Below are 61,069 nucleotides of genomic sequence, written 5' to 3'. Positions count from 1 at the left end.
TCGAAAAAAGCACAGGCTATTCTGTAAATAGCAATCAGAGCTTTCTTGCGAGAGAGTGTCCATGCAGTCTGGATGCTCTCTTGCGCAAAAGCGCATTGCTCTTCCGATGCGCTTTTGCAAGGTGGACGCGTTCTTGCACAAGACGTTTTTGTGGAAGATCCCTTCTGCAAAAATCTTCTTGTGCAAGAAGCCTGCAGTGTAGACATTGTGTGACAGGGCGCCTGCCCTGCACTGGCCCTTTAAGACCAGGACTCAGGCCCTGAGCCAGGGCTAGAAAGAAAGAGGCCAGCTGGAGCGGTTTAGGGCCAGTGAGAGCCCAGCTGGCAACTATCTAGGCCAGCACAATTGGTTTGTGGAAGCCAGCTGAATCCATTAGGGGAGTGAGAGCCCAGCTGGCAGGTATATATAGAGAAGCACAGGTTGCTTAGGGGAAGCTAGTGGAGGGCTGACTGCAGAGAAAGCAGGAGCTCCTTGGAGGGAGGCAACCGAAGGAGAAGGACTGGAGCAGGGAGCTCTTCCCCAGTGGTTGCCAGGGACTCCAGGAGGGGCCGGGAGGAAGGCAGAGGTGAGTGGGTGCCACCTGGAGACTACCTGCCGAGGGGACACTGGCCTGGAGATTGCAGCCAGCTGGACAAGCCCAGGGGAAGGAAGCCTGGGGATCCAGGTAGGAAGTGGCCCAGGGCAGGAGCGGGAGCTGCCCCTCCTGGCCTGAGAACCTCGGTTTGTTTCGGCTGGATGGCCTTGCTGAGGGAGTTACCCGTTACCTGGTTGCTCACAGGGCCCTGGGCTGGGACCTGGTGGAGTAGGGTGGGCCCGGGTCCCCCTACCTGGGGTGTGCCCTGCTACAGCAGTTATAAACTGCTTTGTGGCCTTGCTTAAAGGGCCAGTTATATACTGCTTTGTGCCTATGATGAGCAACCCATACAGACTGTGGAAACATCTTCATGGGGTTTTCATTAAAGTTACCAACAACGGCGAGCATGACTCAGACCTAAATCACAGACACTGATCAGTGAGGAGCCCCAGGGGCACTGTATGGGGGCCTGTGCATAGCTGGAGAAACACTGGTCTATGGGTTTGTGATGCTAAAGGGGTGAAGCTAAAGCACACATAGGACGGCACCTTCAGGCTCAGATTTCACTGCTCAGTTTCAATATGGGGTTGGTTTCAAACAATAAATAGGGTGAAAGGCTGAGAGCTGCCAGGCTTCTACTATATCAGGTAGTTCAAGGCAAGAAACTGCTGGATTCCCAAGGGTCTGGGCGAAATAGAGTCCATGTGTCTGATCCACCCGACCAAGCCATTTGATCCAGCCCACAGATGCCACTCTCCATCTGCAAACCACTCAGAAAAAAACTGTGAGCCTAGAGGGGAGGAGGAAAGGGTTCAGACATTGCTTCCACCCCCAGAACAATCTTCACTGGTTTATGGCCAGAAACAAAGCACTGTGCCCCTTCCCCTCTGGGTCATAAATATTTACACACTCACATGGCCCTGCAGTCTGAGAGGGTCGAGCAGGCTCCCTGCCTGCCTGAGGTGCTTGGCCTCTGCTCAGGAGTCACTCAGATAAGGCTCCTGTTCAGAGCTTACCTCTGACACCCCAACCTCTCCCTTCCCCTCCTAATCTCTGCTCCCCACTCCTGCCCCGCACTCTGCATACCCAAACTCTGTCCTCCTGCTGCAGCTATCAATGCAAGAACTCTCTGTGGTCAGAAACCCACAGCCCCTTATTTGTCCACTCAACCACTTAGATATTTAAAGTAACTTTAATTTACATAATGAATAGTTGGCTAATCAAGTGTCCTAGATCACAGCCTGCCTCCTTCACCCAAACTCCCTCTTAGACCCCTCTGTCTTGCATCCCAAACCCTTGCCCCAAACTTCCTCTTTGTCCCAGCATCCATCCCAGACCCTGCATTTCCTGCATTAATGTCATGGAAGAGTGCAGCTCTCAGCCACTTTGCATTTGGCCCCCCATCAAAATGTATTGCCCATGCTCTCGAGTGGATAAGGCTCAGTGAGAGCCAATAAGGGACAGCTGAAGCCAGACTATTTCAGGCTAGAAAAGAGGCATGAATGTTTGATAGGGAAGAAGATTTGCTGCTGAAAGAAATGAGCAAAGAACTGGTGGATTCTCCATCCCTTGATGTCTTCAAATCATGGGGACTTTCTAGAAAATACACTTTGGGGAAATGGAGCTTTGTGCCTGGGTAACTGGACTGAATGTAATGGCTTGTGCCACTCAGGGGGTCCGATTTCATGATTAAAGATATCTTCTGATCCCATGAATCTTAAGATCTCATCCTGCAAACACTTATTAAACGCGTGCGCTGAGTATCTGAATGGTGGTGGTAATTTCACTGGCTCTGTTGTGAAAAGGCTTTATCTTCTTTGTCAGATGAGAGAGCAAAGTTTGTGCTGCAAATCCATGAATGAAGACTAAGGGTTTTTAATACAGCAGCCTGCATTGAACCTATGTCCATGTTCAGGCAGATGAATATGTGGCTTGTTATCAGAAACGCTGGGTGCTGAGAACTAAATCCCATTGTTGCAGATGCAGTAATATTGTAATTCAAGTCAGGTATAGAGAGAAATGAATGTGGATTTGGGATCTAACTCCTGTTCATGGAATATCTAGACGAAAGCTTTTGCCCACAATGGCAGAATCTAGCACATGTCACCAGGGACAGAGTCTGGGTGGAATGGGGGTGTGGAAAGGATTAAAGCCCCTTCTGAAATGTCTCCAATTCCCCTTCTCCCCCTGCCAGGCTGCGGAACACCCATGTCTGACTCCAGCTCAGCCTCTGGCCTGCAGAGCCAGAGACAGGAAATGGCCGTGGCGGAGCCGGTGAGCTTCGAGGAGGTGGCTGTGTATTTCTCTGAGGAGGAATGGGCTCTGCTGGACCCGGGCCAGAGAGCCCTCTACAGGGATGTGATTCAGGAGAATTATGAGGCTGTGAGCTGGCTGGGTAAAGATTCCTGTCCCCTTGTGTAACAGAAGCTGGGTGGGCTCTGGAGCAGCTGGGTTTGGTTCAGGGTCCCTCATTGCCCGAACCCTCAATATCAGCAGTATCTGCCCCAGTAATCCTGGCTCCTGTGTGAGAGGAGGTCCAGCGACATAATAGTGGTGCTGCTCTTCCCACAGCCAAGGTTTCATTGTGGTTCTCACCATTATGCCCATGTTGTGCCTTGGCCGGAGGTGTCAGTGGAAGGGCCCAGGCAGGAACAGCAGGTACCAGAGTTGTAGGGCTGGGTGCAGCTGCTCTTAGGGTGCGTCTAAACTATATGGTAGGGGGTGAGTTATTATGCAAGGGGCTCCGAATCTGTGTGACCAGTTACCTCCCAGGGAGTGGAACAAAGGAAGGAGGGCGAAGTCAGCCCTGGCGGCACGGCACGGCAGGGCTGGAGGAGAGTCAAGTAGTTTCTGTTGGGGATGATGGAGGCAGCCTAAGGAAGGGGCTGGAATTTAGGGGCCCAATCTCCCCCATCTCTAGGGGGGCTGAGGCATCCTAGGCCTGCCCTGTAACCCGATTACATCTATGCTTTACTGTGTCCTGGAGACGCAATAAACTCCCTCTATTCTACTGGCTGGTGGAGTCTGTTTGTGCCACTAAGGGGGGGCAGCTTTCAGGGAAACCCGAATGCGTCGTAACAGCCACGATTGTTTAAATCGCGGCTTCAATTCCCTTGGCCGATCAGCCTCATCTACGTGGCTCCATTGACGGAGCCATGTAGTTTACACACACCCTTAGGCTACGTCTAGACTGGGATGATTTTTCGGAAATGCTTTTAACGGAAAAGCATTTTCAGAAAAGTGTCTAGATTGGCACGGATGCTTTTCGGCAAAACCACTTTTTGCCGAAAAGCATCCATGACCAATCTAGACACGCTTTTGCGCAAAAAAACCGTCTGCCATTTTCGCAATTGGGGCTTTTTTGCGCAAAATAAAACTCAGCTGTCTACATTGACCCTCTTGCGCAAAAGTTTTGTGCAAAAGGGACTTTTGCCCAAACGGGAGCAGCATAGTATTTCCGCAAAAAGCACTGATTTCTTACAGTAGGAAGTCAGTGCTTTTGCAGAAATTCAAGCGGCCAGTGTAGACAGCTGGCTAGCTTTTCTGGAAAAGTGGCCATTTTTTCCGGAAAATCAGCCAATCTAGACACAGCCTCTGTGTCTGCAGGGCCCCTTGTGCTATTGTGCTGAGCCCCTGGAAGGAAGGCGCCAACTCAGAGTCCTTCCCTGCCTCTGGTAGATTCTGTGCAAGCCAGAGGGGCACCAAATGGCAGGCCCGACTGGCCACAAAAGGAGGGTTGCTGCTGCTGGCAGAGTTGAATCAAGGCTGCAGAAGGAGCTGAACATCAGGAGCATCTATGAGCAGCAGAGAAGCAACACAGCCTGTCTCTACCTTGGCTGGCCACAGGAACAGGCCGGCACTGCCCTGGCTGTCTGCAGGGCTGACAGCTGTTGTGGGCACCCAGGCACAGTCAGTCAGGATCAGGAATATGGAGCATAGGCAAGGCCTGAAGTGGCCAACCAAAGATTCATTCTCCTGATCAGACAATTCCCCAGCCTCCTTCTGGCTCAAGTAGAGCATCTGAGCCCAAGAGCAGGACAAGTCCAGCCCCAAGCTAAGAGCTCTGTGGGCAGAACCCACAGGGCTCTAGAGCTCTGCTGGATCCTTTCCCTCCCAGCTCTAGTGACCTCATGTGGCAGCTCAAATCTGAGTCCTGGCTAGGGGTGTCTGTCATTCCTGAAAGCCCTAGAGCTCTCCCCTTATGAGCAGTGTGTTCCTCTCCTGCCCAAGTATGGAACAGGCTAAAGGAGACTGAGTTGTATCCTGGAAAGTGTAGCAGAGCGCCCAGTTCCCCATGGGAGTCTGCTGGGTTATTCCCAATATGGTGGTAGGGCAGGGGGAGGATGGAATTAGTCTTTCCTGGGATCTTGTACCAGCCAGAGACCAGTCTCTGGAAGGTGGGGAAGGAGCCTGTCTGGGTAGGAGACTCAGATCCTGGCTTTGGAAGCAGGAATGGCACAGACCTTAATGAACAAGATCAGCACTTGGTTAATTGCTCCCGAAATAGGATTTCCAATCTCCAAAGCTCATGCGCTCCCCTGGGTGGAGCAAAGGGAAGAGCTGCAGATCCCGGATCTCCAAGGCTCTGAGGAAGGGGAGATCATCAGTGACTCCCACACAGGTGAGATCAGCTAAACTGACTCAACCTATTTTTGTGTTCTCATAGCAGATGTTGATTGTGTGTGTTTTCATCAAGTCTGACTGGCCCTTCAGCCTGTCTCAACTCCAGTCTGAGAGCTGGGTGGGGAAAGAGTTATGGGGGAGCAGGGTGAACTCAGCTCATGATTATTGAATCTTTCCAGCTATTCTTTGGGTTTGTCCACCATTTTCTGTTCACCATTCAGAATTTTTCTTTCAGCTCAGCTCAGGGAATGACTCCTGTGTGGTTTCTCTCTCCATCCCAGAAGGTGATGGGATGCTGAATGAGAACAGTGAGAGGAGTCTTCAGGGGGAAGGACCTGAGCAAATGGCTCCATGTGGGGTATTAGTGGAAAGATCTGAAGGGCATGTTTCTCAGAGTCCTGAGCAAGGAGAGACTTGTGAGTCAGCGTAGTCTACAAAGGCAGCAGGGAAACCATCCAGGAGCAGGACAGGATAAATCCAGTCAGAGGATCAGAAGGTTGAAAACAAACACAGAAACTGTTCAAAAGAGAATCCCCCATCAACATTCACCTTGTGCTTGCAGTGACTGTGTAACTCCTATTAAACATGAAAGAGCCCAAACAGGAGAGAAACCCTTCAGCTGCTCTGATTGTGGGAAAAACTTCAGTCGGCGGTCATACATTGTTAGACATAGAAAAACCCATACAGAAGAAGCTGTTCACCTGCTTTCACTGTAGGAAATGCTTCAGTCAGGGGTCACACCTTGTTATCCGTGAGAACTCTCACAGGAGAGAAATCCTTTAACTGCTCTGACTTTGGGAAATGCTATAGCGAGAGTTCAAGCCTTGTTGCATATAGTTGAACCAACACAGGTAAGAAACCCTGTAGTGGGGTTGAGCAAAATTTTCTCTGGCAGAATTTTCTCCAGCCTTCCTAAGACTTTGATCCTGTCCACAAGGCAGTGCCAGGCCCCACCTCCAAATGAAGATGTACTGAGGGGGAAGGAGCTTAGCCCCACCCCCTCTTCATGCTTTGTAGCCACTAGAGGAGGCAGCGCTAGGCTGAGTCTTTGCCACCCAACCTGAGGCCGGCACTAGAGGCACTGCTGCCACTGCACTGCTGGCCTCAGGGGCCACATGGCCATGTCAAGGGTGCCTCTGGGCTGCGTGGCTGCAGCAGCAACACCTCTAGCCTTGGACTGAATGGGAGCAGTAGTGGTGCCTCTGGTGTCCGGTGTCTGGTCCTAGACTGTATGGTTGCTGCTGCAGCAGTAGAGCCTCCCTCTGGGGTGACGAGGACAGTGTGGCTGGAGATGTTGCTGCAAGGGATCCCAAAGCCAGTTAATATTTGCTGTCCTTCCCAGACACTCCCTCCCAATCTCCTCAATTCCCTTTTCCCCAGCAGCCAGCACCCCCAGCTTGCACTGACACCCTCCTTTTTTCTTGCACCCTCTCTCCTGACCAGACACTGCACCTTCCCCCAGGCCAGACACCTTCCTGATTCTGCATCCTAGTTCCTTCTTCAAGACCCCAACCCTTTCTTGAGGCCCCTGTTACTTTATTGGATTTTAAGGTGAGCATACTCACCTTAAGATCATTGCTGTACTCACGGGAAACTGTTTGCCCCAAATTTTGTACAGATTGGGTGATGCGAGGTGTCAAATGATAGCTGATATTGTGCTGATTCTGTGTGGTTTTCATGTACTTGTTTGGAGTTTGTATGGGAAGTTAAGACTATGGGCTCTGCTGATTCTGCGTATGGACTGCCTGTCATGAGGAAGGAATGTGCAATGAGTTACTATGCTAATGCGTATGGCTCCAAGGACAATGGGTCTCAGGGTGGCCAATACACAGCTGAGGAATGCGTGTGGAAAGCTGCAAAGCAGCCAGGGCACAATGGCTGTTGGCATATGAAACAGGTCACTTGACCATGTAACTAGCTCCAGCTTGGGAGACACCAGAAATGAATATCAAATGCCATGAGGGAGCTCCATCTGCCTTGCCAAGTACAGAGACACGGGAAGGATTTCTGACTCATCCTGATATACAATGTATGCCAAAGACTTTTATGCTAGCAGTTTGTAACATCTCTGCTAAGATCCTGCATCAAGAACTTGCTGATTGATGTATACAATGTATTCTCCTTAACAGCCTTACTCTCAGCCTTTTCTTTCTTTTATTAATAAACCTTTTGATTCTAAAGGATTGGTCCACTGTGATCTTGTGGGTAAGATCTAAAGTATAAATTGACCAGGGATTCATGGCTGGTTCTTTGGAACCGGGTGGATCTGTTCTGGGTTGGAGAGATTGGGCTGTATAACCCCTCACCCCAGCTCTTCCTGTGCCACACTCAGCCCTGGGCTTACACACAGGTATCTGAGGGGTTTTGCTCATGAGGCTTCCTGCAGGCTGGATTGGCAGCTGAAGTACTCAGTGTGACTGGTTTGTGGCCTGTTTTGGAAAGGTCTCCAGTCAAGGGCTGTCAGCAATTTCCCCTGAGTGGATTCCCTCAGCGGTGCTCAGGCCTGGCCTGGCCAATCACAGCCCTGCCCTCTCCAAGCCTTCTGTAGATTACTGTTGCTAATGGAAACTTACTGTTAATTATGTAATTAGTCAAGCCATTTTGCTAGGACTGCATCTGGGCAGTTGCATTTAAATTATTAAAGAGATTAAACCTTTTAACTTTCTCATGTTAGTTGATCAAACTTTATTTTAAATTAAGTAAAATATTTATGTCCAATACATACTGTGGAGGTAGGCCTCGCTAGCCTGGCCAAAGACTGAACCGTACACAGGGTGTCCTGTGTCAGAAGCGAGCTTCCTAAGCAAGTTGAGCAAGAAACCACAATGCTGTTAAACAAAATCGCACTGCTTGCAATTTGTTATCGGGTCAAGCAGAGATTACCATTTAAGGATAAAGTGCCTTACATTCTCTTTTCTCTGTAAATTTCCACTGTGACTTTGTAAGAAGGTATAAATATCTCAGGCATTTGAGTGTAAGGAAGGGGCTTGTATTGGTAAGGGGTGACTCCCTGCCATCTGTGACAACCCCCTCCCCCACAGCTGGGTTACTAATTTGGTTTTGTCTGTCTTGAACCCTAAAGCTAGCGTGTGTTTATTTCATGACAGCTGGGAGCAGTCGAAGGCAAGAGCCCTGTTCTACTGTGTCAACACTCTCTGAGGTGGCATAAAATCCCCTCTCCAGTTTCTAACCCTGAAATATCATCTTTAACGTCATTCCTGGCCTCTTGATACAGCCTTTGAACTCTGACTGCAGAGATCTGTCTACACGGGCGGGTTCTTGTTCAAGAATAGCTGTTCTTGTGCAAGAATCCGCAGAGCATCCACGCTGCCCACCTGCTCTTGTGCAAGAAGATTTAAAGTACGGCGTGGTAAGAGAGGGCTTCTTGTGCAAGATCTATGCTCTTTTTTAACAGGTGTAAGCCCTCTTGCACAGGGGCTCTTGCACAAGAGTGCAGTGTGGACGCTCGGCAGGGGTTTCTTGTGCAAGAAAGCCCTATGGCTAAAATGGCCATTGGAAAGTTCTTGCACAAGAGAGCATCCACACCGCCATGGATGCACTTGCACAAAAGCACAGCTCATACATGGCAGAGTGGATGTGTTCTTGTGCAAAACTTGCACAGGAACCCAAAAGTGTAGACATAGCCCAGATGTTTGCTTACCAGAGATGCCAAAATAGACTAAGCCATCTCGAGAGGCTTTTGCCAAAGCCAGGGACTGAGCCAGGACTCTTCAAATCTACATCTAACACTCTCTCAACTGAACTACTTTGGCAAGTGTCTGCAGCTGTCTAAGGCCGAAGTTTCTCTCAGGCATGTTTTTTTCTGTGGCAGTATACAAGAGAGATGCTGCTCTCTGTGGCCCTGCAAGGCAAGACGAGTTTTGCCTGCCCCCCTCAGCCTGACTTGCACTTGGCCCCATTCCTGCTGCTTTTCTCAGGGTGTTCCAGCGGCTACCAATGGGCAGAGAGTTTCATAGGGTATGTCTACACTACAGCGCTAGTTCGAACTAACTTAGTTCGAATTAGTTAATTCGAACTAAGCTAGTTCGAACTAACGCATCTAGAACTAAAAACTAGTTCGAACTAGCGTTTTGCTAGTTCGAACTAGCAAGTCCACATTGAGTGGACTCTGAACAGGGCTTAAGGATGGCCGGAAGCAGTGCCGGCAGGGCATAAAAGGAGGACTTAGAGCATGGAGATGCTGTCTCGGGCTAGCCGAGGGCTGCGCTTAAAGGGTCCCGACCCCCACCCCGGACACACAGTTCTAAGGGGTGCCCCGCTTGCAAAGAAGTTCTGGCTTGGAGTGCCCTGAGTGCTCACACTGGGCACATCACACCACTCGGCCATCAGCCCGGCTGCACTTGCCGCAGGCTGCCATCTGGGGAGAGGGAGTAATTGGGGGGCTGCAGGAGAGCTTCCACCCCCAGAAGCCCACAGAGCCAGCCCAGTCCTCCCCATCGGGGACTCGTACCCCATTCCTCCCTCACCTCCTTCCACTTACCCTTCCTTAGCCCCCCTTCTTATTGATGTACAAAATAAAGATAACGTTTCTTCCAACATTGACTCTGTTTTTATTGAAAAAAAACTGGGGGAGACTGGGAAAAGGAGGTGGGAGAGGGGAAGAGAAAGGCTGGGAGAGGGGAGGGCAACTAACATGATCAGGGGTTGGGAACAGGTCCCAGATGAAGAAAGGCTACAGAGACTGGGACTGTTCAGCTTAGAAAAGAGGAGACGGAGGGGGGACAGGATAGAGGTCTCTAAAAGCAGGGGTTGGGTGGAGAGGGTGCATTCAGAAAAGTTCTTCCTGAGTTCCCATAAAGAAGGACTAGAGGAACCAAAGGAAAGGAATGGGTAGCAGGCTTCAAACTAGTAAGAGAAAGTTGTTCTTCTTGACAAAGCAAATAGTTAACCTGTGGAACTCCTTGCTGCAGGAGGCTGTGAAGGCTACAACTAGAACAGAGTTTAAAGGGAAGTGAGATAAAGTGATGGTGGTTGGGTCCATGGAGTCCTATTAGCCAGAGGGTAGGAGTGGTGTCCCTGCCCAAAGTTTGTGGAAGGCTGGAGAGGGATGGCACGAGACAAATGGCTTGGTCATTGTCTTCGGTCCATCCCCTCCAGGATCCCTAGGGTTGGCCGCTGTTGGCAGACAGGCTACTGGGCTAGATGGACCTTTGGTCTGACCCAGGACGGCCATTGTAAGCTCAGGGCTCAGTGTCGGGGGTCTCAGTGGACCCCCTTGATTTTCATGCACACCTGGTCCTGGGTGGCTAGGCTGGCAGCTCTCCTGCCCTAGACGGCCACTTTCCTGTGCCTAGTGCGGAGATCGTGGACGAGGTCCACGATGTCCGCACTAGCCAAGGAAGGTGCCCGCCTCTTGCGGTCCAGGGCAAGCTCCCGGGAGCCGCCAGCCTGGTCCCGGCAAGAGGGGGTGGGCTGGGGGGCATCAGGTGGGTGGCTCTGTGCCGTGCCAGGTGCAGGGTCTGCTAGCTGGGTGCTGGCAGGCTTGCACCTGGCACGGGCACCGTAGCCAGCCCGTGCCCCTTTAAGGGGTCTGGGGCCGGGAGGGGGGCATAGAGTTTCCCTGGTGTTGGCCAGAGTGGCCACCAGGGAAACCTGGGGAGGGCTAGCCTCCCACTAGTTCGAACTAAAGGGCTACACAGCCCTTAGTTCGAACTAGCTAGTTCGAACTAGGCGTTAGTCCTCGTAAAATGAGGTTTACCTAGTTCGAACTAAGCGCTCCGCTAGTTCGATTCAAATTCGAACTAGCGGAGCGCTAGTGTAGCACCTATTAAAGTTAGTTCGAACTAACATCCGTTAGTTCGAACTAACTTTGTAGTGTAGACATACCCATAATGTGCACCGCTAGTGAGGTTTTTTGCGCTTGTGCAGATGTGTGCTACTGTGGTACGCGCCAGTTACTCACAAAGAGCTTAGCTAAATATAGTTTTATAATTTGATAGAAGAAAAAATTCTGAATCAAGGGATAGTTAACAAGGTACATGACTTCATATATTTAGTATGAAATCAAATAAAAAGAACATTAACACTGCAACACATTCCATAGCTATTTTGTATCTTACGGGAATTGGTCCTTTGAGTTCTAAAACAAAATTGTCCATCTTCTTGATTTAGCAAACTAGCTATGATGATTCATATTGCTACATGAAATGAAATCGTTGTTACACTTTATGATGGAAATTAAATATTCTGTTATTTAATGGACTCAGTTTGGAGGGCTGTTTGGGTACGTCTACATTTGCTTCCTAGTTCGCACTAGAGATGCAAATGTAGGTGACCAAAATTGCTAATGAAGCAGAGATTTAAATATCCCCTGCTTCATTAGCAAGATCACAGCTGATTTGAACCAGTAAGTGCGTGCCTGGACACGGTAGTTCAAACCAAAGCCCTTAGTTTGAACTAATGTTACTTCTCATTTTTTGAGTCCAAAGTGTTGTCCTGGACCATAAACCAGAATAGCCCTGTCCAGGGAAGGCACCATGGCTTAGCTGGTTAAAGCACCTGCCTTGTGAACAAGAGATCTAGGATGCAACTCTCAGTGGTACCTTGTTGTAGTCTTTGTTCACTTTTTCCTAAGTCCTTCTGAGACACAGAGAAGACCTCCCCTGGCCACCCATAGAACTGCTGGTTCAGGAAAAGGCTGATTGGGGAGGAATGTTGAGAAGAAGGAAACCACAAGCCTGGAGTGGTTGCAGAGGCCACTGTGACTGGCAAGGCAGTGGGAGAGTTTGAACTCCCTGGATTTCATGCTGGAGCTCTGCTTAAAGCTGCAGGATATGACTCCAGAGGCTGCTCTTAAATGCCACAGAGTTTGAGCTGCTTGTAGCTCTGCCTTTGTCACAGGGAGTTTGTACTAGAAAGAGGCAGGCTGGGTGACTAAGAAGAAGAGGCTGGGCATTCCCGTCATTGAAGGGTTGTCAGATCATCATGAGAACATTGCCCGGTATGCCACTTAAAAGATGGGGCGGCAGGGAAGAGTAGGAATGAGACTGGCAGGGGGCTGAAGCAGCAGGGTTGGAGTGATCAGGCCAGCTGCGCAGGGGGGCAGGAATGTTTCCGCCTTGTTCTCACAATTATTCTGGAGGACACTTGGGGGACGTTCGACTCGCCAAGCTCCAGCCAGGGGAGCAGACAGCGGAATCTCTCTTTAAAGGACCCGAAGGCTCCTCCACACCAATATGGGCCCTGCTGAGCCTGCCTGAGATACGATCCTTGCTTTAGGGCTATCCTGTGTAGGGCTTCATCAGCCCAGGGAGCAAAGGGCAGGCGGCATCCCCAACGATGCACGGGGCAGGTCCACGTCTCCAGCCCTGAGAATGAGGTCAGGGGAAAAGTGCTGGGAGGCACCTTCTAGTAGAACCTGGAGCTGCAAAATACGTAGGCATCTCATGCCTTCACTGAGAATGGACCCACATCCTGAAAGGGACAGAAAGTGGCCTTAGAAGAGCCAGTGTAGCTGAGCAAGCTGTGCAGGTGCTTGTCTTCCTGATGGTCTAGTAGCTAGGATTCAGCCCTTTCACTGCTGTGGCCTGGGTTCGGCTCCCAGTCAGGGAAACCAGCCTTGTCATGAAACCTGTCTGGTCTTTGCCCTTTTCTGTCACAGGGAGTGCCAGTGGGTTGAGGGAAGGGAGGTGGAGGTGCTGGGGTGCCAGAGGCAGGCTGTGGCTGGGGAGACCTGCCAAGCACAATTCTCAGGCAGCTCCTTCCCTGCATGGGCAGCACAGGTTGTATGGCTGGGTGAATAAGAGCTTGTTGGGATGTGCCAGGGCTTCAGCTGTGAAAAACAAAGGGCCATGCAGCCCCTTCTCTCAGCTGTGTGTGGGGGGCAGAGGAAGCAGGGAATCTGCCTGAGGGGTCTTGCTGCCATATTGGGTGGCTTCATGGGCTGGATCCAGCCCACTGGCCTATATTGCCCAGGCCTGGCTTAGAGGGAATGTAGGCTGTGGGGGAGGGATGCTGTAGAAAGGCCAGTCCGGCCTTCCTGGGCAGGGCATGATGATGTCTGTTTTGTGCAGCACGGCTGCCAAACATCCCAGATAGAGAATTAGAGGCCAGAGAAATCCACATCCAACAGCCAAAGTAGCTCAGTGGGGAAAACATTACACTGAAGATCTAAAGATCCCTGGTTCAAATGGGGCAGGGTCTGGAGAGGTGAAGCAGCTGAATGGAAAAAGCAAGGACAGTAGGGTACCAGCTACCAGCTGAGAACCTCAAGCACAGAGTGTTGTGTTGGTCCCCTAGTGTAAGGGGCAGGGTTCAGGAGTTTGAATCCTACAAGCTGAGTTCAAATCTCAATGGCTCCTACGGGGGAAGTGTTGGTTTGTGTAAATCCTTGAATATTGATCTTCTTGCCTCTCTTGCTCAGTTCTACTTTGTGCTAACTTTTTCAATGTAAGGATTTTGGAGAAAACTCTCAAACATCTGCTCCAGTGGCGCAGTGGATCAATGCACAGTACTTATAAGGCAGTGCACATAGGAGACATGCTGAGGTTGTGAATTCAGACATCACCCAGAGCAGTGGTTTTCAGTCCCTACTGGGCTGTCCCCTTCCAGTGAACCCTGTGGCAGCTGAGATTCCAGCTCAGAGGAGACTATCAGTGAAAATTCCCCCTTCACAGATAATGGCCTCATCAGAGTGAATGCTGGGTGGCTAGGATCTAAGGCCAAGTGGCACAGAAAGAGTTGGACCTTGGTCCGTCTTGCTTCCAGGGTCGTCTTGCCCATCTTCTCCCTCCACCCCCGACCAATCAGCAGCTGCTGTCCCTTTCAGCCACTGGGTCAGCTCAGGGAGGGAGGCAGGAAATGGGGCAAAGGAGCCAAACAAGCTGAGGGAGGTGGGAAATTCTGATCTCTGCATCTCCCCTGTGTGAGGGTTTGTCTACTCGTCATTCCTCTTTTGAGAGACAAATGCAAATTCAGCTGAGTGAAATTGCAAATGAAGTGGGGATTTGCATAATCACGTCTGGCCACTATTTCAAAATATGCTATTTTAAAAGAACAGGCGCTGTCTAGACGCAGTTATTTCGAAAGAAAACCCTTTCTTCAAAATCACCCTTAATCCTTATAAAATGCGGTTTATGGGTTATTTCTGAGGAAGGGTTGTCTCCTGATATAAGCATATCCCAACAGCATTTTGTAGTTCAAAATACTTTATTTTGAAATACAAAACGCTGTTGAGATACGCTTATTTCATATTTAATACTATATTTTCAAAATAAAGTATTTTCAAATAGCACTGGTGTGTGAATATGCAAATGAAGTGCAGGATATTTAAATCCCAGTTTCATTTACAATTTCATGTGTCTACATTTGCATCCCTGGCAGGATCTCTGGGCACTGGCACCCCCAGTGAATCACAAGTGTGTGTGGCGCTGGCTCTGCTGTCCCAGCAATTGCAGCAAGATCCCTGCCTTGCCAATGCCAGTCACAGCAGCCTCTGCACCTGCTCCAGGCTTGTGGTTTCCTTCTTTCCAACCCTCCCCAATCAGCAGTTCCATGGGTGACCAGGGGAGGCCTCTTCTGTATTCTAGAAGGATTCAGGAAAACATGACAAAGGCTGCAACAAGGCACCACTGGGATTTGAACCCAGGATTTCCTGTTTATAAGGCAGGCACTTTAGCCAGCTAAGCCATGGTGCTTTTTGTGGCTAGTTACCCCCACAAAAGACAAATTCCCTTCTTGGCTATATACCAATTATCGATCTTTTCCAGGATACCTTTTATATCTGGGAAAAACTCTGCCGTGTCCATGGAATGGGTCAACTTTTTAAGATCAGTTTCCAAAACAGTAGGTGTGTTCTTTCTGAAGGCCTGTATTCCTCATTGTATTAGGAGGAATAAGGGCTCTTCCCAAAGAGAAGGTTTTCCGCACATTTGGGCCCATGTAGATGGGCCAAATGTCAGAAAAGCCTCTTCTGAAAGAAGAAAAGTGTCTCTAAAACCGTTCTAATTTATGGTCCCAGACAACACCTTTGAATTCCAAAGTGCAACCATTCCCCATCAGTCTGGGAGGGGTCTCAAGGCCTATGCAGCCCAAGATATGCGATTGGTAGCTCATACCCACAATCTTTTTGTTAATTGCTGTGCAACCTAAGGATAACTTGCTAAGTACACACTACAGTCTGCCACTCTACCAGCTGAGCTATTGAAGGGTGCCTGAGTGCCACTGGTTTGTCCATGTTGGCCCATCTACAAGTGTCAGGGCAAGTGCTCCCCCAGGTGGATGGCATCGCAGGTGAGAGGCAGAAGAACCCAGGAGCACAAGGGTGCTTCACATGCAGAAGGACCCCTGAGCTAGATCCATTCATGTCACAGCAAAAGAAAATTAGCTGGGTTCTTCTCCTGGGTCTTTTTTTGTTTCAATGTCTCTAGGGGTGCAGGAGGGGCAGATCCACAAAAAAAAAAAAAAAAAAAAATGGATTGAGTGAATCTTGGGCCAGCCTCTCACTTGTGCTGCTCGCTCTCCCGGACAGATCCCAAGGCAATAGCTTCACACCCAATGGATGGGTTAGCAGAGGCCTGGGGGCAATAGGCAGAGTCTGGCAGCTGCTGGGACCAGACCTGAGGGCATCAGGGGAAGCAGCAAGAAACACAAACTCAGCCCCCTGCATCTCTAGCCAGGCTGGTAGGTTACAGGGCCCTAACACATCTGAGCCAGCAGGATGACAGACCAAACGCCAGTGGGCGCCAGACACCCAGAAGAAGGCACAAAAATCTCTTCTCACCAGCCTGAGGACAAGAAATCTAAAGCAGGAGGGTTTTGCAACAACCAGCCTAGGAAAATTCCACTGACAGTTAAACTCAGGTTGCAAAGTTAAGAGCCCTGAGTGCTGCCCCTTGCAGCATGGGACAAACAGCTGATGTTTTTGGTGGGCACCTGGGGCTCTCAGCTCTCAGGCTGCCTCTGCTCTCCTGGCTCCCTCCAGTTGCCTCATCCCAGCTGCTTGTTTATTTTTTCCTTTTATTTCAATACCAGCTCTAGTAGAAGCCGTGTGACACTCTCCCCTCCCCCATCACGGCATGGACAGGTCACAGCCCCCAACCAGACTCTGAAATGGCCCCCTGCATTTCCTCTGGCCCCATGGGGTTGACAGGAAAGAGGCCCAAGGCCAGGCTGGAGCCAGGGGAAACAGGAGGCAGGAAGAACCACAGCTCCTCTTTGCGCAAAAGCCTCTTGTGCAAAAACAGACCCCAATTAATTATGCAAATGAGCATGGCAATATGCTAATCAGTACTTCATTTGTATGAACTTTTGCAGAAGAGAGGTGCAGTATGGAGATAGCCTAGGTGGTAGATAGCTATGAAGTAACATAGATTCAGGAAAAATCCCTGGGCTGCAATCCTTAGTTACACAAAATAAGAATAATTCACCAGCTCAGACGTGATTTCTAAACCCCCAAACAAGGAAAATAATAAAACCTGATGGACTAGGGAGACTACTCCCTACTTACACATTTCAAGAAGTCCAATACTAACCTGTACAAGAGTGTGTGGCCTAAAGGATAAAGTGTCTGACTGCAAATTGAAAAATTAAGGGTTTGAGTCCCTTTGTAGTTGTATTTACCTCCATTTGTCTGTGCTTGTGGATCCTGCTATCTTTGGCCTGGAAAGGTCCTATGTAGCACTGTGGTTTTTCTGTAACCCTATTGGAAGGCCTGTAGGTATTCAGTAGGGCTACGTCTACACTGGCCCCTTTTTCGAAAAGGGCATGCTAATTTTAAACTTCGGAATAGGGAAATCCGCGGGAGATTTAAATATCCCCCACGGGATTTAAATAAAGATGTCCGCCGGTTTTTTCCGGCTTGGGGAAAAGCCGGAAAAAAGTGTCTAGACTGGCCCGATCCTCCGGAATAAAGCCCTCTTCCGGAGGATCTCTTATTCCTACTTTGAATAGGGCTTTATTCTGGAGGATCGGGCCAGTCTAGATGCTTTTTTCTGGCTTTTCCCCAAGCCGGAAAAAAGTGGCAGCCATGTTTATTTAAATCCCGCAGGGGATATTTAAATCCCCCGTGGATTTCCCTATTCCGAAGTTTAAAATTAGCATGCCCCTTTTGAAAAAGGGGCCAGTGTAGACGTAGCCTAGGTCTAAACTGAAGCCTTCTTCTGCAGCCAGATGGAAGAGCAGCAGCAATTAGTTGTAAAGCCTGGAGTCACATGCTCATATTCCAGCTATATGACATTTAAATAGTGTTACACAAGGCTGGGGGGGGGGGGGAGAAGAGAGTGTCTTATCCTAGTGGCACCCACTGTCACCAGGCAGGAAACAGATCTCAAGGTGAGTAGAGAAAACGTAATTACCAGCATTTTGTCTGGCAAAAGACTGCTTACCAATAGTTGTGGTTGTGCAATGGGCATTCTATGATTCTTGTCCTCACTTTCCTATTGTTTGTCTGTGTGATAGTCTGGTTTGGATCTGTTTCTGTCTGCTGTATAATTGATTTTGCTAGGTGTAAATCAACTAAGGCGGTGGGGTATGATTGGTTAGGTAATTCTGTTACAGTATGTTATGTTTGGTTAGTGAAATTATACTAAAATAATGGATTAAGGAAGAACTAAGCAGTATTGAGTTTCTCTATATAAACTGGGGTCCAAGAAGGAGCCCAGCAAGAAGAAGGAAAAGGGGAGAAGAGAAGAGGAAGGAAAAGGGAAAGGAAGACCAAGGAGGAGGAGAGAAGACCTTGAAGCAGAACTCACCTCCAAGGCATCCTAAGACGAGAACAGCCAGAACTCCTCTGCACAGCTGTTGAAATGGTTTGCTGTGTGAATTCTATGGCAGGTGACTAGGACTGTGCACTGGAATTATTTACCAGTTTCCCTAGTCCCCCATTATACACAGCTGTGATGGCCTAGTGGATAAGGTGTTAGACTTGTAATCCAATAGTCTTTCCCTGCACAGGTTCAAATCCTGATCACAGTGAGGCCTGTGTTTTGGCCACACCCCTTCCTAGGGCAACAAGGGCCTCTGTGAGTTACCAGCAGTGGGTCTGTTAGTGTGGATATCTAACTAATTGCACCATTAGGCCATGCCTTCACTCAGGTGGAGATTTTTGCTGCAATCCATCTCTGGGGTTACGTCTACGCTGCAGGCATTTTGCACAAAAACTTGCAGAGTGTCTATACTGCATGCATGTTCTTGTGCAAGTAAATTTACAGTATAGCATCAGAAAACAGGTCTTCTTCCGGAATAATTATTCCTCTCCCCATGAGGAATAAACCCTCTTGTGCAAGAGCTCTTCCACAAGAGGGCAGTATTGGCAGGCAACATTAATTTCTTGTGCAAGAAGCCCCTATCTGAAATGACCATCAGTGCTTTCTTGCGCAAGAGAGTGTCCACTGCCGTGGATGCTCTTGCGGAAGAGCACATCTCTTGCACAAAAGCACATGGCAGTGTGAACGCTTTCTTGTGCAAGACCTTTTGCACAAGAACTATTCTGCAAAAGAGTTGTTGCACAAGAAGCCGCCAGTGGCTGCTCTACCTCGACTTAGAGCCCCAGGAGGCACTGGGGAGTAATGACTTTGAATGGCCCTGGGCAGGAGATATTTTGAAATAGCAATAGTGGAGCATCCACACTATGGCTATTGCAAAATAGATATTTCAGAAGAGGCGTTATCCCTCATGCAGTGAGGTTTACAGATTAGGAACTAAGCCGTGGCTGACTTTTGAGATGAGTGAATAGGAAGAGAGAGGGGCCACTGGAGGCTCTTTGCCCTCTAGATGTCTCTGCTTGTGAAAAAAATAGGGACCACACACCATTGGAGAACATATGTATCAATCCTACTGCCTCTCACATGCTAAGCAAATGCTTTACCACTTGAGCTAATTCCTCTGCTATGCAAGCACCAAACCTCTTGGTGACTGCCCTTCTCCACAGGGACATCTGTCTTCCAGGTCAGTCAATCCTGGGAAAGGAGAAGGCTCCAACAAGGCTCCTCCTCACACTCGTGCTTGGGACCCTCATTCTCTCTCTGGCCTCAAGGACAGATTGCAAGGAGATTCCCTGTAGCAAAGTCGGGGGCATTTCTGAGTGGGCCCCTGCCCTGCTGCCTTTCCCACCTGGACACTGTCATGGACTCGCTATGAGGTCACCACCTCCCAACCTCGTTTAGTCCAATAAGCTGAGGGGCTGCAAAAGGCCCTTGTGATGGCCTGAAAATAATCGGCGTAACAGCATTGCGCAAGAGGGTTTTCGTTGTGCTAGAAAGGGCAGTGTAGACAGCTCCTTCTGGTGCAAGAGCTTCTTCCGCAAATATGGTGGCTATGCAAATGAGGCTCGGCAATATTCCACATTTAGCCTCATTTGCATATTACTCATGCAAGAAGCTCCCTTCAAAACACCTCACACCGGTGAGTGAGGGTGACTGTGGATAAACCCAGCTGTGCTGTAGAGCAGCTGTTAGATGGTAAAAAAGAGGGTCCCCTTTGTCCACCCTAAGCTACTCACACATATAAGAAAACTTCAGTTGAAGACACCAGCATGTGTGTCAGGATAGCTGAGTGGTCTGAAACACCAGACTCAAGCTACTGTCTTTCCCCTAGTGGGGTGTGCTGGTTTCTAAATGGAAGTGTGGGTTAAAATCCCACTCCTGGCACCTTCTGTTGAGAGAAGTGAACTGATTTTGATGTCTCCCCTGCCGTCGTAGATGTGCTTGCTTAAGGTTTCTCTTAGGCTGCATCTATAACGGCTGTTATACTGCAATAACAATGGGAGCGTCTACACAGCAATTCCATTATTCCAACTTCTGTAAAGCTCCATCTAGACCAGTGGTCTGAGGAGCCAGGAGGTTCCCAGGCTGCAGACAGCCAAGCCCACAGGCAAAGACAAAGTGAAGTCCCAGCCACTTCCTGCTCAGCCCAGCAGGGTCTCTGTGTGGCCCCCAGACCTTTGGCTGGGGGGCTGCCGGGGCCCAGCATGGGCACGACCTGTGAGTGCGACAACAGTTAATGTCTCTGTGTGGCCCCCAGATCTTTTGTTTGCTGTTGCCAAGTGGAAGGGCCCAGATTCTACAACACTCACAGGCCCCACAGGAGGGGGCTGGTTTGCTGCTTCACCCCATGGCCCAGCAACAAGACCCCAAACTCCCCCTGTGCCCTGAGAGTGCAGTTTGCTGAGAGCCTCCCCCCTCCACCACCTACCTGAGACTCTGTTTGCTTGAGACCCCAGAGCCCTCCCTTGGGCTGCCTGGCATGTGGGGAATTAGGGCTAGTGATGGATTTGCAGAGTCCCACAACAGCTGCTGCCAGCGTGCGGATGTGCACGTCTGTCTGGGGTTACTGGGCACCGGCCTGATTGGGTGAGTCCCAGATTCTGTTCCTGCCAGGATGGACAAAGCAGCAGGGAGAGAGGAGCTTCAATAGCTCAGCTGGCAGAACAAGGGCAGGTGTTCTTAGGGGGCTGGCTTGATGCTGCTCTAAGGAGAGCTCCTTTTCCCTTCCCTGGCAGAGGAGGGGCAGGACTTGCTGGCAGGGCAGAGAAGGCCCTTCCAGGAGGCACTGCTGGGCTCTTCACAGAAGAGCCAAAGAAGGGATAAGCCTCAAGAACAAAGGCTTTTACCAAAGCTTGGGATTGAACAAGGGACCTTTAAATCTTCAGTCTAATGCACTCCCCATTGAGCTACTTTGGCACCTGATGCACTGCCCCCTTTGGGCCTGCTTCTTCTCTCCCAGTACGTCTCCACTGCATGTTGTGCTTGCACAAAAACCTCCCCCTGTCCGTGTGGCTGGCAGTGGTTGCTAGATGGATCCATTCACATGTAGCTTCACTGAAACCCCCCTGGTTTCTGCCTTGAGCCTCCCCCAGCACAAGGAGTGGTGCCCAATAGAACAGTCCCTGTAAGAAATGTGTCACTTTCACCCCTGGGAACAGCTCAGCCATGCAAAGGGGCTGCCTGGGGCAGGACATTAGCCCTGGAGGGCAGGGGTGGGTGTGGCAGTGACATCACAAGGGCCTTTTGCAGCCCCTCAGCTTATTGGATAAAGGAGGTTGGGAGCCTGTGCAGGGGCAGGCCAGGCTGCCTGAGAAATGTGCTGAACTGCTGGCCGTGAGTGAGCCAGGTAACTCTCCCAGCCAGAGCCTGTCTCTCGCACCCCAGGCCCTCCTTTCCCTCAATCCTTATATGGTACCCCACATAAACCAAACCTTCTGCCCCCCTGAATCCACACCCCTCCCAGATCCTGCACCCCAACCCTCTGCCCCAGGTCACAACCCCACCCCCTGCAACTGTTCCTGCACCCCAGTCTTCTGCCCCAAGCTCCTGTCTGCACCAGCCTCCATCCCAGACCCCCACCTCCTCCATTAATAGCATGGAAAAGTGCAGCCCTGGGAGCAGTTCCCCATCAAAAGTGATTGCCCATGAAAGCCCTAAGCTGTGCAGCATCCCAGCCCTCCCCAGCTGCTTAATGAGCCCTGCCCAGCCAGGGTCTCAGGACTCTGCCCATGGAGCTGCCCTGTCTTCTCCAGAGCCCTTTGGCTGGCACTGGGGAGGCCTGAGTCCAGGCAGTGCCCAGTGGAGCCCAGCGAGGGCAGACGGAAGGGCTGGTACTTGGGGTGGGGCCGGGGGCTGTTCTGAAAGGCTGCAGGTGCCGTTAGACCTTTTTGTCCTTCCCTGTCTCACCCCAGCGCTGAGCAACACTCAGTGTCGGTCTGAGCATCCATCCTGCTCTGGGACCTGTCTTTGTGGCAGGAACCTGCCCAGGCGGCTCCAGCAGTGAGGCCCCTCCCTGGCAGCACCAAGCAGTGAGAGCTGAGTGAAGGGGGAGGCAGGCCCAGGGGGAGAAGGCTCCATGACTGTGTCAGAGGGAGGCTCTGCCCTGTCCAGTGGGGAATCGTTGCCTCTCCGAGGGGCCCAGGCCTGGTGGGTCATTTCCCCAGGTTACTGAGTGAGGGCTGGAGCCAGTTCTGGGTTGTCTCCTCCAACAACAAAAGCAAACCAATAGATCTTGTGCGGACCTGACACTGTGCTGGGCTAGTGCTGTGTGCGCCACAGAGCTTCCTGCAGGGCTGCCCACATGGGAGAGGGGAGGGACCGTTTGAGTCACCAGCTCTGGCCCTTCTGAAGGGCTTGTGAAAATGGCAGGTGCTGTCTTGGCGGGAAAGGGGCCCTGAGTGAACCCCTTGGGCCACAGCTGCTGTAACAATGAGATGAGATGAATGAGTAAACAACTATCATGTGAAAATTGATGCTGGTTTCCCTGACTGGGGATTAAACCCAGGCCTCAGCAGCGAAAGTGCTGAATCCTAACCACTAGACCATCAGGGACACATAAAGATGCCTTTTTCTTTACCTACATTAGCCTTTCACAGGCCATTTTCTTTCCCCTTCAGGACAGGGGTCCATTTTCCATTTCCCAGGGGACAAGAACAGAAACCAAACAGAACATCAAAGCAGCCAGACTGGGCCATGCCAGCTGTCCATCTAGCCCGGGATCCTGTCCCATGACAGCAGCCGATTTCATTGCCCAGTAGGAAACCTCAGAACAGACAATTGTTAAGTGATCCTTCCTGTTGTCCATTCCTAGCTTCTAGAATACACCAGCTTGGGACACCTGCCCTGTCCATCCTGGTTAAATGCCATTGATTGACCTTTCCTGCATTAAATTATCCAGTTATTTTTTAGACCTTCTTGTAGATTTCACCGTCATAACATCCTCCAGCAAGGAATTCCACTGGGTGCAAATATGCTTCCTTTTTAACTTGGTTACTTACCAATTTCATTCTGTCACCCGGGATCTTGAGTAGGAGAAAAAAATTCTTATTTGCTTTCTGTACCACTGTCATTATTACATAAAACTCTGTCCCATCGCCCCTGAGTCGTCCCTTTCCCAAGCTGAGAAGAAGAAGTCCCATGAATTCCTGGGAGCTGCTGTTCCAAAGAAGAGGCATTTCCCATGGAAAAGATGGCCAAGCCCAATCCCCTACACAGAGCCCCAGAAAATACCAATGGACACTGGGTACTTGTAAAGCTCCCTCTTGGGCAGCGCTACGGAATGCATCCGGCTGGCCATTGGGCTGATGAACCCATCAACAGATGAGTCCCCGTAAGACTTCTCAGCCCAAGTGCAGAGACTGTGGAGTCTCCCACTCCCAGCCCAGTGGCAGAGGGGCAGCGCCCTGAGGAGGTGGGTCCCGAGGCAGCGGAGACCTTTGAAGGGAGCGGAGACGTAAGGTAAGAAGGAAGGAGAACAAGTCACCTCTTCCCAGGTGAGATGTGGTTGGAAACTACCAGATCCAGTGCAAGCTGAGCTCCAAGGGCTGGTTCCTGCCTGGTAGCTCCTTGCAGGGCCTGGGTTGAGAAGTAACAAGGAGCCGTGTGTGGCCAGGAGAAAGGGTGCAGAAGGAACGTGGATAAAAGAGCAGGGTGGGGGAGCAGGAACAAGGGAGGGTGTCAAAGGAAGCTGGGGGTGCTGGGTGGGAAGAAAGCAAGGGGAATGGGGTGGCTGGGGCCTGGGCATGAGACAGAACATGATGTGTCTTTGTGTCTCCTTCCAGGAAAGGCCACAGCCACACTGCCCCAAAGGTGCACAGCTACAGCAGTGGCACTTTCAGGGTGGACCCTGGACTGTGTGGCTGCAACGACCTGGTCTCAGGAAAGGCATCACTGAGAAGTCTCAGCCCCAGCCCTGCCTCCTCCAATCTCAGCCTAACCTGTTTAGCTGTCTCCCAAATGCTCCTGAAAGCCAGAACACATGCTGCTCATCTCTGCACCAGCTGGCAGGCCCTGGAACTGCTTTGTGGGCATCAGGGGAAACTGCAATAAGAGAAGACACTGGCTACGTCTAGACTGGCATGATTTTCCACAAATGCTTTTAACAGAAAAGTTTTTCCATTGTAGAAAAGAGTGTCTAGATTGTCATAGACGCACCTTTTGCGGCAAAGCATCCATGCCAATCTAGACGCGGTTTTGTGCAAGCAAACCCCGATTGCCATTTTCGCCATCGTGACTCTTGTCCCCCCTGCTTTGGGATGGGCAATGGCAACAGGTGGAGGAACTGGGAGAAAAGTCCCAGAGAGCAGCCCCATGACTGAGCTGGCTAAGAAGCTGCTGGGTATGGGGGAGGTGAGGAAGGCAGCCCCCAGTGGTGCCTGGCCAATATGTCTGTTCTGCCCCAGCTGTAGGGCGTAGGCAGGAGAAGATGGGAGTGAATCCTGCTACCTATGCCATGGCTTGGCCCAGGAGAGCTGGGATCTAGGAGCTTTTCACCCAGCTTTGTGGGAGGCCAAGTAGGAAGGGGCCTCTGGAGGCTCATAGCCCCCTGGCCTGCTGTATCTGTGGAAAGGGGGAAGAGGACACTCACTTGTCACTGGGGAACAGGGCGCATGGATCCCACTTGTTCCTGCAGAAAATGAAACAGGCTGAGCATTTTGCAGAGAACAGGCCAGAGCCCTTCTCCTGTCCCTGGAGAGATGGAAATGGGGCTGTTCCTTTTGGGGAAAGAAGTGGGTGTGATGAGAGTGAGGTTTGAGCTCGAACCTCCCCACAGACCAGAACCCCACATTAGGGGCAAGAAAAAGCTTTGAGCCAGGCAGTGGAAAACACTTGGCTCCTGTTATGCTGTGATGGGATATTAGGAAACTTTTTGCATGCAGCCTGGCTAGCTCAGTTGGTAGCACATGTGACTCTTAAACTCGGGGTCATGGGTTCAAGCCCTATGCTGGGTGATTCTCTTCTTTAATTCACATTCTCAGCCTACAAGCAATTCACTCAGTTTTCACCAGGGTTTTAGAACGAAAAAGTCTAGTCGTAGGGTCCAGCTTTAGGAGAACCAGAGACAGAATCAACTGCAATTTCCATCTTCTGAGGAGAAGGGAAGAGGATTTTCTTCTCCTCAGTTCTAGCCACATCAGCCCAGGGAGGAGAAAAAATAACTCGCCGCCTGCTGATTGTCCCGTCAGCTTCTGTAGCTTCACCTCCTTCCACAGCAGCTCCAGCTTTGAGCTACAAATCTCAAGGGGCTGGTGAGGAAATGAGGAGCTGGCAGCTTGGGTTAGTGGCTTCCCTAAGAACAAGAGGTGGAGTGTTCACAAGGTGCATTCCCCTCTCCCGCAGAGCAGGGTGTTAGAAAGAGCTGGGAACAGAACAGTCAGACAAGTTCCATACTCAGCCGTGTGTTTCTGTGGTGTAGTGGTTTTTATGTTTGTCTAACATGCAACAGGTCCCTGGTTCAAAGCCAGGCAGAAACACTGGGTCTTCTCTTATTTCTGCTCCTCTCGGTGCCTGGGATAAGCCCAACTCCTATGCGACAGAGGGGGTGACATCAGCTGAGAATGCCCCTTGGTGCCAGCCTGGGGATGCCAGATGGGTCAGTCCAGGCACCTGATGGACACTTGTGTCTCAACCTCCCCTGCCCTCGGAAGCTGGCGTTTGGGGCTGGCTGCTCCTGCTGCTTCCATTGTGTGACTTGCCCAAGGAGGAAGTGAGGCAGGAATGGGGCAGAGGAGGGAGGCCAAGCTGAGGGGGGCAGGACAAAAGCTCAACAACTTTTGAATATCTAGGTAGGCATACACCACCTCCCTGCAGCTTAGAAGTCCAACATGCTTTCTATTGCACCACAGAGCCTGATGAACTTCTAAACTTGATATCTCCACTCTGCTTTGTAGCATGTAAATTGCTGGGGGAAAAGAAAGGGGAGGCAGGTTTGTCTCTTTTAGGAGAGCAGGTTGAAAGAGGGAGGGGGCTACCGAGCCCCCGCCAGAGAAAATAAGAGACAAGAACTGAACTGCACCTGGAGAACGTGGGCATTGATCCCACTGCATTTTGCATGCTAAGTAAGTGCTCTATCAGCTGAGCTAGCTCTCCTACCCATGAGAGATGTGACTGCCTCACCTACCTTGTTCCAGAGCTGCCCAAGGCTCCTTTCTGAAAGGGCTACTTGTGGGCCTGAGACCCGTGGGCCGGCTAGCTCGGAGGTTTAGGATGTGGAGCTCATATCACACGGACACGTCTTAAGAGCAAGCCCCTTATTTCAAGCCATAACGGGCTCGCTATTCCGACATCCCTGCAAACATCATGGCGCAAGGAGTGAGGGATGTTTCAGAACAGCAATTTATTTGGAACTAAGTGCTGTGCAGCCAGCGCCAAATTACAAAATAAGCTATTTCAAAATTGACTCGAAATAAGCTACACAATTGTATCGCTTATTCTGAGCTATGGGACACACCCCTAGTGAGTTAGAGTCCAGCTCTGCCCCCAGCTCCCTGCCCACCCACACATGTACTGACTCCCTTGCTGCCATGGGGCTGTTTGCATTGGCCTCTTCTCTCTTTAGCCAGGCTTCTGCCAGGACTGAGACTGAGGCAGGAGAATGTGGCCTGGCTCCCTGCACCTGAGCCCTGCATTTCGCATCCCTTCAGAGACAGATGACTGTACAATATGAAACGTTGTTGTTGTTGTTGTTGCCTTGGAAACTCCCCACAGACCTTCCCCTGGGGTCTCGGTTAGCCCGCTCACACTGCACAGCTTACTTTGAGGTGAGGGTGCTCTGTAGATACACCCAGCCTGTTGAAGGCCAGCCTGCTGCGGGGAGGCTCTGGCCACTTCCTTTCCTTGTCTCTCTCAGACTATGTCTATATTCCAGGGCTACGTCTATACAGGCAGTCCCCGGGTTACGTATAAGATAGGGACTGTAGGTTTGTTCTTAAGTTGAATTTGTATGTAAGTCGGAACTGGTACATATTGTAGGGGAAACTCTAGCCAAACATTTTTTTTAGTTTTGGATAGCATAGGGAAAGGTTAACTCCCCTCTAATGTTTGTTTTGCTGTCTGTTCCCCTGTTCAGAAGATTTCACATCTATTTCTGTCCCTGTGACAAACTCAGGACTAAAGGAGTAACTCATCAAATACCAAACAGCTCTGCACCATGCTTTGAGCTAATAGCTTTATTTCCACACACCACCCAGGGTTCTAGGAGGAGGGTCCTTTTTTTGCTAACACAATGAGGCCAGCACTTTGTTTGTTTTGGTGGAGTCTTTGTTTGCCCAGGGAGCCCAGCATGTATAGGGGGAGGAGGGGCGGAGAGGCTGCTTTTGTCTGCTGTTCGGCAGCCTGTTGCTCAGGGGAGGGGGCAGCCTGTTGCTGGCAGGGGGGGAGAGGGGAGGCGTGCAGGATGCGAGGCCGCGGGGGGGGGGGGGGCAGCGGGCGTGGGGAGGCACTTTTCCTCTGCCCGGCAGCTCTGCGGGATCCCTGTCCCTGTGGCCAGCTGCTGCAGGCAGAGGCCAGTTGGAGCCGGCCGAAGAGGAGGAGAAGGTGGATTCTAGGACCCAGGTGAGCGAGCCCCAGGGACGCTGCTGCGCTCCGGGAGCTGGCATGTATAGAGGGGAGGAGGGGCAGAGAGGCTGCTTTTGTCTGTTCGGCAGCCTGTTGCTCAGGGGAGGGGGCAGCGGGCGTGGGGAGGCACTTTTCCTCTGCCCGGCAGCTCTCCAGGACCCCAGTTGGAGCCGGCCCGAGGAGGAGGAGGATCCTAGGACCCAGGTGAGCGAGCCCCGGGAATGCTGCTGCGCATGTGCGGGAGTTGCCTCACCCCGTTCGTATCTAGGGATCCGACGTAAGTCGGATCCACGTAAGTTGGGGACTGCCTGTACTGCAGGCTTTTTGTGCAAGAGCAGCTGTTCTTGCCCAAAATCTTGCAGAGTGTCTACACTGCAGGCACGTTTTTGCGCAAGTAGATTTATAGTATAGCATCAGACAACAGGGCTTCTTGCGCAAGAGTTATTCCTCTCCCCACGAGGAATAAGCCTTCTTGCGCAATAACTCATCCACAAGGAGGCAGTAGGAAAGTAGGAATAAGAAATCCTCCGGAAAAGGGCTTATTTTCCGGAGAATCGCGTCTAGACTGGCACTTTTCTCCGGCTTATCCCCAAGCTGGAAAAAAGCGTCAGCCATGTAAATGCCGCGGGGGAGATTTAAATCCCCCATGGATTTGCAATTCCGACTTGTCTCATTAACATCGCTTTTCCGGAAAGGGATGCCAATGTAGACATAGCCAATGTGTTTGCAGCCCTCTCTCTAGCCTCTCCCAGAGGTTCAGTGCCAGCTCCTTCTGAAACCCTGCCTGCCCCAGCCCCTCCCACTGCAGCCTGGGGAAAGGGGAAATCTCCACAGAGACACTCCCAGATGGGACCCTCAATCCCTTCTGCCCTCAAGGGGAAACCTCACAAAGGAGACTCCAGGCAGCCAGGCCATGGGGGTCTCTGAGATGCCCCAGCCCTGTAGCCTGTCCCACCTGGCTGCTGCCATGGACCCTCTGTGAGGTCACTGCCTCCCAACCAATGAGCTGAGGTGCTGCACAAGGCCCTTATGATGTCACTGCTGCCTCCCAGGGCTCATGTCCTGCCCCTGGCCAACCCCTTGGCATGTGTGAGCTGCTCCCCCTCCCCCCACTGACTCAGGGCTGGTTCTGGGGCTCAAGCAGGGAACATCAGAGGCTGCTCAGGGGGACACATTGGAGCCTGTGAGTGTTGCTCCCCCTGCTGTACTGACACGGCCATAGAGTCTCAGGAGGCTGCAGTGGTGGGAGACAGTTCCCTGGTTTCAGGAGGGAGACGAGACCTCAAGATCTCTGATTTGGAGCCAGCTACAGATACCCATAGAAAGCTGATTTTCAGAGGGGTGTGATCAGCCCTTCCTGTGTATCTGGCTTCTTCAAAGAGGCTTCATCAGGAGCTAAAAGTTGAAAATGGGCCATTTAGAAGAGTGAATTTCTGTCTCTGGGAAGGTTTTTTTGTGTGCCCCAGTGGCCTAATGGACAAGGCACTGGCCTCCTAAGCCAGGGTTGTGGGTTCAAGTCCCACCTAGGGTTAGTCTTCTCTCACTGGCAAAGAACTTCCTCTCTCTGAGACAGTTGGCAAATTTGCTCCATGGTGGCTGTTTCCCTCTCTACAGAAGCTGTTCACACCCCTCATTAGCAAATTCTGGTGTTAGGTTCAGTTCTGAATGCTAAAAGTCCAGGAAACCAAAGTTAGAATACAGGCGCACATTTTGCTCTGGAAGGCCCAAGAGTGAGATACAGACAGAAGAAGGTGGCTGTGGCTGTAGCAGAGCAGGGTCTGTCTTCAGGCAAAGTGGAGCCTGAGGATGAGAAGGCCCATGGGAGGCAGAGACTCCAGAGCGGGGGCAGAGGAGGCTTAGTTATTTGGTCTGGCAAAGTGACAGAAAATCCCCAGGCCCTGAGCATGGTGCGGGCGAGGCCCATGGGGCAGTTTGCCTGCTGGGGTTTGGGGGGTGGAGAAGCTGGGAAGCTCTGTGAGTGGATAAGGTCCCTGGCTGAGCTGCGCCACCTGCCGTGTAACTGTCCCTCGTCCCCTTTTGTGTGTCTGTTGCGCTTCCAGTGTCTTTCCTGAGGCACGTTCATCCAGCAAAGACCACCCCAGGGATCTTGTATCTTCCTTTGTGCATCTCAGCCACAGACACTTTGGGAGGCAAAGGTGTTGTGTGCACCATGGCTCAGCTGGCTAAAGCACCTGCCTTGTAAATAGGAGATCCTGGGTTCAAGGACCAGGGGTGCCTTAGTGCAGCCTTTGCTCACATTTTCCCAGGTCCTTCTGGGACACAGGAGAGGCCTCCCCTGGCCACCCATGGAACTGCTGGTTCAGAAAAAGGTTGATTGGGGAGGAGTGTTGGGAAGAAGGAAACCACAAGTGAGAAGCACCTTCTCTCCATGGCTGCAGGAGATGCAGAGGTTGCACCCTCAGGGTCTCTGAGCACGGACACCCCCAGGGAATCACAATGGCATGTGGTGCTGGCTCTCCTGTCCCAGCAATTGCAGTCAGAGCCCTGCCTTGCCAGTGCCAGTCACAGCAGCATCTGAACTTGCTCCAGGCTTGTGGTTTCCTTCTTCCCAATACCCCTCCCCAATCAGCCTTTTTCCTGAACCAGCAGTTCCATGGGTGTCCACGGGAGGCCTCTTCTGTATCCCAGAAGCTGCCAGGCTCTGACTCGTGCCCCCCCTAAATGCTCTTTTAAATTGGTCTTTATGGTCCTGCTCAGGGTGTTTTTCTCCTCAGCAGCGCACAAGAGAGAATCTGTTGCCAGTGGCCCTGCAAGGCAAGACGAGCTTTGCCTGCCCCCCTCAGCCTGACTCGCTACTTGGCCCCATTCCTGCCTCTCTTCACAGTGGCCAAAAGGGGCTGCGGCTGCTGCCGACAGGGAAGAAGCTGGAGGCAAGGTGCTGGCAGCAAGAGATTCCAGCTGCCTCTTTGCCCTGGGTTTCAGTGTGCCATGCCAGCCACCAGCCACCTTGACCAAACCTCAAAGCATCTGGACTAGTGAGCCCACATCACAGTGAGTTGCTAGTGGTCCTGTCAGAGAAGAGGCGCCTTTCTGAAAGGGCCATTTGTGAGCACAGCTCCTGCTGTTACCCTGGGATGCAGTAATGATTAATTTAAAACCCTAATTGGACGCGCCCTGACTTGTAGTGAAGATGGTAAATATCCCAAGTCCCAGAAGAAGGGATCGCCTGAGGCCGATTACTCGTGGCCGTATCTATCATTGGCACGTGGTTTTCCAAATAAAACTTCGAGTCTCAGTTGAGGGCCAAACCATATATTATAAAGTTAAGATATACAACAGCATGTAACAATAACTCTATAATCCTCCCTATCCCCGAAGACAAAGTAGATAGTAAAGACCCCTAAACAATAGGACTGTACATTACATTCACATGGCCTAGAACAGCTGAGGCACTCACGACCTTTATGCATTGGCTAGTTGCAAGCCGTGGCAGAGGAACAGTGAGGGGATCCCTCGATGTCACTTCAGGATGAGACCCTCTGGTTTGATGATGGATGGGATATGGACTATAAGTCGAAGGCCTTCCGCTCTCCGGTAATAATCCAATGGGATCCAAATGGTTTTCACCCAGGAATTTTCCACAGGCATAAAAAACCCAAAAATAGAACCCACCACACTCACACAAACACTACACTGACTATGCTCACACTCTCACACTCATTCTACCATTCACGCTACCACAGAGAGACATTCTACAGAACCAAACGCAATCAGGAACCCAACAAGAAAAAGGGAACCCAAACTGCTACTGAACTGGGGTATTTAAGCACTCTCCGGTGGGAAGATTCCAAAGGTGCTGAGTGCACTCTTTTGCGGGTGGGGTGCATAACATTCTGAACTGTGTGCAGCTATTTTGAGCCGAGTGCACAGCAATTCGGGCCGTGTGCACAACATTTGGTACCGAGTGCAAAGAATTAGAATGGGGTGCAGAGCACTAGTACCATGTACAATTTGGAAAGGCGGGAAACTTCCAACTGGCAAACTTCCTTGGTTCGAACTAAGATAGATGGTTCGAATCAACTGCCTTAGTCTGGTTTAATCAGGATTCATAACACACTACTTCACCATTTCCCCTCCACACAACCAATAAACACACAAACTGAGGTAACAGCTCTGTGAGGGGGAGAAGCCGGGGCATTTCCCTGCATGTGTAAAAACCATCACTGCCAGCCCAGGCTGGGCCAGTGCGTTGGCATCCTTCATGTCTGGAGTGTCCCGCCAGGGAAAAACTAAAACTCTATCAGGAGATAAGGGGTCAGGGTACTTCCTGGCAGGATCTATAGGGCTTGGGGTCCCTCCACCCCTGCCCAACAGGAAATATAGGATCGGGGTCCCTCCACTTCTCCCTACCAGGAGCTATGGGGCCAGAGGACCCTTCACCCCCCAGGGGGCTGCCTCTCTCACCACCACCGTACCTGGCAGGTGCCTTGACCAGCTTAGACATGGGGCTACTTTCTGGGAGTTTTCTCCAGCTGCTCCATGTGTTTCCATTGCCCATCCCAAGGGAGGAGAGAGTCACTCTCCATGGCTGCAGGAGCTGTAGAGGTTGTACTCACAGGTTCTCTGGGCACTGACACCCCCAAGAAATCACAAGGGCGTGTGGTGCTGTCTCTCCTGTCCTAACAAAAGACAGGACTATGCAGCAGTTTAAAGACTAACAAGATGGTTTATTAGGTGATGCGCTTTCGTGGGCCAGACCCACTTCCTCAGATCAAATTCTGGAAGAGAATTGGCATGACCATATATCCCAAAGGAATACAATGGGAAAAAAAGCAAACACTGACGAATCAGATTTAGAACAGAAGCGGGGCAAGGGGGGAGGGGGATAGTATCTATGAGATAATGATACTCTGGGTGATAATTGTGGAAGCTATCTTTGTAATGGGTAAGGGAATTAGCATCTTTTTAAGGCCCATTCGTAAAGTGTCAAATTTAAGCATGAATGACAGTTCAGAGATTTCTCTTTGTAGTCTGGTGTTAAAGTCTCTTTGAAGTAAGATACATGTAGTAAGATCGTTAAGACTATGCGTAGGTTGGTTAAAATGAAAGGAAACAGTTTTTTCCTAGTGAAAATGTCTGATGTCTGATTTGTGGCCATTAATTCTTTGGCAAAGTGTCTGAGAAGTTTGTCCAATATACATAGCAGAAGGACACTTTAGGCACTTTACTTTCCCTTGCAACAAAAGTATTGTTAAAAGTATTACCGCAAAAGAGCATCTAGATTGGCATGGATGCTTTTGTGCAAAAGCATCCATGGCCAGTATAGATGCGATTTTGCGCAAGAAAGCTCCAGCGGCCATTTTCGCCATTGGGCTTTCTTACGCAAAAAATTCCTTCCCTGTCTACACTGGCCCTCTTGCACAAGAACACTTGTGCAAGAGGGCTTTTTCCCAAGCGGGAGTGTCAAAGTATTTGTGCAAGAAGCACTGATTTTGTACATTACAAAGTCAGTGCTCTTGCGCAAATTCAAGTGGCCAGTGTAGACAGCTGGCAAGTTTTTGTGCAAAAGCGACCACTTTTGCACAAAATCTTGCCAGTCTAGACACACCCTACTTGAGTCCACACAGCAATTCTGTCACTTTGAAAGAAAATTGAAATAATGGAGGCCTTTTTCTGATGTTGGCAACACTCATTCCATGAGGAATAACTCCCTTCAGAAAAAGCTATTTCAGAAGGGAGGGGATGTGTGGACAGTCCATTGCTGCTATGTCAAAATAACTTCTCCCCAGGGTCATTTTCACTTATTCCTCCCCACTGCCTCCTGGGACTCTAATTCGAGATAGCATGTCCACGTTAGGGAAGCCCGGGGCTAATTTTGAGGTTTCCCTGTAGTGTGGATGCTCTATTTTGAAATAAGTGCATTCTGGAAGATATCTTCTGGAATAGTTTATTCCAAAATAAGCTTGCCGCATGGACGTACTCTTAGCTTTCACCAGGGTCTTACGCAGGAAAAGTCTCTTTCTCTCACTGAGCTATAGCTGAACTAAAGAGCAGGCAGATTGATTCTAGGGGTGTGTCTACACTGCACTACAGATCTTATTTCAAAATAGCTTATTGCAAAATCTGGCACTATTCCAAAACATCCCTTACTCCTCACAGAACGAGGTTTACAGGGATGTCAGAATAGCGACCGTGAAATAATGGACCTCCTGTGAAGATGCAGGATGGCTATTTCGGAATACTCCAGGTATCTTAAAAGACCGTTGCACTGGAGATGTAGCCTAGGAGAACAAAAGGGATTTTCTGTTCTTCAATTCTACCCCCACCTGCTATCCAAGCAGTCAGGCTGGGGTCAGTTCCCAGCCAAGCAGGCTCTGGCCCAGCTCTTCCCTTTCTTCTACCCCAGCAATCGCCTTGCTACAAAGCAGAGGGAGGAGATGCTGACCAATACAACATGTGGGACTCTGTGGCACAACAGAAAGTGTGCTAGATGCCTCAGCTGGGATGCTCAGTGTGGGTCAAACATTCAAAGGTTATGGAGTCAAATCCCACCAAAATCACTTTAGCTGCTCCCTGAATTCCAGGGCAGCCTTCTGCTGAATAGGCCGTGAATGTGGCCAAACGGGTCTAAAACAAGGGAAGAGGAACATGGCTGACCACCAGGAGCTCCAAGTCTTTGCACAACAGGGAGCTGTGCTTGGAACCCACCCACAGCGCCGCCAAACATACACAAGGCAGTGCAAAGTGGGAGGAGAAAAGAAAGTCCAGCTGCCTTCTGGGGCTGCCCCTTTCCAGAAGTGTTATGGTGGAAAATGCTGCTGCCACTTTGCCACCTCTGCCTCTCCCTGACATTCCTGGATGTTCTTTTCTGCTGCCTTGTCTCTGTTTTCTACCTTGCACCTTTCCCCTCCCCTTGTCCAGAGGAAGCCAATTCCAACTGTTTTCAGCACATGAACATTTTCAGACAGAGCATGAGAAACACGTCAAGGATGAAGCAGACAAGGCTGAGTCAATCAAATGGCCCATTGCAAGGTATGAAAAGCAAAGCAGCGTCTTCACTAACTTCTTTGTCAGTAAAAATCAAGCCACAGAGGGAAGTTACAAAATTGCACTTTGTGTTGCAAAACATGGAGAGCCATTTACAGACGGAAATTATATAAAAGAGACTTTTTTTTCCGGCTGTTCAGATGCTTGTTCATTGGCTTGCCCAATAGAGACACAATTGTCTCCAGAATAAAAGACTTGCCTTTGTCTGCCAGGTTGGGGCGAGTGGCATGGGTGAAATGGCAGGAAATATTAACAAACAGCAGACGGTGGCATTAAAAGATGCAGCAGTATCAGTATTGTGCTTGGTGAGTGCGTGGACATAAACAATGTACCACAGTTAGCAGTTCTTGTGAGACACTGGGCCTTAGAAAAGTTTGAGAAGAGCAGTGCTGTCTAAAGCCCATGCCTGGCACCGCAACAGGGGACAATTCAGCAAAGACGTTTGTCAAACGTGTTGAGGAAAGAGGAAATGACATCACAAAAATATTTTCTGACACCTGATGGTGCCCTACTATGGTGGGAGAACAGAAGGGATTTCTAAGGATCATTGAGGAGCCCATTGGCCACCCAACGGAACATTTTCATTGTATTATTCACCAAGAACATCATTGTGATGAGATTTCTGATGCTGAGCTTAAAAATGGGATGGCTACGGGGTGAAGATGGTGAATTTTCTTATTGCTCCATCTGCCTGGATGCATTGGCAGTTCCAAGTCCTGCTTGAGGAGATGGACAATGCACACAAGGACCTTCCGCTTCCCAGCAATGTTCGTTGGTGAAGCCATGGGAAGGTTTGGACGCGTTTTGTGGACTCTCCTGTTGCAAGCAAGATCCTTTTGCCAGGAAAAGGTCAAAACTACCCCAAACGGGATGATGACATTACTTTGTGAACAGATATTTTCACATATGTCCATCCCGGAGCCGGTTAATGACTGAACACTCAGAGGCTTGTGTGCTGTGTAAAGTATCAAACCACGAGCCCAAGATCAGAAAAGTCGGCAAGGCAAAGCAAGGCCACAGATCGACCGGTCATCTGAAGAAGTGGGCTGTGCCCACAAAAGCTCATGATATGATCTATATGTTTTCTTAGTCTTTAAAGTGCTACCAGACTATTGTTTTACTTTTTACTGAAAGATAAGATCTGCGTCTTAATTTCTTTATTAATGAAGCTGCTGTAAGTAGGACTTTTATTGACTTTACAATTATCAAAGGCACTTGGACCCATCCATAGAGGTGAATAAGTCAGATTTTGACATTCCACCTCGAAAAGGTTGCTGACCCTGGTCTAGCTTGTAGCAAGGTACAGAAGCAAGAAGAGCTTCCTTTGCATTGCAAATTGCTTTTTCTTTCATTTTTTTTAATCTGAAAATAATCCTTGGGGATCTCTGATCCGGCCACACAAACATCACTTTTCCCTTTTCAAATCACCATTTTCCCATCACACCTTGTCACATGGAACCTCTTGTTTTTCTTCCAACGCTGCACACACAAGCTCTCAACTCTTCGTTCCCGTACTGCTCTCTGCGGGGGTTTAGCACGGTGAGTTGATGTGGAGGAGAAACAGAAAACCCCTCCCAGGACAAGGAGCTGCTCCCTTCTCTGACTCTCCTGGGGCTCCCTGGGCTTCCATGGAAGCAAACTCCTGAGGGCTCAGGGGAGGGGGTGTCCCAGCCCCGCCCTTGGCTGCTAGCAGAGAAATCCTGCCAGCTCCATGTGTCCTGCAGGATGAGCCCCCAGAGACGCAGGAGAAGCAGCACAGGGGTTTGCTGTGGGGTAAATGAAAGCAGAGGACAATGGCTCCTCTCAGGGGGTTGTTTGGGTTGATCTTGTGACCCTGGTGGATGAATCTGGAGGTTAATTGGAGTTTGTGTCAGTGGGTTTGGTTGGGCTCAGGCCCGTCCACTGGTCACCTCTTCGACCCAGACCTCTCTGAGCAGACCCTGAGCAGAGGAGGGACCCCTGACTCCCTGTTCTGACCCCTGTGGCAGTGGAGAATGGACCCAGCTTCATCAGGTGCTTCTGAGCTTCTAGTGAAGAGTAAAAGCCGGGATGGTCCCAGGAGTTTCCAGAAACATGAACCAGACTTCTCAAAACCCTCCCTCCACCACGAGAGCCAGATTTTGTCCTTGCCTGGCAATGACAATGTTTCCCCTTGAGCCCAGGGACAGGCTGCAACCTCAGTTACCTCCAGGGGGTGCACAAAGAATTTGAATCCCGCCGCCTCCTCAGCAGAACCACTGTGCAGCAACCCCTCCTTTGGAAAGTAAGTTGGAGGTGGTGGGCTGGGTGGGAGAGTGGGGGTCAAACCCATGTGGTGGCTGCACTTGGGGCCAGGGCTGAGTCTGTGGTGTACGGACAGCACCTTATTGTGCCTAACCAGCTTTCAAGTGATGGCTGGACGAGGGTTCTCGTCTGTGTGTGTTTCACTGGCGTGGTTCTGTCCAAAGCACGTTATAGGTTTGGTTTTGACCAAAGGCTCCTCAACGTCATTGCTTATTATAGATCCTCTCACACAGCCATAGCCAGTGGAGTGTTCTCGTGAGAGACACTTGAGGAAAAGGGGCGGCCCCCACTCAGGTCCCACTGATGCCATATCCACCGTTCAGTCTGGCCTCAGTAGGAGATGTGTCTGAGCCAAGGAGAGTAAAAAAAAAACCTCGTGGATGGAGGACGTGGCTCAGCTGATTCTCAGCCACCTAGGAACAGGCTATTTTTCTAACTCAGCATTTTTCAACTCTGTTGAAACAAATAAACAAAGAACAGTTTCCCTCCAGCTCTACCTCAACGAGCATTTTGAAGAGGTGACCTAGGGCCTGTAAATACCTTGCAAAACAAGCCAAGCTCCAGCAAGACGACCAGGCCACACCAGGTGCAAGCTCCGTTGTTGCCCAGCACAGTGGGCCCATCAGAATTTCCTTGTGGTGGAGTGTGGTCTTGCCCTCCTGCTACAGGAGTCCAGGGGTGACATGCTACACGTTACCCTTTGGGAAGTGTCTCGCGTATAGTACAACATTAACAGCATCTTGCCCCTGTTCTTACGTTGTATCAGAGGAGTTTGTGGATCACCTTGGGGGGTGCTGTTACGTACGTGTCATAGATCTGTATTATGTAAAATTACAAGCACTATTTTAAAGACAAATTTCCTGACCACAGTACAGATCTCCTGTAAACATTTAGGCTGTGTCTATAGAGCATCCTTAGCTGGAAATAAGCTATGCAATATGCATTAAGTAAATTGCGTAGCATTTCGAGGCTATTTCGAAATAGCTTATTTCATAATTTGGTGCTATATTCACAGAACCAAATTTCAAAATAACTCACTATTCCAAAATGCCCTTAACACTCGTGGAAGGAGGGTTACCAGGACGTTGGAATAACCTGCCCCTTATTTTGAAATAAAAAAAATGGGCTGCTTGAATAGATGCAGAATAGCTATTTTGGGATACTTCTGGTATCCCAAAATAGCTCTGCAGTATAGACATAACCTTTAGATAGCAGCAAATATTAAAGTAAGCCCTCAACAGGGAAGAGGAAACTGAGACTTGCATTTTGTGGTACATGTAGGGCTTGGACAAAAGTGATTTGGTTTTTTTTGGAACATGTCACAGTTTTGGAAATCTATCAGCAGATTTCTTCAAAGGAACTTCAATGAAAACGCCCATTTTAAGGGAAATACCCACATGAACCGAATAGAAACAAATAACATTTATTAAAAAGTTATTTGTACAGAAGTAACAAGACTCATATTTAAACATGAATGTTCATGGCACACGTCCCAACAAGCGCCCATGACTTCAGTATTGGTGCATAAGACCAAACTAACTCCACTCAGGGATGGAAAAACTTAGGGGGACACTGGTGACAAGTGTTGCCGGCTGCCCCACAGTCACAGGGGAAGGCGACTTTGGCTACTGTGGCAGGAGCTCTGGCTGGAGACCCCAGTGAGATCTCAGGACACAGACTGGTACAAATCGTTCCCTGTTGCTGCGCAGCTTCCAGCTTCCCCCCACCCCCCAAACCCTGATTGGTTAATTCTGCATCCTACCATCCCCACCTCCACCTGTCCCCAGCCCAGCTGTTAATTCAGCCTCTGCCCAATCCCCACCTCTGCCCCTGTAGCAGCCCAAAGGAGCCTTCTCCTTACCTCTCCTATCTCTGGGGCTGCAGGGAGGGAGGGGGAGAAGCTTTCAGGCATCATAAAGATGAGGGGCCAGAGGTTGGGTAATGGGGTGTCCTGTGTGGTCACAGAGACTGGGTTGTGTGAAGCCAGAGAGGCTAATTTCAGGGACACAATCTGAGCTGGGATTTCCACCCTACCCAGAGCCAGGGTTGGATTCTCTCCCCAGGGAGGGAGCCCGGAGGGAAAGTGAAGATCGGGGCCTCGGCACCAGCATCGATAAATGTCACCTGCCCCCGGTCACAGTTCAGACAAACCCAGATCCTGTGGGGGGGGGGGGGGGGCTCAGAGGTAGGAGGTTCTCAGGGAAGGTGAGAGCCCGGAACTGACTCCCCCACCGCTGTACAGCCCAGATCCCCCCCTCAGGGCTAATGTTGATCCCTCCCTTCCTGCTCACAGACTCTCTGGCCACCCCCACAGCCCAGTCTCGCCCATCCCCCACCTCCACCTCCACCTCCCAGCAATGTCTCCCCGAGGTGAACCCCTCACGGCCCAGCACACAGGGCCAAGTGTCAAATCTCTCTGGGTTGTCGGGCAGTGGCTGCCGTGTGTCTTCCCATCTCACACGTTTCCCGTCCCCAGACAGGACGAGCTGGGGATTTGCCGTGTCTGGATCCAGAGTCAGTCACTGGGGAGAGAGAATCAGGGCGTGAGGGGCAGAGCTCAGCCCTGGGGGCGGCTGGGGCCATTTCTCACCCTCCCCAGCAGCCCTGTTGTGGCTGGGACAGGCCTGGGCCCCAGGGAGCTGCCTCTGCCCTGGGCCCTGAGACTGAGCTGAGCTGTCACTGTAGCGGCTCAGCCTGGGCAATGGGACCCGCTTCATCAGCTTCTCATTTGTGTGCAGAGGCTGCAGCCTCCTACCCCCCAACTCGGGCTGCTCCACCCTCAGGGTCAGGCCCAGAGCAGGAGGGTTCAGTGGGGGGGGGGGGGGGGGAGAGGGCAGAGGAGGCAGGTACCAGCTTTATCCCCCAGAGGGAAACTCCCTCCCCTGCTGCAGCCTCCACCCCCCACCCAGGGCACAGAGGGGAGGGGGCAGCACGGGGGAAGAGCTGCCTCACCCCAGAGAGCAGGGCCTAAGCATTTGTCACCCCCAGGACAGGTGGAGGGTCCAGGGCTCCTCAGGGCAGCCGGGCTCAATGTGGAGAGCCCAGGTCTGGCTTCTGGCCTGGCCGGGTGCAGGGCCTCTGGGGAAGGGGATCTGGGGTGGGGTCACTGGGAGGGGCCAGCACAGGGCAGAGGCTGGTGCCCAAGGAGGGGCTGCACCGATCAGCTGCCTCGACACAAAGTGCAGCCCCTGCCTGCAAAAACCCTGCCTACAAACTGTGCCCATAGTGAGAAGTGGGGGGGGGGGGGGGGGTCCGGCCATCCCATTGCTTAAGGGGGTCAGGACACGGCCCCTCGTCCTTCTGACCCAATGCCCCTGGGGCTCCTCACCGCTCAGTGGGCAGGTTTGGGGCTCTGCCTGTCGTGGTCGCTGGGGGTTTGGTTGGTGACTTGAGCTACAAGCTCAGGAAGGTGTTTTCAGTCTCCACTTGAAACCTCACCCTGTCTGAAAGCTCCCAGGGACTTTCCTCTTGATCCCTACAGTGCAGAGGGCAGCATGTCTGGTGGGGGAAGGGAGAAGAGAGGTGAGATTTCATGAGTCCATATTGCCCACAACACTCCCAATTCTAACACACAGACCTGGGTTTTCATTATAGCAGAGACACACTCCAGGTGTGTTTACACTGCAGGGAAGATCGAGGCTGCCGCTGTTGATTTCCCAGCTCACTGTCCCCTCCCCCATCCCTTTTAGGTACTTGTGAACTCCCTCAGAGTCTCCGACAGTGCAGTGGTTTTCCGGGAGAAACCCCTGACTTGTTCTTCCAGTTCAGTGTCAGTCTGGAGCCTCCCAGTCTCCTCATCCAGCCGGGCCAGCAGGAGTCGCTCTTGTTCCCCCAGGAACTGCCGCAGCTGCTGAAACTCGGCCACAATCTTCTGCCTCTCGGTTTCTGTCTGTTTCTGTATGAAAACCGGGACAGGGCTGGTCAGGGACATGGATGGAGCCCAGGGCCCTTTCATGAGGAGCTGAGTGCACAGCAGGGAGGACTTGGCAAACCCACAGATTTCTGACACGAGGCTCTATCCTATGGGTACTAGGCTGAGGCGTCACACTGGTGCAGATACCCAGGGGCTACGTCTAGACTGGCATGATTTTCCGGAAATGCTTTTAACATAAAAGTTTTCTGTTAAAAGCATTTTCAGAAAAAAGCGTCTAGATTGGTACGGATGCTTTTCCACAAAAGCACTTTTTGTGGAAAAGTGTCCGTGGCCAATCTAGACGCGCTTTTGCGCAAAAAGAAATCTCAGCTGGCCCTTTTGCGCAAAAGGGACTTTTGCCCGAATGGGAGCAGCATAGTATTTCTGCAAAAAGCACTGATTTCTTATAGTAGGAAGTCAGTGCTGTTGCAGAAATTCAAGCGGCCAGTGTAGACAGCTGGCAAGTTTTTCTGGAAAAGCGGCTGATTTTCTGGAAAACTGGCCAGTCTACACATAGCCAGGGAGTACACAGAAGCAAACCCGTTAGTGCAGGAAATGACAGACCCAGCAGACAGCCCTTGCCAGGGACATGCTGGTCACTGGGGGATGATTTCTGGGAAAGCCACCAGGGCTGAACATTAACTCATCCCCTGACATGGAAGCTCAGGGCCTCTCCACACCCAAGATCATGGAGAAACTCAGGATGTTAACTAGTGGTTAATTGTCTAGTCGAGTAGTCAATAGAATTTCCATCAACCACTTGATTAGTTGATAGACACTTCTGCATTCCTCCTTTTAAATGTAAAAGAGCTTCCGCTGGGGTTCTAGTACGTTTCAAAGGAGGAATGCAGAACTCCGCGTGCAGCCCAGGGCAAGTAGGAAGCCCCGCTGACTCCGGGCTGCAGGTGGGTACCAGCTTTGAAATGCACAAGAGTCCCCAGTGGGAGTCAGAGTCCCCTGCTGACCCTGGACTCCATGCTGCACTGCTGCTTTGAAATGCCACATGGAACTTGAGATCAGCTGTGGAGTCCCCAGCTGACCCCGGGCTCCACACGCGCAGCGACACTCAGCTGAGCCTGGAATCAGCTGTGCAGCGCTGCCACTTTGAAACACCGAGGCAGGGATCAGCTCAGCAGTGCTGCCCCTTTGAACGCTGTCTTGGCGTTTCAAAGCAGCAGCGTCACACAGCTGATCCCAGGCCTAGCTGTGCATCACTGCCGCTTTCAAGTACCCTCTTTTCCCCCTCCACTTTGCGGCCTCTATCTGCTGTCTACACAGCTCCTTTTTGCGCAAAAGCCTCTTGCACAAATGGGGATGCTAATTAATTATTCAAATGAAGCATGGCGATATTCCACGCTGCGCTTCATTTGCATAAGCTTTTCTGGAAGATGGCTACAGTGTAGCCATAGCTCAGGAGACTGAGGCTGAGGGTGGGGGCAGGAGAGGGCGGCACCTCTACACAGAATAAGGTAGGTGGGGATGATCTGACAGAGGCAGGGACAGGCCCACAGAGGCCGACCAATGCAGGTGGGGGAGGCCTGGCAGGCAGGCATGGGCATGTCCTGTGCTTTGCAGATGGGTCTGTGACTCCCTTAATTAAACAGGCTGATTTCTGTTCAGGGTGGCTGAGGTTTGCCCCAGCGCTGGCCTGCAGTGGTAACACCCTCTGGGCAGGTACCCACTGCCCCGGTGCCTGGTACAGCTCCTGGCAGCAGTGCATTCTTGGAGATTCCCAAAGGCTGCGTGGCACAGGTCAGAGTAGCACCGGGCAGCTCCAGCCAGGGGGTAGTTTTGCTCCAACCCAGTCTGCTCCCAGTGGTGTCTGGCGTGGCCCTGCACTGCCTGGAGCACTGCTGTGGGTGAACTCGAGATTCTTGGGTCCCACACAGTGTTCAGCTGAGCGATCTGCTCTAGTGCCAGTCATAGCCTCTGGCTACGTCTACACTGGCCCCTTTTCCGGAAGGGGCATGTAAATTTCAGCAGTCGTCGTAGGGAAATCTGCGGGGGATTTAAATATCCCCCGCGGCATTTAAATAAAAATGTCCGCCGCTTTTTTCCGGCTTTTAAAAAAGCCGGAAAAGAGCGTCTAGACTGGCCCCGATCCTCCGGAAAAAGCACCCTTTTCCGGAGGCTCTTATTCCTACTTCAAAATAGGAATAAGAGCCTCCGGAAAAGGGCACTTTTTCCGGAGGATCAGGGCCAGTCTAGACGCTCTTTTCCAGCTTTTTTAAAAGCCGGAAAAAAGCGGCGGACATTTTTATTTAAATGCCGCGGGGGATATTTAAATCCCCCGCGGATTTCCCTACGACGACTGCTGAAATTTACATGCCCCTTCCGGAAAAGGCGCCAGTGTAGACGTAGCCTCTGAGTTTAACCCCTCCTGGAGCAGCCCAGGAGTTCAGCATCTCAGTGGGAAACCGCCGCTCTCTGCTGGGCATCTTTCTCACCTAACCAACATGTATCAACCCTGGGGCTAAGGTGGCAGCATGGCTTGGTGGTTAGGATCATGAACTGTGTCTGGAGAAACTGAGGTTCTAAAAAGACCTCATCCACTAACTGCATGGCTGATTCTCTCTCTCTCCCCTTCCCCTTGGGCCTCAATTTCCTTCCCAACTTTTGTCTATCTAGAGTGTAAACTGCTGAGGGCAGGAATTGTCCCTGGTTGTGTTTTGTGCAGAGCCCGGATCTCACATGGCAACTGTGATGCAAATACAAGTAATAACATTAAATTCTAGTCATCAAATCTGTAACAACAACAGTAGCTTGTAACTCCACTTTTCCTGTCTGAAGGCAGCACATTCCCAGAGGCCAGCCTGCTGCTGATCCATACCCCTCCCATGCGGTAATGGGCCCTCATTTCTCCCGGGGCGAGGGGGGTAGGTTCAGAAGGATTCCGCTGAGCATCTCCGAGAAGTTTCTCACATCCAGTGTCTTTAAAGACTTGGAATTTGGCCTCTGTTGCCCCCTGGCCAGACCATCTTTTGTCACAGCCTCTGAGTCACACTGGGCCAGAGAACATCTTTTGTCACAGTTGCTGAGTCACACTGGGCCAGAGAACAGTCAGGGAAATTAGCCAGATGGGCAGCACCGTGTGCGCTTGGTGCACCCAGGACTCTCTGCAGACCACATAGATGGGTCTTGATCCTCCTCCCAGAACAGCTTCAGCACTGCCTGGTGCTCCCTGCACAGCCCACCCATGCCAGCTCCCTTCATTACCTGCACACTGAGCTGTTTGACGAGTTCCACCACGTTCGCCAGCTGCCTGTTGGGCCCGAGGGGTCGCTGCTGCACAGGGGCCCTGCACTGTGGACAGCGGTTAGCTGGGCTGGGTCCCTCTCTGCACCAGCTGAGGCAGGCACGGCAGAAATTGTGCCCACAGGCTGTGATCACCGGGTCCGTGAAATACTCCAGGCAGACAGGACAAGTTACTTCCTTTCGGAGACTTTCCACTGTGCTCGCTGCAGCCATGGCTCCCTCTGAGCTGGGGAAGAGGATCAGTTTCAATTTCCTGAGCTCAGGCTCTACCTGCCTCCAGCAACAACTGGCTGTTCCCCTCCCTGGAGCTGATTCAGGCTGTTTCCTGGAAAGGGAAGAGCCAGCAGGAGACACCCCAGCCCTGGAGGATGAGAAATGTCCCACACTCTGGCTCTGGCACCTGCCCCTGGGCTGGTGTGGAGGGTCTTTGGGGTGTCACATGTTCCCCAGAATCCACCAGGCTGGGCTGCTCAGCTCCCAGAACTGTGCCTATAAGGAGCGAGAGTGAATCTTGTGCAGAATTCATTGTGTTTGATGTTGACAGATAAAGTAACAGTTGAGTATTTATATGGATCTAGTTACATGCTCTCACTTGCAGTTTTACCATGTTCGATTTTCACAGAAGTGGGAAATGCTAGGGGGAGGGGCAGGCAATACTTGGCTCAGACAGTAACTATTCAGTGACAGACACTGAGATTCAAACAGTAAATTCTTTATTATTAAACCACAAATTGTTAATGTGACTCTCAAAACAGAGTAAGTCAAAGTCCTTCAAGGATAACAAGTTCTCAAGCCGCCTGGCTCTTCCTGGGCCTGTGTGGAACTTTCAGTTCTTATGAATGGAAAGATTTTTCCCTCAGCTTGTGAATGGACAGTGAAATCGAGGTTCGCTGGCATCTGCTCCCTCCAGGCCCACTGACAAGCAATTCTCAGGCCAAACACTTATTCCAGCTGGAATCCATGTTCAGGGGCCTGATTCTGACGTGCGCTCAGGCTGCTCTGGCTCGTTCTAAAGGAGCCTCAGTGTCCATAGCGCTGCCGATATTAATGACTTTACGGGTCTCCCACACAGTAGCAGCCAGGCCGGGTCAGACAAAGGCCCCCCAACCCAGTGTCCTGTCTGCCCAGTGCGGGTGCCCCAGAGGGAGGGAACAAAACAGGGATCCCCAGTGACCCGTTCCTAGCGTCCTGCAAACAGAGCCCAGGACCAGGCGCCCCCCGCAGGTGACACGTTCTGGGGCCCGAGCCCGGGCGAGTCCACGCGCTCCCGCCCCAGTGTCCGGAGAGGCAGGTCAGTGTCTCGCTCCGGAGGGGGGCAGGCGGCAGCGCGCAGGCGCGTCACTGGGCTCCGCGCTCTCATTGGTTCGTGGCCCCGCCTCCTTCCGACTCCCTGCCCCGCCCTCAGTGTCTCTGGGTGGCTTCATCACTCCCGGCCTGACAGCTGGGCCAGAGGAATCCCCGTCACCCTGGCGGGAGAGCAAGGGGCGGGGCAATTACGTCACTGATGATGCGGCCACGGATGCGTGACAGCCCTTGTCAATCGGAGCGAGAGCAAGGAGCGTTGGAAGCAACGTCACAGTGGGGGGTGGGGTCCGTTGGGCTCTGGCTGGGGCCAGGGGCGTGCTGGGGGCGATGGAGGAGGCGGGGGTTGCACTGCGGCGGTAGGAGCGCTGGCTCCTCATCTGCAGCGCCCTTGGCCCTAGCGCGGGGCTCTGGGCTCTCCACAGCGCAGCAGCTGGTTTGGGGCCGCTCCGGTGTCCCGTGGGAGGCTTCCCCCACAGAGCGGCTGCCCCGGGGCCTGTAGAATCTCGCCCCGGCCCGGCTCCCACAGGCGAAGCACTGGGGCGTGGCCGGGCAGCTCGCGGTCTGAGCTAAACCCCGGGCGCTGGACCGTGAGCGGAGTCACAAACCCGCTGTGCATGCGCGGTCTAACCACGCCCGCCCCATTCTGACCGTCCCCGCCCCTCACTCCCCGCCCACCCCGCGGGAGCCGTTCGGGGGGGACCGTTGGCGCCGTTACTTGCTGCGGGGGAGGCCGCAGCGCGAGGGAGCTGGGGAGGGGGGCTCTGACCCACCGTCCTTGTGCTGCTTCTGGGTCTCGGGGCGCGCCCGTTGGACTCCCTGATGCTCCCGGCGGGCCCGTAGCGCTGGGTGCGGGCTGGGGGCGCACAGAGGGGCTGTGAGGGGGCTGCAGAGTGTGCGGGGGGGATTTGAGGGGCGCAGAGACGGCGAGGGGGGGGCTCTGGTTGGGGCAGGTGCCCAGGGGAGGCCCTGGCAGGGATTTTGGGGCTTTTTTTGTTTTTAATTTTGATTTTTTTTTGTATCCTCAGTGCTGGTGCCTCATGCCACCACCCCCAGACCTGCCCCTCCATTGCTGAGCTCCGGGAAGTGACACGGCCCCGGTCCCCCAGCCCAGAGGCAGCCATGGCTGCAGAGAGCCCCATGGAAAGTATTCAGGAGGAAGCACCACGTCTGATCTGTCTGGAGGATTTCACAGCCCCTGTCACTCTGGAGTGTGGGCGCAATTTCTGCCAGGCCACCCTCAGTCCTCAAGGCAGAGACACTGAGCAGCAGGGACCCTTCTGGCCTGATCAGCAGCTGGCAAATGTGGTGGAACTAGCCAAGCCTCTGAGTTTCCAGGCAGCAAAGAGAGCAAGATGGGATGGGGTGTGTGCAGAGCACCAGGAGGCTCTGAAGCTGTTCTGTGAAGAGGATCAAACTCCCATCTGTGTGGTGTGTGACAGATCCCAGGCTCACAGGGAGCTGCCCATAAAGGAAACTGCCCAGGAATACAAGGTACAGAGTTGCTGTCCAATGTGTTTTTATTATCGGTGCTAGTTATTGGTTGAACTCCCCATTGCCCCACCAATGCCTGCTTCCCTCTGGTAGCTAGCATCAGTCTGCAACTGCTGGGAGTTCCCATCAGCCAGCAGTCCTTGTGGCCACCCCAGGCAGACCTCGAGAGAGATCCCTGGCCCAGGAGAGCCCATTTCTGCTATCAGCCCTGCCTGTCAGCCGGTTAAAAAACTCCTGTCACTGATAAAATTGTAATTGGTTACATGATTAGTATTGTTAACCATTTTTACCTCCCTAATATCCACCTGCATCATTCTTTATAACGGTGCCACCACTGATCCTTTCCCCATCCTTGCAGGTGTCCTGCTGCATCCGCAGTCTCCTCCTGTGTCTTTTTCTATGGACAAAACCATGTCCAGGGCTGAGTCCCTGCTGGATAGGGGCAGAGCTCCACAAAACAGGGACTCTCTTAAAGGCAGACAAATGGGCTCCCAACATCTGATGGGGTTTGCCCTTGTGCTTTTATATCTGTTTCTTCAGGAAAAATTGGAGGCCCATTTGAAGACTCTGAGGGAAGAGAGAGATCAGGTACTGGGAAGGAAAACAACAGCAGAAGGGAAACGCCAGGAGTATCTGGTAAGTGCTTGTGGCTATGGACCAGCAGGGACTGGCAGTGGGAGGGCTGTGTTAGGAGGCAGACTCCTGTGTGGCCTTGGTGAGGTTGGGCTTGTTTGTGTTTATCCTGGATTGTGGATTGCAGGATGAGATCCATGTGTAGAAAGGCCTTGAGCATCCATGTCAGTGCATGAGTCCAGGGCTGACTTATTCATTAGTCACAGTAGGCACAGTGCCTAGGGCCCATGATACTTTTAGGGGCCCACAAAATGTTTTAATTTCTTTTAAAATCAGAAGGAAAAAAAATGAACTTTAGGGTCAAAGAAAATGTTCTAACTTTTTCTCACATCAGAAAAAAATGAAACTTTTAGGGCCCATGAAAATCTATTAAATTTTGCCTAAAACAGAAAAAAATAAAATGTTGAAGTATTTAAAGTTATATCAAAAATAATTTTTAATATTGATATTATTGTGGTGGAAGGGGCCATGAAGGCATAAGTACCTTGTGCCCACAACATTTTTAGAGCTCACAAAAATGTTTATTAAAATACAAAAAAAACCAGTATTTAAAAAATTAATTGTTTTTATTATATTATTAATTGTAATAATTCAAATCGAAAGAGCTCAACTCAACAATCGGATATTACACCGTAACAGAATTTCCATCAGTAATACACATTTGCATTTTTACTGAATACTTTCTTGCACATGTATACATATAATAATTTTATGGAACTACTTATCAATTATGAAATAAGGTGAGTATATTTGAGATGTAATGGTTTTTTAAAAATGTTATAACTAAGCACCCAATATAAACACAATGAAATATACATGTGCACTTCATTCCATTCAAATTTATTCACCGGTATTTAGTGAATAACAATCCTGTATTTGCAAAATTAATAAATTATTTATATAAGGTCATCACTAACCTAAATAGATGATAACTTACTGATGAAATTACTTATAATACATTCCTTTTAAGTAATCAAAACAGAGAATGCTTTGATATATGCACTATTATTTTGTACTATAGTGAGAAGCTTAGTGACTGTAAACTGTATGGCCAATATGGCCTCGGCCATAGACGCCAACTGAATGATGGCGGATAGGAGGCCCACTTAGCCTCAGCACAGTTTACTTTTTGCAATAAGCGAGAGAGATACTTCGATTGTGTTGGTATAAAGACGAATATAATCCAGCCTGAATTATATTAATCTATATACCAATGTAGCCGTAAAATATAATTTTTAATATATATATTTTTTTTTATGGAGGAAGGGGCCCATGAAGGCAAAAGTGCCTAGGGCCCACAAAAGTCATAATGTGGCCCTGCATGGGTCCAGCCTTTGTGGCTTTCCCAGACATCCTCCCCAAAGGAGCTGAGTGTCCCCCTGAAAGGCTCTCTGCTCACTTGGTGCATTAACATGTTTCCTTCTTTTTCCTCCCTGGGTATCTCTGTCAGGGTGGTGCTGACTCCTGCCTCATGCTGTTCAGGGTCTGAATTTCCAGAGCCCGTGAATAACACAAGATGCTGCCCATGACAGACATGGGAACATCCCTTTCAAAGGGACACGGGGGCCAAAGGAGATGCTGGGAGAGCTACTTCTGCCTAGTAACCACAAAGTAGAGTCAAATGTCACACGTTTTACAGTTTTCCAAGAAATTCTCCCTGCTACGCACTCAGCTCCCCATGAAAGGGCCCTGGGCTCCTTTTATGCCCCTGACCAGCCCTTTCCCTGTTTTCATACAGAAATGGACCCAAGCAGAGAGGCAGATGATTGTGGCTGAGTTTCAGCAGGTGCAGCAGTTCCTGGAGGAACAAGAGCGACTCCTGCTGGCCCAGCTGGAGAAGCTGGACGAGGAGGTTGGGAGGCTCCAGACTGACACTGTCAGGAAACTCTCTGTGCAGATTTCCCGTATCAGCGAGTGGATCAGTGAGCTGGAGGGGAAGTGTCAGAAGCCAGCGAATGAATTCCTGAAGGTGAGACTGAGGGAGAAACGTCTCAGCTCCCCAAGCAGGGAATGCGGGCTCCTGAATCACAAGTGCTGAGGTCCAGCTGTCAGATCTGGGTGTAACTCCATGTGCATTGCTGCCATATGAGTAATTGCTGTGCTTTGTAAAGTTACAGGCACAAAGCTACTAGAGATTGTAAAGCCCCATTTTCTCAGGGGATCCATTTTCCTGGGGCCAGGGCAGGGGCTCTCTTCCCATGTTTGCAAAATCCCTTCTCTGAGGTACTCTGTGTGTGTCCAATGGGGCTGAGAATCTTTTCTGTGTTTTTTTTTCTAGGACGTCAGAAGCACCCTGAGTAGGTATGTGGCTCTCACTCCCCTCACTCTGCACAGCACAGGGAAAAAGCTTGGATCTGATGTTAGCACCACATCTCCACAGGTCTCTACAGCCAGATGTTAGATACGAATATTTTTGATTTATTTAATTCTGAGAGTCTCACCCTCACAAAGCAGACTCTGGAATTCTCCATTCAGGGCACAATCTGACCTCAAGTGTTTCCTGGAGCTGTCGCCTCCCCTTGGACTGGCTACCTCAGAACTGTGGGGTGGAACATGGGCCTGGCACTGCTGGGCACTGGGCACAGTCAGGCCAGGGCAGCAAGGACCAAGAGTCTGTTCCACCTGAGGGCTATTTGGAGACCTGTGTGGAAGGAGCTGGGGAGGGTGAAGCTGGTGTCTTTGTCTAGTCCCTATTGGACAGATTCCTTTAGCCCTTCACCTGAGAACCTCTTGCCTCTCAGTGCCTGGAGGCGAAGGAGTGAGTTGCCCATGAAGACTCAATTCCCCTTTTCTCCCCCAGCCAGTCTCCTCAGGCCAGAAGTGAAGAACAGCAATGGGGCCTTTCAGGGGAAGGTTGCATGGCCATGGACTGTGTTGCCCCTGCTCTCAGGCTGGGAAAATTAGAGGATTCTAACTCCAAGCCTGTTAGAGCTGAGACTCACTAGCCAGATCTTATCAGAAGTAAATGAAATACAATCACATGGAATTGTTTCTGTCCAGGTGTGAGACGGGGCAGTTCCAGCTGCCAGAGGAGATTTCCCCTGAACTGGAAGAACAAGTCAGAGGTTTCTCTCAGCAAATGATTGTGCTGTCGGAGACTCTGAGGCAGTTCAAAGGTACCTCATAGACTTTAAGGTCAGAAGGGACCATTATGATCATCTAGTCTGACCCCCTGCACAGTGCAGGCCACAGAATCTCACCCACCCCTCCTAGAATAATCCTCTCACCTATATCTCAGATATTGAAGCCTTCTAATACTTTGAAGACCCCAAGATGCAGAGAATCCTCCAGCTGTGATCTCTACCGCATGCTACAGAGGAAGGTGAAAAACCTCCAGGGCCTCTGCCAATCTACCCTGGAGGAAAATTCCTTCCCTACCCCAAATATGGCGATCAGCTAAACCCTGAGCATGTGGGCAAGACTCATCAGCCAGACACCCAGAAAGTTCTCTATAGTAATTCCTATCATCCCTCCATTGACCTATTTCCCACTGATAATGAATGGTTAATTAGTTACCAAGATCATGTTATCTCATCAAACCATCCCTTCATCAAAGGATGGATGAGGGGAAAGTGGTTCAAGTATCTGAGACCATTGAATCTGGCCTCTGAAGCCAACCTTCCCCTGCCTCAATTCACACACAAAGAATGACGGCCCCATCACTCTGCTGTCCTTAGAGACACTGATTGAACAGACCCAACTACTTGCAGATAGAGCCAGCCGTTTTCAAACTCTGAACCTCCCATTCAGAGATCAAAATGGCTAAAGTTACTGTGATGGCCACGTGTTCCGCCACCACAGCTCCAGGTTATGATAAGAGTCTGTAAGTGAATGAGAAAGCAAGTGTGAGTGGGTGAGGAGGGAAGAGTAAATCTCATTTACAGCTTGTCTCTCCTGGGACGGGTGTGAGGTTGCAGGGATATTGGCTCCATTGCTGGGAGGTGCCCAAGTGAGAGAGGAAACAAAAGTTTCAGACTCTTTCATAGTAAATACCTGAGTTTGTCTCTGTCTGGTCTCTGATACAATTGAAACACAGAGTTCAGAGTGGGGACATTGTTATAAATTGGAGAGCCTGGAATCTCACCTCTCTTATCCCTTCCCCCACCAGACATGCTGCCCTCTGCACTGGAGAGAGCAGGAAGAAAATCCCTGGGAGCTTTCAGACAGGGTGAGTTTGCAGGTGGAGATTCTTTAAATGATGAGAAAATTCCTGTGAAAACATCTTCATGGGATTGTCATTGAAGTTACCAACCAGACCCAGTGACCACGGCGAGCACAGCCCTAAATCTCACCCACTGATCAGAGAGGCAACCCACGGGGCACTGCATGGGGACCTGCGGACACTTTGAGAAACACTGGTCTATGGGTTTGTGATGCTAGAGGGGTGAAGTTAAAGCACACAACGGACAGAACCTTCAGGCTCAGATTTCACTGCTCAGTCTGTTTCAATATGGGGTTCTTGAATCATAGGACTGGAAGGGACCTAGAGAGGTCGAGTCCAGCCTCCCGCCCTCAAGGCAGGACCGAGCTCCGTCTACACCATCCCTGACAGATGTCTATCTAACCTGTTCTTAAATATCTCCAGAGAGGGAGATTCCACCACCTCCCTTGGCAATTTATTCCAATATTTGACCACCCTGACAGGAATTTTTTCCTAATGTCCAATCTAAACCTCCCTTCCTGCACTTTTAGCCCATTACTCCTTGTCCTGTCCTCAGAAACCAAGAGGAACAAATTTTCTCCTTCCTCCTTGTGAAACCCTTTTAGATATTTGAAATCCGCTATCATGTCCCCTCTTAATCTTCTTTTTTCCAAACTAAACAAGCCCAGTTCATGAAGCCTGGCTTCATAAGTCATGTTCTCTAGACCTTTAATCATTCTTGTCGCTCTTCTCTGTACCCTTTCCAATTTCTCCACATCTTTCTTGAAATGTGGCGCCCAGAACTGGACACAGTACTCCAGCTGAGGCCTAACTAGTGCAGAGTAGCGCGGCAGAATGACTTCACGAGTTTTAAGACTAAGGGTTTTAAATACAGCAGCCTACATTTAACCTACGTCCATGGTCACGCAGATGAATATGTGGCTTATCAGAAACACTGGGTGCTGAGAACTAAATCCCACCGTTGCAGACGTAGTAATGTAACTCAAGCCAGGTACAGACAGAAATGAATGTGTATTTGGGATCTAACTCCTGTGCACTGTTTATGGAATATCTAGACTAAAACTTTTTCCCACAATGGCAGAGTGTAGCATGTGTGTCACCACGGACAGAGTCTGGGCAGAATGGGGCGTGGAAAGGATTAAAGCCTCTTCTGAAATGTCTCCAATTCCTCTTCTCCCCCTACCAGGCTGCAGAACACCCATGTCTGACTCCAGTTCAGCCCCTGGCCTGCAGAGCCAGGGACAGGAAATGGCTGTGGCGGAGTCTGTGAGCTTCAAAGAGGTGGCTGTGTATTTCTCTGAGGAGGAATGGGCTCTGCTGGACCCGGGCCAGAGAGCCCTCTACAGGGATGTGATGCAGGAGAATTATGAGGCTGTGAACTGGCTGAGTAAGGATTCCTGTCCCCTCGGGTAACAGCAGCTGTGTGGGCTCTGGAGCATCTGGGTTGGGTTTGGTTCAGGGTTATTTATTGCCTCTGCCCCCAATGTCAGGAGTATCTGCCATAATAATCCTGGCTTTTGTGTGAAAGACTGTTCCCTCTGTACCCCCTCCCAGGGAAAGCAGGTTCAGGGGTGTAACAATGATGTGGCTCTTCCCACATCTAAGGTCTCACTGCTCTTCCCCCCATCTTGCCCATCTTGTGCCTTGACCAGAGGTGTGAGTAGAAGGGCTCAGGCAGGAACAGCAGGTACCAGAGGTCTGGGTCTGGGTCTGGCTGCTGTTAGTGGCTGCAGGGTCCCCACGTGGCAGTGTGCTCAGCCACTGGAAGGAGGGTGCGGTTCCCAGAGACCTTCCCTGCCTGTAACTAATCTCTGTGACATACTGGTACTTGCCAGTGGGAGGGGCTGGATGCTGGGGTTGAGGCAGTTCACGCTCTGCGAGTATTTTGTCGGAGGTAGCTCTGTAGTAGAGAAACATGAGCAGAGCTCCCCTTGTATTTCAGGCACAGGCTGGGTTTCCTTTCAAAAGTTCAGCTTCATTCTCTCTGGGGCTCACTTGCCTCTGTGTGCAGTGGAGATAAATCACATCATCTGTGTTGTGTTTTTAGAGTGAAATATCTTTGAGTAGGGACTTTTTCTTCCTGTGTGAATGTCTGGCTTCATGCTCAGGAGTCCTGTATTCAGTTCTCTGCCCGTCACAGTCTTTCTCTGTGACCTTGATCAAGTCTCTTAGGGTATGTCTACACTACAAAGTTAGTTCGAACTAACGGACGTTAGTTCGAACTAACTTTAATAGGCGCTACACTAGCACTCCGCTAGTTCGAATTTAATTCGAACTAGCTAGTTCGAATTAAGGGCTGTGTAGACCCTTAATTCAAACTAGTGGGATGCTAAGGCTTCCCAGGTTTCCCTGGTGGCCACTCTGGGCAACACCAGGGAAACTCTATGCCCCCCTCCCGATCCCGGACCCCTTAAAGGGGCACGGGCTGGCTACGGTCCCCGTGCCAGGTGCAAGCCTGCCAGCACCCAGCCAGCAGACCCTGCACCTGGCACGGATTGAGCCACCCACCCGATGCCCCCCAGCCCTCCCCCTCTTCCCGGGACCAGGCTGGCGGCTCCCGGGAGCTTGCCCGGGACCGCAAGAGGCGGGCACCCGCCTGGGCTAGTGCGGACATCGTGGACCTTGTCCACGATCTCCGCACTAGGCACAGGAAAGTGGCCGGCTTGGGCAGGAGAGCTGCCAGCCTGGCCACCCAGGAGCAGGTGTGCATGAAAATCAAGGGGGTCCACTGAGACCCCCGACCCTGAGCCCTGAGCTTACAATGGCCGTCCTGGGTCAGACCAAAGGTCCATCTAGCCCAGTAGCCTGTCTGCTGACAGCAGCCAACCCTAGGGACCCTGGAGGGGATGGACCGAAGACAGTGACCAAGCCGTTTGTCTCATGCCATCCCTCTCCGGCCTTCCACAAACTTTGGGCAGGGACACCACTCCTACCCCCTGGCTAATACCACTCCATGGACTTGATCTCCATGACTTGATCTCACTTCCATGACTTGATCTCACTTCCCTTTAAACTCTGTTCTAGTTCTAGCCTTCACAGCCTCCTGCAGCAAGGAGTTCCACAGGTTGACTCTTTGCTTTGTGAAGAACAACTTTCTGTTACTAGTTTGAAGCCTGCTACCCATTCCTTTCCTTTGGTGTCCTCTAGTCCTTCTTTATGGGAACTAATGAAGAACTTTTCTGTATGCACCCTCTCCACCCAACTCCTGCTTTTAGAGACCTCTTTTCTAAGCTGAGAAGTCCCAGTCTCTTTAGCCTCTCTTCATATGGGACCTGTTCCCAACCCCTGATCATTTTAGTTCCCCTCCCCTCTCCCAGCCTCTCTTCCCCTCTCCCACCTCTTTTTCCCAGTCTCCCCCAGTTTTGTTCAATAAAGACAGATTCCATTTTTGAACACAATTGTCCTTTATTTTGTACATCAAGAAGAGGGGCTAGGGAAGGGTAAGTGGCAGGAGGTGAGGGAGGAATGGGGCACGAGCCCCCGATGGGGAGGACTGGGCTGGCTCTGTGGGCTTCTGGGGGTGGAAGCTCTCCTGCAGCCCCCCAATTGCCCCCTCTCCCCAGATGGCAGCCTGCGGCAAGTGCAGCCGGGCTGATGGCCGAGTGGTGTGATGTGCCCAGTGTGGGCACTCCGGGCACTCCAAGCCAAGACTGGTTTTCAAGCGGGGCACCCCTGAGAACTGTGTGTCCGGGGTGGGGGTCGGGTCCCTTTAAGCACAGCCCTCGGCTAGCCTGAGACAGCATCTCCACGCTCTAAGTCCTCCTCTGATGCCCTGTCGGCACTGCTTCCGGCCATCCTTAAGCCCTGTTCAGGGTCCACTTAATGTGGACATGCTAGTTCGAATTAGCAAAACGCTAATTCGAACTAGTTTTTAGTTCTAGACGTGTTAGTTCGAATTAGCTTAGTTCGAATTAACTAATTCTAACTAAGTTAGTTCGAATTAGCGCTGTAGTGTAGACATACCCTTAGACTCTCTATGTGTGGTCATTTCTTTTACTAGCTTTTATAAAGTGTCCCTGTTTCTCAGGGCTGGGAAGGATACCTGCACTAAAGAGGGGTGATGCTTAGCTCCATATGAGCACTGCAATAGCACAATGGGGTCCTGATTTACACCAGAGTTCCCAGGTGGTGCTGTGATTGATAATTTTGCTTCCTTCAGCGACTGTAGTGCCATTAGAATTGCTGCTAGCGTCACAGAGCGTTGATATGGCTTATTCGGGGTGGCTCTTTCTGGAGCTTTGATTCCAGCAGCACTGGCAGGGCGTGCAACTTATCCATGCAGCATACCACAGGGTTGCCGCTAAGAAAGACCCAGGCTCCATTCAGAGGCTAAGGCACTTGGCCAGGTTTATTGTGAAAGGAGCAGGGTGTTAGTGTCCCAGCTCCTCAGGCACAGGTATAGTGAGACTTGTCTCAACCCAATAATGGTACCAGCTCAGTCAGCAGCTAGAACACTGCCCCTCAGCCAGTGTATCAACATGCCCCTCCTGTGACTTTTCCCCTCTTCTCACATTGACACAAACAAAATGCATGTTGCATTCCATTTGTTGCTACCCCCTTTGGCCTTCTGCCTGTTTGTTTGAACAAAACATCCATATCCATTATCCCGTCATCCTGTTCATGTGCACAAGGGTCAGTGAGCTATTTGGTAGGACTGTGTGTTTGCAGTTACTGCAGAGAGCGTTGAGTTGATTGCCCTCCTCCTGCTCAGGAATGTGATTTCTTGGTTAGTTGGTACCAGTGCTCCACCATTCTGCCAAAGCCTGGCTTGTTTTAGTTAAAAAATAATGGACATAAACAAGATAATCATAGTCATCAGATCAGAATTTTCCCATTGACTCGGCACACAGCATGCTTCGCACAAGGTTTCTTGCGATTGTGTAACAGTGGTAGCACAATGATCTCCATGGTCACATCACAGGTGGCTCTTCCAAACACTAAATTCAGGTCCAAGAAGGGGTGGAGGCAAAGCTGAGGGGAAGGTGGTCACAAGGTGCAAATGTGGTAGATTCTGTGCCTTCCTGGAGCAGCCCCAAATCAAAGGCCAGGCCCGCCAGAAGAGGCAGACTGCCGGCAGCAGCCTTTGTGTGGTTTCCCAGAGTAGAACCAAGGCTACAGATGGGGAGCTGAGTAACAGCCACAAGCATCAGAGAAGCAGCACGGCCCAGCTCCACCCTGGCTTGTCGCTGGAGAAGCCTAGCGCCACCCTGGGCAGCCACGGGAACTTAGCTGCTCAAAAAACTTCCTCTGCCTCCTTCTGGCCCAAGTAGAAAATCTGAGCCAAAGAGCAGGGGGAGCCCAGCCACCCAGCCAGGAGCTTTGTGGACAGAGCCTTGGGGAGCTAGAGCTAGTCCTTCCTCTCCCAAGTCCTAGTGACCTGGCATGTGGCCGCTACAGTCTGAGCCCTGTCTGGGGGCCTTGGTGTCAGACCTGCCAGCCCTCCCTAGAGCTCCCCTTCTGAGCAGTGTGTTCCTGTCCTGCTCTGAGATACTAGGGATGGGGGGGATGGAATGGGCTTTGAGGGGGCTGAGTTGTACCCTAGAGAGTGCAGCAGAGCGCTCAGCTCCCTTGGGGAAAGAGCTGGGCCATTCTCAACGTGTGGGGGGGTGCACCTTTACTGCAGGTGTGTGTGTTCTGGGCTCTTGTACTAGCCAGATCCCAGTCTCTGCGAGGTGGGGAAAGGAGCCTCTCTGGATGGGTGACTCAGATTCTGACTCTGGAAGCAGCAATGGCAGAGACCTTAATGAACAAGATCAGCACTTGATTAACTGCTCTCCAAACAGGATTTCCAGTCTCTGAAACTCATGTGATCTCCTGGGTGGAGCGAGAGGAGTTGCAGGTCCCAGATCACCAGTGCTGTGAGGAAGGGGAGATCATCAGTGGCACCCACACACGGGAGCAATCAGTTAAATTGCCTCAGAAACCAGCTTATAGCAGGGGTAACTTGTGTGTTTTCATGACGTCTGTCTGACTCTTCAGCCTGTCTTCAACTTGAGCCAGAGCATGGTGGGTGGGGAAAGGCTGGGGTCTCTCCTCTGTGGAAGAGTTGTGAAGGGGGGCTAAGCTCATGATAATTCAATCATTTGAGCGTGTGTCCCCTTTTCTGTTCCTTTTTCAGAGTTTTCTTTCAGCTCATCATAGACAATAACTCCTGTCTGGATTATTTCTCTATCCCAACAGGTGATGGGACGCTGACTGAGAATCCTGATCTTGTGCAGCAGAATAGATCGGTGCAAGTGTCTCCATGTGGGATGTTACTGGGAAGACCTGAAGGGCATGTTTCCCAGATACATGAGCAAGGCGAGACTTGCGAAAGTCAGCATAGCCCAGAAAGGCAGCATGGAAACCATCCAGGAGAGGGACAGGGTAAATCCAGTCACAGGAGTAGAGGGGAGAAAAGAAATACAGAAACTGTTCAACAAAAAATCCCCCATCAACACTCACCCTGTATTTGTAGTGACTGTGAAACTCTTATTGAACATCGAAGAGCCCATATGAGAGAGAAGCTCTTTAAGTGCTCTCACTCTGGGAAAAGCCTCAGTGAGCATTCACACTTTATGAACCATCAGAAAATACATACAAGAGAGACACCCCATAACTGCTTTGACTGTGGGAAAAGCTTCAGTAGAAGTGATCACCTTGTAAGACACAGGAGAACCCACGCAGGAGAGAAACCTTTCAGTTGCTTTGACTGTGGGAAAAGCTTCAATGAGAAGTGTCACCTTGTTAGACATAGGAGAACCCACACAGGAGAGAAACCTTTCAACTGCTCTGACTGCGAGAAAAGTTTTAGTACAAGTTCAGAGCTTGTTATCCATAAGAGGACCCACACAGGGGAGGAACCTTTCAATTGCTCTGACTGTGGGAAAAGCTTCAGGAAGAGGTCAAACCTTGTTACACATAGGAGGAGACACACAGGAGAGAAACCTTTTAATTGCTCTGACTGTGGGAAAAGCTTTATCGGGAGATCAGACCTTATTCTCCATAGGAGAACTCACACAGGAGAGAAACCTTTCAATTGCATTGACTGCGGGAGGTGCTTCAGTCAGAAGACACAGCTTGTTAGACATAGAAGGACCCACACAGGAGAGAAACCCTTTACCTGCACTGACTGTGGGAAAAGCTTCAGTAGAAGCTCACACCTTGTTACACATAGGAAAGCCCATACAGGGGAGAAACCCTTTACCTGCACTGACTGTGGGAAAAGCTTCAGTAGAAGCTCACACCTTGTTAGACATACGAAAGCCCATACAGGGGAGAAACCCTTTACCTGCACTGACTGTGGGAAAAGCTTCAGTAGAAGCTCACACCTTGTTAGACATAGGAGAACCCATACGTGAGAGAGACCCTTCACCTGCTCTGACTGCAGGGAACGCTTTAGTGGGTGCTCCTGCCTTACTAACCATCAGATAAAACATACAAGAGAGTTGCCTCATAACAGCTCTGATTGCAGAAAAGGCTTCAAACACATGTCAAACTTTAACATAAGAATGGCCATACTGGGTCAGACCAAAGGTCCATCTCGCTTAGTATCCTGTCTGCCGACAGTGGCCAGTACCAGGTGCCCCAAAGGGGGTGGACCAAAGATCATGATCAAGCAATTTGTCTACTGCCATCCTTCTCCAGCCTTTGACAAGCAGAGGCCAGGGGCACCATTCCTTATCTCCTGGCTAATATCCTTTTATGGACCTAATCTTCATGAATTTATCTAGCTCTTTTTTAAACTCTTACAGTCCTAACCTTCACAGCCTCCTCGGGCAAGGAGTTCCACAGGTTGACTGTGCACTGTGAAGAACTTTCTATTAGTAGTTTTAAACCTGCCTCCCATTAATTTCATTTGGTGTCCTCTAGTTCTTATGTTATGGGAACAAGTAAATAGTTTTTCTTTATTCACTCTTGTAGCCGAGTCTGTGATTCAGGGGTCCTGGGGCATCCCCAGTTCGTGAGCCCTGGCCGTGATAGGTCCTGAGCCGCCCCTGCTCCCGGTCTCTACCTCTCCGTTTCCACAGTCCTCTTGCTGCTGTCGGCTCCCGCTGAGCCCGCTGCTCCCCTGTTCACCCTGGTCGTCTCCCGGGTCTCGGGGCCACTGTCCCCCAACGGGGCTACCCAGTGGTCGCCACCAGTCCGGGCCTGTTCTGCGCCGCCCCGTTCCTCACCGGTCCAGCCATCCACCTGAGGTTCTGGGCTCTGGGCGCCACACAGTCTCCTGCTGCGTCCCTCGTGCGCCCTGCGGAGGAGGCTGAGAGCAGAAACTCCCCTGCTCTCTCCAGTCCTCCCCCTGCCTGTCCCTCCCACCGCCCTTTTGAATTCCCTGCTCGGCATCCTATTGGCCCCTCTCTGGGCCGCCTTCCCGCCCCTGGGTCCTAGCGCCCGCCGGCTATCGCCCGGGCCACCCTGCGCATGCCGGCTTCCCCCAGCTCTGCAGTCTGCGTTGCCGCGCCGCTCCGGCCTCCCGGCGCCAGCTGATCGGCCACACGGGGTGCAGGGCCTCGGCTCCGGGGCCGAGAGTGCGGGGGTGGGCCCCCCATCACACCCCTCCCCCTTGGTTTCTTTCGTCTCCTCCTGCTCCGCGCACCTGGACAGAAAGTCTATGTTAGTATGTTCCCGTCCCACCTGGTGCGCTATTTTGAATGAATACTGCTGCAAAAACAGGTACCATCTCATTATGTTATGCATCCATGTTATGCATCCAGCTTCTTTCATGTTATGCATCCATGTTAATGGTGCATGGTCTGTCACTAAGAGGAACATATTGCCCAGGAGGTAGTATCTCAATGCTTCTACAGCCCACCTAACGGCCAGGGCTTCCTTTTCTATGGTGGAATAGCATTGCTCTCTTGGCAATAGTTTGCGGCTCAGGTATACGATGGGCCTATCGCCCCCTCCTTGTTCTTGGGCTAAGACTGCCCCCACCCCTATATTTGATGCGTCTGTCTGTACAATGAAGGGTTTGGTGAAGTCCGGCTGCGTCAATACCGGTGCCGTGACAAGGCTCTGTTTAGCTGCTGGAACGCCTCTTCGCATTGCGCCGTCCACTTTACCCTTTCCGGGTAGCCCTTTCTCGTTAGGTCTGTTAGGGGGGCTGCCTTCGTGGCGAACTGCGGAATGAACCTGCGGTAGTATCCAGCCAAGCCCAGGAACTGCCGCACTTGCTTCTTTGTGGACGGTGCCCGGTACTTCTGTACCGCTTCCACCTTGTTTACTTGCGGTCTCAGGCAGCCCCTTCCTACTACATACCCCAGGTACGTCACCTCTGCTTGGCCGAATGTGCATTTGCTAGGGTTAGCTGTCAGCCGCGCCTCCTCTAATGCGGTTTGTGGTTTAGATGTTCTTCCCATGATGCGCTAAAGATAATGTCATCAACGTAAGCGGCAGCGTATGCCTGGTGGTCTTGCAGCACCTTGTCCATTACCCTCTGGAAGGTGGCCGCCGCTCCATTCAACCCAAAGGGCATCATGAGGAAGTGATATAGTCCTGACGGTGTGGTGAAGGCGGTCTTTGCCTGTGATGCAGGCGTAAGGAGGATCTGCCAATATCCTTTGGTC

The 61,069-nt window shown here is 51.1% G+C and overlaps 1 protein-coding gene, 3 non-coding genes and 1 pseudogene across 6 annotated transcripts; 2 read left to right on the top strand and 3 right to left on the bottom strand.

Moving 5' to 3' along the window:
- Positions 1 to 14,779: 14,779 nt before the first annotated feature.
- Positions 14,780 to 14,853, bottom strand: TRNAI-UAU (transfer RNA isoleucine (anticodon UAU)). Its single transcript has one exon. It is a non-coding gene; the product is annotated as a tRNA-Ile (tRNA).
- A 7,545-nt stretch (positions 14,854 to 22,398) lies between these two features.
- On the bottom strand, positions 22,399 to 22,470 carry TRNAE-UUC (transfer RNA glutamic acid (anticodon UUC)). Its single transcript has one exon. It is a non-coding gene; the product is annotated as a tRNA-Glu (tRNA).
- A 6,463-nt stretch (positions 22,471 to 28,933) lies between these two features.
- On the top strand, positions 28,934 to 29,005 carry TRNAR-CCU (transfer RNA arginine (anticodon CCU)). The gene has a single exon. It is a non-coding gene; the product is annotated as a tRNA-Arg (tRNA).
- Positions 29,006 to 38,118: 9,113 nt separating this feature from the next.
- Positions 38,119 to 39,284, bottom strand: LOC142821479 (butyrophilin subfamily 1 member A1 pseudogene; annotated as a pseudogene).
- A 6,240-nt stretch (positions 39,285 to 45,524) lies between these two features.
- On the top strand, positions 45,525 to 59,417 carry LOC102460972 (zinc finger protein RFP-like). Of its 3 annotated transcripts, XM_075913041.2 has the most exons (10): positions 45,525 to 45,594; positions 46,264 to 46,729; positions 47,270 to 47,365; positions 49,101 to 49,331; positions 49,641 to 49,663; positions 50,363 to 50,478; positions 51,471 to 51,530; positions 52,711 to 52,911; positions 57,308 to 57,463; positions 57,705 to 59,417. In XM_075913041.2, exons 1-10 carry the CDS (start codon positions 45,566 to 45,568, stop codon positions 58,862 to 58,864), a joined length of 2,538 nt encoding a protein of 845 aa, XP_075769156.2. In that variant the 5' UTR covers positions 45,525 to 45,565; the 3' UTR covers positions 58,865 to 59,417. The 3 variants fall into 3 exon arrangements, with proteins under 3 accessions (XP_075769156.2, XP_075769161.1, XP_075769160.1); XM_075913046.2 differs by lacking the exon at positions 57,308 to 57,463 and having other exon boundaries at positions 52,711 to 52,933; positions 57,705 to 57,843; XM_075913045.2 differs by lacking the exon at positions 57,705 to 59,417 and having other exon boundaries at positions 52,711 to 52,933; positions 57,308 to 57,457.
- Positions 59,418 to 61,069: the final 1,652 nt, after the last annotated feature.

This window comes from Pelodiscus sinensis, chromosome 19, assembly GCF_052426305.1.
Source record: "Pelodiscus sinensis isolate ZL-2025 chromosome 19, ASM5242630v1, whole genome shotgun sequence".
In the NCBI taxonomy this organism is placed as follows: Eukaryota; Metazoa; Chordata; order Testudines; family Trionychidae; genus Pelodiscus; species Pelodiscus sinensis.
This window is presented reverse-complemented; position numbering and strand designations above follow the sequence as displayed.

What these genes read in the sequence shown, in the direction of transcription:
- LOC102460972 (XM_075913041.2), top strand. Translation starts at nt 45,566, where the DNA reads ATGGAGGAGGCGGGGGTTGCACTGCGGCG. An exon ending in GTCAGAAGCACCCTGAGTAG is followed by an intron (nt 49,664 to 50,362) that starts GTATGTGGCTCT and finishes GTTTCTGTCCAG; the next exon opens with GTGTGAGACGGGGCAGTTCC. An exon ending in GAAACCAGCTTATAGCAGGG is followed by an intron (nt 57,464 to 57,704) that starts GTAACTTGTGTG and finishes CTATCCCAACAG; the next exon opens with GTGATGGGACGCTGACTGAG.